This window comes from Amphiura filiformis, unplaced genomic scaffold (genome assembly GCF_039555335.1).
Source record: "Amphiura filiformis unplaced genomic scaffold, Afil_fr2py scaffold_105, whole genome shotgun sequence".
Lineage (NCBI taxonomy): Eukaryota > Metazoa > Echinodermata > Ophiuroidea > Amphilepidida > Amphiuridae > Amphiura > Amphiura filiformis.
In genome coordinates this window covers 42,287-114,375 of record NW_027305569.1, presented here as the reverse complement: position 1 = coordinate 114,375, position 72,089 = coordinate 42,287, and the positions used below count along the sequence as shown (strand labels likewise).

Below are 72,089 nucleotides of genomic sequence, written 5' to 3'. Positions count from 1 at the left end.
CGGCAAAGGAAAAGAAAATGGACAAGGAGCCCCTTTTCCATCCACATTCAGTCCGATCATGGGCCAAAATAGTATAAAATACAAATTTTTCCCCGCTGCGCGCGCAAATTGTCACAAATTGTGTTAAAGCCCGTTTCATCCCGTTCATAGGCGGATAGAGTGTAAAATTGAGCCTTTTTTGAAGCTCGAAGACATGTACAGTCTCTCTAACAAAACAAAAACAGTATGTATAATGCATGATGCAACTGCAATTTTTTTTCGTTTGTGCTTCCGAAATTTTATTTTGCCCCCCCCCCCCCCCGACTAAGAAAGCTGGCTACGCCCCTGGTATAATTAAATGTTGAATGGTGATATTTGGCAAATGTAAAAGCGGTTGAAATAACATTATCATACTTAGAAGATTTGTAACCTTGGGGAAATGAAACAAACAAACAAACGAAAAAACAAACCAGAGTGTAATTTGCGGCGGTACACACAGTGATAATAGAGAGATTAGAGAGATTGCGATTTCTAAACGTAGGTTTCGGACGTACGTTCATCTATTCAAAACCAGTGGCGTAGACGACGGGCATTGGCTCAAAAAAATTGGGGGTCGACAATTGTGTGTGTACATGTTGAAGAATCAAAGAGCATGTCGGTCAAATACTTCCAATCTTGGATATGACTCTTCCTTTTGGCTGTTATGTTAGCACATTGAAGGGTATTGATATATAAATGTAAACACGGTGTGAAAATTATGTGAAAAACCCCCAGGAGGGTCAACAATTCACAACTTCCGTCGGCAAAAAAAAAAAATGTCGGTACATTTACAAGTTGTGCCCCCCCCCCCCCCGTTCCGAAAACCTGGCTACTCCACTGTTCAAAACCACTCTCCTGTATCAAAGCGAGGTCCCGTATTTAGCCACTTTTAAGACTTTCCACGTGCGAAATCAACGTAGATACATCGTTGAAAATGCACAAAATTTGTACATTTTATTATATGTTAAAGACAGTCAGGGATAATGAACATACGAAGGATGGTCTAATTATTATTATGATACTTTTTGTTTGTAATAAATCATTATAATAAAGGTGCAGCGATGTGTTAAAATTGACTAAATTTATACGCGATGTCCATACGCAGAGATTGTCCAATGAAATGTGTGTGATACTTTGCGTATAAAAAAATGACACTACGATTTCACATTTTGGATTCCAACGTGGAATAAAACGCAGGTGCTACGTTGAAATATGCTGATTTTACCTCATTTCGAAGTTCATGCAACGCGCCCAATTTTCAGGACGAAAAAGTCTCATTTTAAAAGTAAAGTCATGATATATTGATATAGTGATCCTTAATCTACCAAAATATATGTTTTTCGGCAACTATAATATTTGGAGAGCACAAAAATACAATTAAGTTTAAACAGCATGTTAACCTTGGTTTTAGTCAAAACCAAAAGCGTGCTGTTTGAATTAGGCAGAGACTCGGTAGCCTGCGCTAACCGTTATTTTTTCAGTCACTATGCCCTCTATTGACCTAGATCACATATTGTAGTAGCTTATAGTCTTTGTTCCAGTCGCCTTGTTCTCCTTCGTGACGAATGAGCACAATCCAGTTTGGAACCGAGATTAGCAATATTTAACACCGTATTAACATACGTAAAACGTACGGCCCACGTGCTGCGTATGGAACATCGCAATCTCTCTATTGCGATTTTCCAAACACCGACGTAGACCGTACTTTTTTACGTACGTTAATACGTACGGTTTTACGTAGGTATGCATCGCATGAGGCCACACACTTAACCAACGCTCGCTTGGTGGCGCTATGTCCTATGGTCAGTCATTTGTTTTGCATGCAACCAGCCCGGGGTCACTCCTCCCTACGTCATACATAAATTCGCCCAGTCCCATTTCCCTAAAATGAAATTTAAAAAAAAGGGAATTTCAGTTCGGCAGAAGTGGGCCTCGAACCATGGAGGTAGTAGAGAAGGAGAAAGCTCGCACGCATACTATTGTACAATCATAATTGTAATCATCCCTTTGAGGTTTCCAGATACGGTTTGATTATGTAACACGATTATCACTTATAATAGGGATGGCCAATGAGCCATCAACTTGATTAGAACACTCCCATAGACATGCAGGGAGCTCAACAGTGCACTGCTTGCACAGACATTTCTAAATTGATCTCATTCTTTTATTTTTCAAAATTTTTAAAAATCGGGGAAGTTAATGCCAATTATATTTTGTAACTATCTTGCAAATTACAGCACCATAACTTATTTAATTTTTCTGTAAGTGCGAGTCAAAATTGGTCCATCGCCACAGTGCGCTTAATTGCCAGTGGCTGAGTTCAGCACTGCTCAAGAATGGCACAAAATATTCAGATTAATAAGAACAGGTGAAAAACGTGGCCTACTGAGCTGTAATTTGGCAGAGTTGCCAGTAATACCTCTATCATACCCTCTGTAAAAAGGTTAAAAACATTGAACAAGTAGATCTCGAGTTACAAATTAAATCACCAGCTTCCCTTTGGAATTTCCATACTCCTTTCGAATCATGCTAAGAAGACACCTTTCTGAACATAAATGTGAAGTTTCGTGCTCATTCGATGTATTGTTCACCTGATTCCACCCCTAAACGTTTTCTTATATTTAGGCCTATACAGCCCTATTCGCTACTTGCACGGTTCCGCCATTATGCACTATGTGCGGGGGAGAGCCTCGAACTGGCAGCATACATGAAAGGAAGAATTATGTAACCTTACACAGAACGTTATGACTAGTTCAATTCCCATTCATGTATGCTGCCAGTTCGAGGCTCTCCCGCACATAGTGCATAATGGCGGAACCGTGCAAGTAGCGAATACCATCTACAACTTGCTGCTGGCTATACCTTGTTTAGAACTTTCAAAAGAAGTACCTGAATGTGCAACCATAACTGTTTCAAAATAGTCCGCGAAAATCATGCAGGTAACTCCGAGGTCAAGCATTGAATTGTTTTGAATGAGGAATACTACGGGAACCAGCACCTTTTGTTAGAAGTCACACATGAGCATGATGAGTGAAGTGGATAACCTCTATTGTTGTGAATGAGTCAATGACCTTCAATGACACATAAGATTTTGTTTGCATACACCTACTAATTGGTCATATTAAACCCAATAACATTGAAATTTTTGGTTGTGGAAATAAAAAGCTCACCTGGACTTAGTGCAATTTAGATTTTGTGCCATATCGGCCATCTTTGATGATTTATGGCAAATGTCCTCTAAATGCATAATTTCAATGCCCCGGTTTGAAAAAATAATTTATGCCATTGACTAGTAAAGTGCCATTTCATAAGAAACCCCTTTGATACTTTCACAATATGCTTGTTTCATGTTTGCATATATGTTAAAATAAAGAAAAATATAAAGGTAAATATATGCTTATGCCAATTTGGCTCCCAATTGCTATTTTTGGACCTTGTCATTTTATTTCGTTCCAATGACCGGTCAGAATGGGAAACTTTGAAAATTCATAATTCGAAAAGTTTTTGACCGATTTTGACCATTTAACCACCAAAATACTTCTGTTGATGAGTTCTATCCAGAAAACAATATTTTGTAGCAATAGGGGCAACATGAAATTTTGATGGTTATCCCTACTTATAATATTTTGTGTTGTATACATGCATGGTCACACACTTGTGTGCGCTATATATGATGAAACAGCAGAAGTCGTTCTAACTTGATGAAAATGATGCACATTATGCTTTATATCTCTTTCATTGGCTAGTTAAAAAGAGGGGTCAGGACGCGGTTTATTTTGAAACCTCGGGGGAGGAACAATTATTAAAGTTTTGGGTAAACAAATAAAATCGAACCAACCCGGGCAGCACCGGGCAACACTGAGATACATCTCGTTTGATGGGAGAATTCCTCAACTTAACAATGCGCAATTTATTTTAATAAGATCTTCGTATTTTTAAAACAGTGCTTAAACAATTTTACCCGTCCTTAAAATGTTGTAAATTGCTCCATTCCATAATAAACTGTTTAGAAACATTTTGGAACAACATGTTTCAACATATTAATCGTAAAAAACATCATATATTAAATGAAATATGAATATTCAAGTTCAACAGCTAAGTAAATGTATGCGCATCCATAATACATGTTTTGCGCATACGTGATTCACTTGTCACTAATATGAACCCCCCCCCCCAGTGGCGTACCGTGGCCGCCCCTTCCCCGGGGGGCTGAAGAAAAGCAAATTTTGCCGCCCCTTCCTCAACAGCCCGAAAAGGTTGCCCCAATTTTGTTTACGGTCGTTTGAAAAAAAAAAAAAAAAAAAAAAAAGGATTTATAGGCGCTACCGCCCCAAAAGCAACACATTTTGATGTAGGTACAATTTTTTAATATTTTCCGCCCTTTTTTCTTTACTAATTCTTTTTGCCGCCCCTTTTTCTTCCGCCGCCCCTTCTTTTCCCGCCGCCCCTTCAATTTTGCCGCCCTTAGGTTTGACCCAGGGGGCCTGGCCACCCCAAAGCCCCCCCCAAAATACGCGCATGCCCCCCCACCATGAGACGGAGTCATTGCAAAAATTATCGGCGATTATCATTAGATCAAAGGTATATCTGTCTCTATTGTGTTTACAATAGGATTTACGTAATGACCTTAACGCGAGCTCACTCCTTCTCTACTACCTTCATCCTCGAACCAACGCGGCACCTACATACAGTACGACGGCAACTTCGTGACATGTTTTAGCGAAATGGCTCCAGAAATGGGAGACACGGGTCGTGTTTTGCTTAAATTACGTACCATGATTACGGATAAAATACCAAACATTTGTGCAAAGAACAAAAAGCGAGTAAAAGTTGAATTATATTGAAAATAAAGAAGCTTGAACATGTCCAAAATAGCCGGGAAAATGAGAAAAATTGCATGCCACGATCACCAAAATGGTTATATCTACAACAGTGAGTAAACGCCGGTCGTATGCTTTTCTGTAATGATGTATATTAGCTAACGTGAGCTTGTATTAAATTTTCAGCGAAAATGATTGGTGGAATAATAGAGTCGTAGGTTGGAGAGTTACTCTCAAAACGGCCCGTGTCGCAATCGTGCGTGTCCCATTTAGTGACAAGTGTCACTAGCAAAATAGCAGCAGGCCTTGTCCATTATATCGAATAATATACGTCTATTCACAGATTATCCATTGTATTCCTTTTGTTTAAGGTTTGTTGCCTCGACCATTACCTAGCGTAATGGAGGTAGCTAGCTGCCCAGAGACCATTATCAACACAATAGCTCAAGATAACGGTCTCGGGCAGCGAGCTAAACAAAAGGAACACCATGGACATTCTAGAAACACTATGGAAAGGATCACAACATACATGTAGAATCTGAGTTGGTTACTTGTCTCGGATAGAATTACGGAACAAATGCATTTACAGCTCGATTTAAATGCAAATGTTACATTACAAGAGAAATTTATAGAGGGCTCATGCAGTCCGTATAACAGTAATTCATATAACACCACTGGTGCTCAGTTAAATTTATGCCAATTAAATTTTAATTAGCATAACGAAGTAAATATTCATAAATGAAAAGTAATCGTTTCGTTGAATGTATACTCAGTACAATGTATATAAACTTGCCATTGGTTTTAGAAGGGAATCTGTCTTTATCCTTGCCCAACCCAAAAACGCTCAACGGTCTATGCGATTTAGCTACTAGGCAACAACCCCCGGGATACTACCCGACCAGGGGAGCTTCGCAAACTAACCTGCGGTACTCATTACAAGTCAAGAGGCTGGGGGTGCAAAGCCTTGCTGTGACCTACCCGTAATGGGGAGCACCATTGGACACAACGTTACTAGGTTTTTCAAATATCTGCTTATACTCATATTTTTCTAAGATATAAATTTCATGGTGTTGAAATAGGTCGTAGTCCAAACGTTGAAAACTCTATACAATTTGCATTTTTCATTAATCATTTGAATAGCAACGGTCACAGGGTAAATACCAAGGAGGATAGATAGAAAGGAGAAGAAATAGATTACATAATCCTTTGTTCCTTTGATGCCGATTAGAGATTGCAACAGGCTAGTCATAAAAGTGGTACCATTGTTTCGAACAAAGGGGTTCCTCCATTAAATTGGTCCCTGATCCGGCATCATATTAACGCTTTACCCAGCAGGCGAGTATAAATAAGTGATCACAATACAGTCATGTGTAAGGGCAGTCATGTGTAAAGACCATTGTTCCTACGTATCCCAAGGGTCTTTTTATCTTTTCAGTTTCCGTAACTCTATTGTTCAGATACGAAAACGCAAGGGATTCAGTAAGTTTACTGTAATCTGACTTCATTGTTAACTCTGAAGTACCAATCAGCTTATTTCAATAGGGGTAATTGCCTGTGTCAATAAAGCCCATAAAGGCTGGAGATAAAATAGTATTGAACACCGGTGTCCGACCGCTGTTTTAATGGTCTAGCGCCCTCTCGTGTTTGACAGTGATAAATTGATCACATTATTATGACAAAATGCAAATCCGAATGAAAAGGTCCACTTTTTTCTGTAAAAACGTTGAAAATAAGCCCTTCAATCACAAAAGGTCCGCTTATGAACCTGTCGCGCCCCATTGCACTTGTGCAGGGTCACAGTGTCGCCCTTCACTCGTATCAATGTCTATCTCCCTATTTTGCTTCCTCCTGCCCCCCCCCATATGATCAGTCTCCCCACTCCCTCCCCGTCCCCCGGGCCCTACTCTTTCCTCTCGAGTTCTTCTCTTTCTAGTCTTTCAGTCTCTCCCTCTCCTCTCTTTCTTCCTCACCCCTCCCACTCTCGCTTGTTCAGTCTTAACTTAAGTATCTCCCTCCCTCCCTCCCTCCCTCCCCCTCGCGAAATTTATCAGTATGATCCATGACTGAAAATAAGCTCTGCAAAAATAAACATTTAAAATAAACACGAGTCTTGCATATATAGGCCCAATCAATTATCAGATTAGCTTGCCATGAATAGAATACATTATCTTTGCTCCAATGCAAATTCTTTTGTATTGCATTTCAATATAAAACATGATTACCAAATCACCACTTGTACGCGCCTCATTGGGAGATTTTAGACGCTCGTTTCATCGCCAATATGAAAGACTTTTGCTTATAACTTGGCAACATGGTTAGTATATATTTCAATGCAAGACTTTTTTAAGAGCCACTTACGTCTAGGCGTAAGTACATATACACCAAACACAAGTCAATTGAAGCCGTACAATTTACCGCGAATTTAGGACCGTAAAATTTAGACTCTTCTTTTGTCTAGATTGGCACCCAACCGCACATCTCAAGGTTTTATGTAAAAAATCAATATAACTTACCAAAACGAAAACTGAAATTCACGAGCTTCAAATTTTCAGTAACTAACAAAAGGCTAGAATAAAAGATTGGTCATACCTGGGAGACTACCACTTCAGAATAACAATGACTTACAAAAACTATTACGGATACGGAAACAGAAACTGAAAAGATAAAACGACGGTGAATGTGCGCTTGTGCGGGTCTGAAGTCTATATAGGAGGCTTTAGTTGTCGATATAATCCTTTTTATCACCCACCTGACATTAGGCGCTTCATTTAAATAAATTGAATGCCCCTGCTGATCGACTACACTCAGAATGTATTAGCTGCCATGCCCACATTTCTATAGTGTTCTATAATGGTAACAGCTGTGTATGTTCATTTATTTTTATTTTAAGAAGGAGATTGGCATAGAAATAGCGGCGGTGGAAGTGGGGCAGGTTCTCCCCTGTGAGAAGTCTTGAGAGGGGATATGAGGGAGGAAAAGGGGAGGAGGGATATGGAGAATGAGGGGGCCTACAGGAAGGGGGAAAGAGAACAAATGAAGAGAAATGACAGGGAGAGTGAGAGAGAACAAAAAGAAAAGAAAGAGGGGGAAGAAGGCAAGAGAGAGAGAAGGATAGCGAGGGAGTGATAAAGTTAGTGTAGGCCTAGGAAAGAATAAGTACAGAGAAAGAAAATAAATGTAATAATAATTATTATAAAACTTAACACATAACAACACTAAGCAGCCATTCGATGACATCAATGCCGTTGTGCGTTACGTAATTAAAGAGCCCAGTCAGATGTATTTCGCACCTGCCAAGCACAAGTCACCCAATTTCGAAAACTGGACGTTGAATGTACACTCTCATGAATATTGATTGGGGACATTTTCCAATATGTCAGCGCTCTAATAAGACACAATAGAACAAAGAACGTTGCAGCCCACTGGTAAATACACTCCAGCGGATTACCTATGCAAGTGAATAACCTACCAAACATGAAACGACTTCAAATACTGAGATATCAATTGAGATAAATTCTGTATTGATTTGATTAAATCACTTGTAGACTCGCACGCAGGACACATGGGAAGAATATTACACTATCTCGGGGTGTTTTTATTTGGGGAAAAACCCACAACTTTTACAAAATAATACATCAGTTTTTTTTTTTCCATTTCGTCCTTTGGAAAATGAATACACCATTACAACAAATTCGTTTATTTTGGCTCGCCGTATATGTAAGATAAACGGTTCAAAACAGACCATTACCATAGATAATCGGTGTTTTGTTGAGGTATGGTTCGCATGTTAGTCGCTCGGAATGCGAGGACCCCTTCCGAGCGACTAACATGCTCACCATACCTCAACAAGACACCGATTAACTATGGTAATGGTCTGTTTCTCACCCTTTATCTACTACATAATCGTCAGAATCGTCCAGTTGACTCCAGTGATATTTATATATTTATTGACTTAATACAAACTATTGAAGTCAATATAAAAAACAATATCACCTCCCACACCGACATCGCCCGGTTAATAATTACATTATACAACAAGAGACACTGAAATGAATACACGGGATCGATACACGTAAATGTGCTATGCACGATTGACATTCAGACGATAAATCTTTGGATACCGGTGTAGAAAATGATGAATATCTCCCGTAAATGATTTCGTATAAAGAAACCAGATCTGGTTCCTTGCACTTGAACATATATGTTCAACAGATACTATCGTCGTTAGTTTGCGTACTGAGAAACTAGCGTGCGTCTTGAGCTGAAAAAGTGACCAAAATTCAGATTTTAAATAGGGCAGCGTAGACCCTCGTGGAGGTAGTCTCGGGCCAGACTGTATGTGGCTTGTGATGTGCCCTGAGTAATTTAATTTAATGCTTTATCTCTGTGTACAATTAAAATCTATGTTATGAGACATTTTAGGGATTCCCCTTTCTTGCATCAACTTGATCAAAAACAAATTGAATCATTTCTAATTTTGGATCACATGGGAATACCCCTAGAGAGTGTAAATTGTAGATTGATGATGTCACAGGATTCCCCTCAGGAAGTGATGTCAGGGGATTCCCCTCAGGAAATGATGTCATGTGAAAGGTTGATGTTATAATTAAGGCTTGGGAATTTCCAAGATCACATCATGTGTATTAATACTTGGGATTTCCCAGGGCTTGATATATAAGAAAATGTAAACACAATTATTCACAGTTTGTAGTGTTGATCTGGGCTAGCTAGCTAATATGCTTACAGTCCAATTCCTGCAAAGTAGTAGAGTAAAGTTACCACATGACCCCAAAAAAATTGCAACAGAAGGTTTTTTGGTATTTTCTTGCAGTATAAGGTCCAACAAATAACATATCAAAAGTTTAGAAAAATTGAACTTGGGCGAAGGGTCCAATTGTGACGTCATCAAAATGGCCGCCAAAAGCTGGAAAAATACCTGTTAATCTACTGATTTCATCCATTTTTCACTCGTTATTGTGGGTTCCACTGGTGACAACCTTGTCCAGAAGTACATTACTGGACGTAGTAATGAATCTTTATATTGTGGTATTCAGATGGATCAATTTTACAGCCATAATGAATTTCAAAATGGCCGCCATTTTGGTATTTTGGCTTATGAAGTCAAATCATGCACGCAATTGTAAGGCGAAACTTAAGATTTTTTAGAATAGCCAATATCCTTTGCACCAATATTCCCATTCAAATTTATATAGAGGTAGGCATACAACCCAAATTGGCAACAAGAGTGAATTTCAAAATGGCCGCCATTTCGGTATATGTTGGCTTGTTGAGTTTAATTATGCACGTATTGTAACTTGAAACTTAACTTTTAAAATAACCAACATCATTTGCACCCATAGTATGCTTTCAAGTAGGTATATGTACCGACTCACTTTTCTCCACCTGGAGTGTTGAGCCGTAACTTGAAGAAGAAGATGAAGTACCAATTTGGCAGCCATATTTACATTTCAAAATGGCTGTCAGCTATAATCACCATTATAAAAATCAATAGTATATTCTTGAAGTAACACAAAATTCATCTTGCTATACCACGATGCGATACCTTTGTTTGCAGTATAGTAACATCAATCACATTGTATTATATATGTATGTTGGAATTAGTCATCATCATCATCATCATCATCATCATCATCATCATCATCATCATCATCATCATCATCATCTGAGAATAATTCTTGATCCATATTCTCACATTGGCCTATGTGTCCAGATGCTCCAGTGCAATTGAGTCCATTCTTTTTGCAGCTACATTTCACTGTGATGCATCCAGCAGAACAATTGCATCGATTCATCTTCAGCAATGATTCTGGTGGTGAACTTTTTTTCATCATGAGTGGAACAAATTTGTCACCTTGAACAATCCATCTCCAGTAAGTTGGATTCATATCATCACTTTTACACATCCAATGCATGACCTGTAGATACGTTCTCCTGGAGTGAAGCTTTGCAGCAGAGGCTGTGGGTGGAAGTCTTTCAGGTTTAACAAAGCTCTTTGCTGTGCAAACTTTTTTGGAAAGAAACCTGTAGAGTAAGGATTCCAAAGAATCTGATTGCTGACCATTAAACAGAGACACCATTGCTTTGCAGCCTTCACTTAATACATATTCTTGATCCATATTGAGAGTGCAAAATGCCTTAAAACAAACTTGTAATACAGGATCACCAATGATGATTTTGTTGAATACAGACTTGCCTACCCCAAATATTCTTGAAGTAGTGTCGCAACCTGAAAATGCATGGGCAAACAACAAACCCGAACAAATGTCATAACTAAGTAAGCGTTTCGGAACCTTGATATCATACACATGTGGTTTATCATTGTCAGACATAATGTACAAGTCCTTACCGTCCTTTTCATCATAATGAAGAAGTAATACCAACAGATGTGTCTTCTACAATTAGGGTTGTTGACTTAAATGATGCCATTGCGACTGCTGCACTCACTGTATCAACATGTGCATCTTCTTCAACGTGGATCACATGGCATCCTTTCTGTTTCATACGGTCCCCAATTAGTTTAATCAGAATCTGTTTGTTCCGGGGTTTGTTCTGATTATTTGAGAAGAAGGCTTCTTTCGTGCCAGCAAGTTTCCAGCATCTGATATATCTAGCTTATTTGCAACCCGACTCTTGTGAAAGATGCATGATTATCAGAAGAGAAACTCCATCAAGTCAAACAAATGGAAGGACAGGCGCAGCTGTCCTTTCATATAGCTACAAACAGAAGACTATAGTCAAAATGTAAGGTCCCGGTCACTGATGACTAAACCATTGATCCAGCTTTGTTACTTCAAAGGTTCTTGGTTGTATCACAATCTGGAGATATGTGATAGATAACGAAGTTTATCATAAACTATCACCATATCCACTATCTTTGTTTGAGGCAAAGTGTGTTTTACATAAGCCAGATAAAGCATCACTACTGTGTTCTCATCAGAGGCTCATGCTCCTGAGACAGTTCCAAGGATCACTGTGATCTTGATGGAGGTTCTATTCTACATCCCTTGAAGTGGGCAGAAGGAAGCACCCTTGCTGATAATTATGCATCTTTCAAATTTGATCACTATGGCAAGACCACATTTGTCTTTGACAGATACACTGGTGGACCAAGCACAAAGGATAACGCGCATCAGTGCCGCAAGAGTCGGGTTGGAAATAAGGTAAACATACCAGATGCTGGCAAGAAACGCTTACTCAGTGATGACATTTGTTCGGATTTGTTGTTTGCCCATGCGTTTTCAGGTTGCGACACTACTTCAAGAATATTTGGCGTAGGTATGAAGGCTGTATTGCACAAAATTATCAATGGTGATCCTGTTTTACAAGTTTGTCCCAAGGCATTTTGCATTTTGAATGGTCAGCAATCAGAGTCTTTGGAATTCTTACGCTACTACAGGTTTCTTTCCAAAAAGGTTTGCACAACAAAGAGCTTTGTTAAACCTGAAAGACTTCCATCCACAGCCTCCACTGCAACGCTTTACTCCAGGGGAACGTATCTACTCGTACAGGTCATGCATTGGAATGGTGTCCCTGTTTAATGGTCAGCAATCAGATTCTTTGGAATCCTTACTCTACAGGTTTCTGAAGCCAATTGATTGGGGATGGATTGTTCAAGGTGACAAATTTGTTCCACTCATGATGAAAAGAAGTTCAGCACCAGAATCATTGCTGAAGATGTTTCGATGCAATTGGTCTGTAGGCTGCATCACAGTGAAATGTAGCTGCAGAAAGAATAAACTTGATTGCACTGGAGCATGTGGACACATAGCCCTATTCTCAGATTATGATGATGATGACCACTAATTCCAACATACATGTATAATACAATTTGGTTGATGATGGAAACAAAGGCATCGCATCGTGGTATAGCAAGATGAATTTTGTGTACTTTAAGAATATACTGCAAGCAATATATTGATATATATTTATAATGGTGATTATAGCTGACAGCCATGCTATATGGCTGCCAAATTGGTACATATGCATACTTAAAAGTATAATTTTAATGGTACAATGGGTGCATAGGATGTTGTTGGTTATTTTAGAATTTCTGTCGTTTTAAGTTTCAGGTTACAATACGTGCATAATTTAAGGCAATAAGCCAACATACCAAAATGGCGGCCATTTTGAAATTCACTCTTGCTGCCAATTTGGTTCGTATGCTTACCTCTCTAAATTATAATGGATTATGGGTACAAAGGATATTGGCTGTTGTAGGAAATCCAACGCTTTAAGATTCGCTTTACAATTACGTTCATGATTTGATTTTATATGTCAAAATATCGAAATGGCGGCCATTTTGAAATTCATTATGGCTGTCAAATCGATCCATCTGAATACCACAATATAAAGATTTATTACTACATCCAGTAATGTACTTCTGAACAAGGTTGTCATCAGTTTAACCCACAATAACGAGTGAAAAATGGATGAAACCAGTAGATTAATGGGTATTTCTCCAGCTTTTGGCGGCCATTTTGATTACGTCACAGTTGGACCCCTCGCCCAAGTTCAACTTTTGATATGTTGTTTGTTAGACCTCATTCTGCAAGTAAATACCAAAAAACCTTCTGTTGCAATTTTTTGGGGTCATGTGGTAGCTGTGTCATATTTTGATCCTACTATAAAGAAAGGAAATTGCTAACCAGAATTAATTTAAGTAGTCAATGCACTACTACCTGCCGGTGTTGTCGGAGAAGATCTAGAATACGTCAAAGAACGTACTTCTTCCAAGAAAGGAATATATATTCTTCTGCCGATTTGCTGAAGTCTGGTTAATGGAGCAACACAACTGTCAAAATAAGTGGGGACAACTGCATCGCAAGTCCTGTTTCCTGAAGATATTGTGTAAAAGGTGGAAATAGCACCAAGTGTGGAGAAAGCAGCGCAAGGAGTTAATTTTGGAGAAAGCAGCGCAAGGAGATTTGTGCGAGGATTTTTATACACAAGGATATTTATCAATGCAAATGTACACGGGACTTCGCTGATTTTCGCAGGACAAGTAAATAAGGATATATTACATCAGTCATCCAGAACATTGCAATAATTTTATGATCACCAAGAAGAAGAATGCTGGCTAAGTACTAAATAGTTAAAGAGTGATTATATTTGATTATTGTATATGTGCATTTGTTGTCATATATTGTACCAAACAAAAACTTGCTTTCAATTAAAGACTTAGATTTTGTTAGCTTAAACAAACAGTGTATTTGTGTTGTGCATTCGTGTGAGTTCGGGTAAAAGGTGATTTTGGCCTTGAGTCAAGTACGACTCGTAACAGGCTATCACGAACATACGGGATCGACGAGTGTCAGACCGACTGACACAAACTGGCTGTGTAGGAGACTATCGTAGAGGCAGTCAAAGCAAATGACAATAGCGTATGTATGCTCGCTGACCGTACAGAGGTCAGTCACAGGCTAATGTCATTAGCCTTAGTCGGATGTCCTTCAGCCAATTATGCGTTTATAAACTATTAAACAGGTGGGAACACAATGGCCATGCGTGCCTGTTGATTTAACCTACCATGGCATTTTCTGCCATGAAGATATCGGGGCGATGACACTGTGCCTCATTTGACTGAACTTAAAAGCACTTTTAAAATAGTATTGTTGATCGAGTCCCTGAATGAGAAATAAGAATGCAAAAGATGCGAGTATGGTACAGCAGGTTGTGATGGTCTAGTGGTTAACACCGTGGTTTGAAGTGCGATAGGTTGAAGGTTCGAATCCTACAGCATTTTGATTTTTTTTTTCTCTTGTTCTGTTAGGCCTGTGGTGTATGTGTGTAGGCCCGTCAGTATTATGATCATTTGAAAATATTTCTATGCAACACGTTTGCAATGTTTTTCTTTATGCGTACATATTAAAAAATGAGATAGCGTCAGCCATAATTTACGAATTTCAAGCCTGATATTTTGGCATAATATTATTTATAATTTTTACACCGTCCTTACACCCTACTCAGACATACACCTAATTGGAATCAGCGTTTCGTTGTCTAGAGCAACTTTAATTATCTTCAATAGAACAACATTTAGCGGTCAAGATTTAAAAAAAAATGCTTTCTTTCATTTTACCTCATTATTTCTGCTTCAAATGATCAGAAACCCTTCCTGAATTATTCCTTATTACTAATATCATAAATATTTTCATGATTTTCAAAAAAACCAAAAACATAAACAAAAAAACCGCTATGGTAGGGTTCGAACTTCCAACCTCCCGGACTACATGCACGGGCTTAGCCACTAGACCATCACAACCTAGTAACCTATTCTCGCACCTTTTGCAATGTTATTTCTAATTCAGTGTCTCGTTCAACAATAATCTTTTATAAACTGTTTGTAAGTTCATTCAAATGGCTTGAAATTACGTTTCATATTGACTTCCATATTTTGTAAGACAGGGCAGTATATTTTATATGAATAAATAAATATCACTGTAGTCAACTGGACGATCCTGACAATTATGATAAGGATAATGAACTGAGTGCAATGCATTCGTCAAGATAATCGCACGCGCCGTGGAGTTATTGCATTTAGCTCGAGAGCCGATAGGCTCGAGAGCTAAATGCAATAACTCCATGGCAAGTGCAATTATCTTGACGAATGCATTTGCACACGAGTACATTATCCGTCATACATTTTGAGTGTAGGTCTATTAATACTATAGGCAATATTAATTGCTGCATTCATTATAGGCCTATTAGTTTTAATATTAGGGAAAATATCTTACATTTTAAAAACACCGTCAGGCCATTGACCAGCTAGGTAGCATTTAACTGGTAAAGAAAATCAATAATTATGGTCCACCTGTTTTTGGCCCTTTTTAATTAATAGAAGCTCGATTATTCTCATTTGATGTTTGATTTATTTGAGGTCATTAATCATAATTTATGACAATGATATTTGCAAAATAGAACACCGTTTGTAACTATACCATTTGAACACCACAGAATGTATATTCGTACTTTTTTGATGGTATATATATCGAACAGACAATTATATAGTTATGTGACCTCTGTGTCGAAAGCGCCACCTAACTCTACTATATAGTTAAATGTGAAAGTAGTATTTCTAGTATTTGAGCGTGCACGTATTATCTAGAATCTATTGTTTAGCGTGCGGGTTTTAGATAATGCATTGTTTAGCGTGCAGGTTTATATAATTTGGGCTATGAAGGGTAGTTCGCGAAAAAAATGCACGGGAGAAGAATACATAACGATGAATAGAAACGGGCACTAGAAGTGTATTAATCGATATATGGACAAGGCCGGCTGTTAATTTTCCTGCTGACACTGGTCACTAATGGTCACGCACGATTGCGAGGCGAGGCCGTTTTGAAAGCAACTTTCCAACCTACGACTCGATTATTCCACCAATCATTTTCGCTGAAAATTTAATACAAGCTCAAGTTAGTTAATATCATGGATTAATAAATCCGGATGTGGCACTTGATCATTTGCATGTGTCCCTATTCTTATGTTAATAGCGTATTGTTATTAAAATGACTTTGTGACCTTGCTTGGGGGCGTTAATATTTCGGACAGGCAGAGCTTGACTCGGGAGTATGATGACGTCTCGTATCTTTCAATAATAATCTATGTTGGGTTAAATAAGTTGAATAATCAACTTTTTGTAGTGTATATCATGTCTTTATAAAATAAATGTATTTTTCCCAATTTATTGCATATAATCTTTGAAGTTTACATGACTTTATAGCATCTAGAAAGTGCATAGCTGAAGTGAAAGCTAAACTGCGGAACACCCTGACTGCGTGAGAGAATTCTTGTCAAATATTTTTGAATTAATACAGATAGGGCGGTCGCAAACATGGTTTATCCACATTGAAAACATATTTTAATTAATACAATTTAATAATCGAGTATACCCAACGCCCATGATTACACTCAACTCTGTAAAACGAGCTGTGAATGTTATAATGTTGAAAACGTAATTTCACGCAATTTCACGAACACGTGTTGATAATTGACGTTTGATTCAGGGACACAGTGGTTTCGGCATTCCATGTCACCAGACAGGGTAGGCCCTGTGTAAAGTGAGCGGGAAAGTGAGCTAACGTGCCGAACGTACATTTTAAATTATTTCTGCATAAAATTATACAGTATCGTTAAAGCCATACATTTTGTGACCATCACCAGTCATTTAGGCCTACATGTAATAAAAAGATCAATCACGGAATTGTCATGATTTAACTTTGTTGTGTAATAGGCCTATTATATGCAATTCTTCATGTCCACCTACATAAGCCTAAAAACATGATTTTAACATGATTTTCGTTATACTGTGTATTAATTTGGCCAAACTTTGTTGACCTCCTCCCCCTTTAGTATATAACCAAAAATGTTTTGACCATCCCCATCAAAGTATTTTTGAAACTGCATAGGTTACACGGAATCCGAAATTTATTTATTATTATTTATTAATGTTCATTAGAGATTCGTACACAGTCTAAAATAGCATAAAATCAAGGGTGTTAAAATAGAGGTTGTGCATATGACGTATCACACCGTAAATATGGCGGACTTCTCAAATGCATTCAATAAATGATTGCAATCTACCGCGGCAGTTCGTCTCACACACATAACAAAAACGCATACTATCAAATAGGTTGATGACAACATTTGATTGAATGGACTGCACTACGCCATGATTACGGCGAAGGACCGTATCGGTTCAAATCCTTTGTTGGAGCCAATTGATTACTGAGAGCGCACACAAGTAGGCGGCTTGACGGTCGAGTGAGCCTATTATCGTAATCCCTTTCTGAGGTCTATGGTTGAATAGGCTGGTTTCACATCATCGATGTCATGAAATTTCTATTGTTCCTACGTAAGAAAATGAGCCAATGGACGTGATGAATAAAGCCCGGGGAATAAAGATCGTATTTTTAGATCATTGTGGCTCTATAGAAATGAAATGTCAGTAGTATATGGTGCTTTTATATATAAACTTTAAAAAAACAATAATCATGCTGGCAGGCTATCGCCAATAAGTCTGTATTAGTGTAGATTGATAATCATTTACACTCGAGAACACATGTACGAACAACCACACAAAATGGCGCCACGATACAACGTCAGGTCAGGTGACAAGGTTTTTTATTCCCAAATACAGCTTGTATTTGCTTACATGTCATGCATGTCACTTATTTCCTTCGTATTGTTGATATTAAATCCTAATTTCAACATTATTATAAGAAAAAGTCATTCCCTTATCAAATTAGAAGACTTTCTTGGAAAAACAATTCACTGCTGCCTGACGGGATCATAGTAGTTGACCCCATTTCCGTTCATTGTGACCGCGAAAGAGGGCGCTTTTACTCTCTTCAACAAGTACGATTCGCTAAACTTACGACACCTTTGTGTGGTGACCTCAATCATATGGGCTGAATAAGAGTTGGTGTGAATTATTCATAACCGATCGATAACTTGCCTCAATTTGTTGACAGAAAGCCAACCAAATTTGCCATAGGTTTGCGTGGCAAAAATAAAAACCGTGAATTTAGTGCCACCCCCCTGTTAATATCTATCATTACAGAAAAGCATACGACCGGCGTTGGCTCATAGTTGCAGATATAACCATTTGGTGATCGTGACATGCATTTTTTCTCATTTTTAGGCTACTTCGCGCACAATAAACATTCATTTTCTCCACAATAATTGGACTTTTACACGTTACTGTTTGCCTTATACTCATGTTTCATATCTTATCTATGGGCTCAGTATGGAAATGAAGGGGAAAACGACTCGTGTATTCCATTTTTTTGTTTTTGAAAACCGTACTTGCCACCTGATTTTCAACATTACGTTACGTAACAGTAGAGGTCGCGCCGGTAAAAATTACCGGAAGTGAGCTAAGTTGCTGTCGTACTGCATACAGAATACTAAAGTCCAGCGCGCTAATCCATTGGACCACATGACGTAGCCAAATTTTAAACATAGTCTATAGAAGAGAAGATGTAAGGAAGAGGAGGGTGATCCAGCTATCCTCAGACAAAATATGTGTGAGACCGCTCATTCAAAGTAAATGATGCATTACCATCTATAGCCGCTAAACAGTAGAATACCACAATGGGGTTTGAACTCGGGACGGATGTGATACACAAGTTGCAGCTAACTAGTTTTAGGGATAGGTCAGTGCTTGAATGTCATCATGCCATGCGTACCATACATGCAGGCCCTGTCATGCAGTAATTTTTCAGATAAAATATGACTGAAGTTCCATGGCAAATTATAATTTTCGTCGCTTCTTGTCACTTTCAGCCTCTACTATTTATGATAGAGGATGTTTTCAATTATCAGAATATCTTTATTAGGTTTACAGGAAATGACAGGAAAATACATAAAAAAGTTAAATAGAAATGATCAACAATCATCAATTCTTTAACCATATTCTCAAAATTCTTCTCTATAAATTTATATGTTTACAAAAAAGGGCGGATTGTGGGGGAAATTTTACAATACTCGATTTCTTTCTTGTATTATCCACATATGGTATACCATCCAACAGTAGGTCCTTAATACACGCTTTTCATAACTTTTCGACAAAATCTCTATAGAAACATTGGAAATATTTCCTATTCTGAAGTGCAAATTGGTCAACCGTGAGCGGTCTCACACATCACATCAAAGGTTACTATAAGTGAATGTGCAACTACTTCAGAATAAAGGACTATGAAAAGATGCGACAGGATTACCTACGGGATTATCTCAATTGTATAATTCTGTTAACCCTTATCTTCTCTGGTCTGTTCAATTAGCTTAAATTCTTGTATTATTAAGATATTTGAAAAAATAAAAAATTGTGTTCAAAGTCATCAAAGAAAAGTGTTAGCACAGACTTAGACCCAACGTGATTTATACTTTCCAAATTCCAAAGTTCAATTTGACACCCCATTTCTTTTCAATTTTGGTCTTTTCCCGCGACATTTTTATAAAAAGCTGTAGAACGTCGGGTACCATAAACTGTTTTGAATCAATCCATTTAGTACAATGGGGACGATTGTCATAACAATTAGATGCACTGAGATAGTATTTATTCGACCATCTGCATCAGGACGTATAATTGTCCAGCAAAATAGCTATAGGCCTATTGTGTTGAAACCCCACTGATGAACATTACGTTATTACAAGATACATATTTGGTGCATACGCACCAATAAGAACCTCGCGCCAATGGGTCCGTGTTCAACGTACCAGAGGAAAAGTTTGACATATCGCACGACACAAAGTACAAAAAAGTGACTATATCTCATTAACCAATGATCCTACAGATATGCCACCCCTGACTTTTTTGTTCCTTATGACCAGATGGAAAGTTTGACATATCGCACGACTCTGTGGGATATTTGGTTAAAAAGAAAGAGGATTCCGGGAGAGGATTAAGTGCACAAAGTAGAAAAAAGTGACTATATCTCATTAACCAATGATCGTAAAGACATGCGACCGCTGACTTTTTTGTTCCTTATGACCAGAGGAAAAGTTTGACATATCGCACGACTCTGTGGGATAATTGGTTAAAAAGATACAAAGTTAAGTGGACAAAGTACAATAAGTGACTATATCTCATTAACCAATGATACGCGACCTTTGATTTTTTTGTTCCTTATGACCAGAGGAAAAGTTTGACATATAGCACAACTCTCTAGGATATTTGGTTAAAAAGATAGAGGGTTAAGTGCACAAAAAATTTTTTTAAAGTAACTCTATCTCAATAACCAATGATCCTACAGATATGCCACCGCTGACTTTTTTGTTCCTTATGGCCAGAGGAAAAGTTTGACATATCGCACGACTCTGTGGGATATTTGGTTAAAAAGATAGAGGGTTAAGTGCACAAAATTAAAAAAGTGACTATATCTCATTAACCAATGATCCTACAGATATACGACCACTGACTTTTTTGTTCCTTATGACCAGAGGAAAAGTTTGACATATGGCACGACTCTCTAGGATATTTGGTTAAAAAGATAGAGGGTTAAGTGCACAAAGTACAAAAAAGTGACTATATCTCATTAACCAATGATCCTACAGATATGCGACCGCTGACTTTTTTGTTCCTTAAGACCAGAGGAAAAGTTTGACATATCGCACGACTCTCTATGATGATTGGTTAAAAAGAAAGAGGGTAAAGTGCACGAAAGTACAAAAAGTGCCTATATCTCTTTAACCAATGATCCTACAGAAATGCAACAACTGTCCGTTTGTTCCTGATAATCAGAGGAAAAGTTTGACATATCACATGCGGCTTTCTAGGATCATTGGTTAATGTTTAAATATGCATGTCCCTAATGGTACACCGTAGTAACCTCAAACACCCCTATACCATTAATCGAAGAGTCCGAAATGTTTATAACCAATCAGCAGTAAGAAAAATGTCGATACCAATTTGCCCATGACTATCACTGACGTGTCACTGGCCTCAATGGTCAGAGTACGCATGTGCAATTCAGCCTCTACACAGCAAACAAAAGTCATAGAACGTCTAAAATATACAAAAACTCTGAAAATACTAAAATTTCACGTTTATTATATTACACATTATCATCGTTTGAATATTTGTTTTGACGTACGTGTCATAAATATTTAAATTAAGGTAAATGTAATTTACTATATTCAGGCTTTTCCCATGTCCCCACGTTCGATTCAGAAGTAAACACTAATACCTCGCGCCTCCCGGCGCGAGGAATAAAAATGTGAAGATGAACTATTCAATTATCCCTGGATGAACTAAGGTTTTCAGAATAGGCGCAGCTTATATAAATACATTCCTTGCGTATTTATTTATTTATTTATTTATTTATTTATTAATATTAATTAATTTATTTATTTATTTATTTATTTATTTATTTATTTATTTAGTTAGTTAGTTAGTTAGTTAGTTAGTTAGTTAGTTAGTTAGATGGTTAGTTACTTAGTTAGTTAGTTAGTTAGTTAATTAGTTAGTTAGTTATTATTTATTGCGTGGATGGGTCTGAGAAGGTGTGGGCCTAGGCCTATTAGAAAACTACATATTTTATTTTCAATTTGTTATTTCGTTTTGTTTGTTGAATACACACTATGACATGTATGAGAAGGACATTTGGAAACAAAAGAACTTTGGTACAAAAAAAAATATTATTTAAAACAATGACTTAGGTTACAGAAAACAATTCTTGTAAAGTCACTATCTGAAAATGTCAAGCGAATGCTGATATTCTTGGGAAAGAATGATGGTATTAAACAAAACTCAATGAAACCAGTTGAAATAAGAAATCCATAATTTTAATGTCATTGTTTAGGAAAACATAATGCTCGGAATAATGTTATTCATAAAACGTAATCGCGCATACCTCACGGAGCTTCACCTAATTTTGTCAACAAAAACCTGTGGACCATCATGCATCATCACCTATAGACCCTATCCAATAACCGGAACGGTATAACAATTGAAATGGCAGGACAGATTGGTGGACAGATTTTTTTTTTTGTCTAAATTCGATAGGGTCTATGCCCTAAGTTGAGAATGGACCGTTAGGAATGGACTAACTAACTAACTCAATTTGTGAAAAGGTGGCGAACCCTTTTGGTGGACCCAAGTAACTGCTTAAAATGAGGCATAATTGAAAAGAAATGGGGTTTTAAATTGAACTTTGGAATTTGAAAAGTGTAAATTAGGTTGAGTCTAAGGCTGTGCTAACACTTTTCTTTGATGACTTTGACCACAATTTTTTATTTTTGCGATTATCTTAAAAATACAAGAATCTATGCTAATTGAACAGACAGTAATCACCTGTGTATATCTGCAAACATACAGGGTGTCCCAGAAAAAAATACCGAGTGAATAGAATTTAACGGTAGTCGAGAAATAAACATCAGAATAAAATAATTAAAAATGTAGCGCATAGCTTGTTTTATTGCGTATTACATACAAAAATTTTATTTGATTCGGTTGACTGGTTGCGAAGAAATTAACGTTTAAATCAATGTAGTTCATTCCAAGTTTGATCAACAGGCGCTTTTTTCATACTCGCTCACCGTTTCTAAAGTTTGTGTATCTCATTAAATTTAGTTCACATTATCTATTTTATAATCTAACGGTGTTATGTTATTCGTGCTTTCACGGAAGATAAATAACAGTTTGTCCGAGAAAACTTTGATTTCTGCAATTGGAAGCTTTCCAACTTTAATTCTTTAGGTGGTGCAAATATGTTATTTTAATTTTCCAAAGAACATTTGAGCAAAGAAAGACAATGATCAAGTGTTTACAGCTTTACGTGTGATTTTTGATACCATGCAACAAGCAACATTAATGTTGAAGTTTTAAAAGATTTTTGCCGTGTTCATAACGATATAATAGATCAACCTGATTTGTACAGCTAAGTATTAAACTTCGTCTCTCTGTCAAATTCATTAATCGCACTAACGCGCGATTCGTCCAAATCAAAATTTCAATATCTACGTCAGGGAGTAAGCTTTATCATTAATTTTTGGTGGAAATGAAAGACCTCCTGAAACATAATCGTAATCATAAGCATACAGTAACTCAATTTGCTCAAAATTCTTGATTCGTCACTCTGCCGAATTCATAACGAATGATCTATAATACTATATCATAGAAATAAATGTTTGGAATAGGAATTATACGTAAAAAACATATTCGATGAGCATGCCCCAGATGGCACAATACCCCTTGCCATTTTGCCTTAAATATAAAATATAAAATATTATATTTTTGTTTATTTCCATGTAACCATCAATTTATGGTAATGACTTCAATTATATGAATTCTAGTTTTAGTGCTCAAAAACAGGGTGGGTCAAAATACAACTTTATCCAAAGGCTAATATTTCAAAGTTGAAAAGTTTGTTTCACACTGTTGTTGCAAATACTTAAAGACCATTATTTTATAAATTAAATCTAATACTGGAACTAAAATTTGCAACTCACTACGTTGCGTCAGGAAACTTCGGACTTCGTCAGGCATCTGATTTTAGTTCCTGTATTAGATTTAATTTACAAAATAATGTTTTGAACTACTGGATGAATAATCTATCTACACCAAGACTTAAAGACCATCTTTCTAAAAGTATTTGGTGAAAAAATGAATGAACTAGAATTAAAATATGGCTCCAGTTTTAAGTCCAAGGGTAAAAATTAAGTTTGTCCCCACGTAAGCCTATTGGCTGCAGCGTCACAGCACATGCATTGAGTGTTCTTTCCCCAAGGACGTGATGCTACGCAGGCACGTTAAAATTTTCACATAGAATTCTGAAATGGGACTATTACGTGGCTTGTTAGAAGTGATGCAAATAAATCTTAGAACAGCTAAAAAGAAATGCAGCTAATGTCATGTACACGTCATACATTTTACATTGTGAGATCAAAAAGGAGAAAGAAATTCATTTTTTATTCAAATTAACTATTCAAACCTATGTATTCATAATTATAACACCTTTCCCTTTCACCTTTGCTTGTGACTCATGTATCGCATATCCAATACCATGACATCCCATGTGGGTTTTTTTTTCAGGAGCTTTTGGTCACAGTTTTAATTGAACAATATTCTGTGGGTAACAGTCTCAGATCACACAAAATGCTGTGAAATAACTAAATACATGGCCTATAGTTTACTTTTGTAATAACTTGGTTTATCATGTTCCATTGTCTTTGTTTTAAACAGGTACATGGGGTGAGGACACAAATGAAAAGAGTGAATTTGTCTTCAGTATACCGTATTTACTCTTCTCTCCTCCACCGCACGTGCACATAACAACGTCATCATTAGTACCAATACCCACTACCCTGACCATACCTGTGATCGGGTATCAGATTAACAGCACCATCAGTAGAGACAATCCTGCCGATTTTAGATTATCAGCTGATGAGGTCGGTATTGATGTGCGTCTTAAAAATGGAGATCAAAAACAAAATAAAACTGTATTTGTCCATACATCCGGTCAAAGTTTACTCTTTGTTGTAGACAACCATTACGATGATGGTGACGCATATTTAATATACCCAACTTCGCGATTAGGCACACATTACTATGTAGCATCATTCACACCTTTCTGCCCATCCTGCCCGTCATTCTTCTGTATCTCATCAGTCTACTCAAACACGTCAATTAACATCACAACACCTAGAGGACAAACATACCAAATCAGTCTAAAACGATACGAAAGCTATCGGTTTGATAGTATAAATGAAGATCTGTCAGGAACTTTTGTGCAGAGTAATAAGCCAATAGCCGTAATCTCAGGTGAGCATACGCAGGTACCTGAAGGTATGTGTTGTCTTGATGGCTTATCAGAACAACTACCACCTGTACGTAGTTGGGGGTACAAATTTACTCTCACTCCATTTCTAAGTTTAAATTGTGGTTACCTGTACAGAGTGTTTACTACGATTTATTCAGCTACATTGTATATGTCTGACGGCAGCATTACACATATTGCAGCTGAGTCCTTTTACGAAGAAGATGTCACGGGGGATACTGTCGTGTCATTTACATCTGACCAGCCCATGATGGTTGTACAGTACATGAAGGGCGGATATGCCAATACTCCTTACCGTGGTGATCCATCTATGCTTATCGTTACACCAAACAGAGCGTTCACTGCTGTTGTAACATTCCTTGTCATTGAATACACCTATCCGCATACATATTACATGAATGTAATAATAGAATGTGACTACCTTGATGGCATTCTTTTGGACGAAACACCTTTCATGAGCTGGGATTTACTCCATACATCTGATACCTTGATATGCTGTTTACGCAGTAATGTATCTGTCGGACATCATAACGTATCTCATACCCATCCCATGGCAAGATTCTCTGTGATTGTTTATGCTGTTGGTGAAGGACGCACTTCGTCCTACGCCTATGCAGCCAATCCGTTTGGTTCAGCAGGTATGGGTAAGCACCTCCTCAGCATATCTCAGAAACTTACAATTTAACATTGCATAAGTAACAGAGTATCTTAACAAAAATTGAAAAAGATTGTATGTCTCTCCAGTAGAGGGTGGGATATGGGACCCTAACGTTTCAACCAGGACCTAACGGAACAACCAATGCGCATTGACCGTGTACTCTTCTTATATTAAAAGGGCATTTCGTGATCCACAGCCTCATCCCCCACTTTTTCAAAAAAAGTTGAGATTTTTATATCACTGGAAACCTCTGGCTACATAATGTTTATGTACAAAATATTTCTTGCAGATTAATTCGTTTAGCAAAGATATCGTGAAATTTGAATTTCGTTCTGGTATACCGGAACGAAATTACAACGCATTGTCTATGGAGTAGTGTAATACACATAATCATGCATAACTCGCAAACACAAAATCGGAATCAACTGAAATTTTGGGAATAAGCTTTTATCGTGGATATGTACTGAAAAATGTCATAAAAAGAGGATGCTAGGATCACGAAATCCTCCTTTAATAGGCATGTCCACTAAAAAATGAAGTACTATTAAATTGATTCAGACCTAACTTATTGGCTGGGAATTGCTGATAGAAACATTTTGGCGTTTGTATAGGCCTAATCTTAATCGAACGATTGATTCCAGAGATATGGCCTTTCGAGTGTCACGGTTTTATATAGAGCTGCTAGAACATGTTAAAAAGTGTAAGTCCAAAAAGGAATACTAACAGAAAGTGCAATTTTAAGGTGCTTTTTCTTAATGTATTTATTAACTAGCGTTATCTGGAACATTATATTTGCTTATAACAACATGAAATAAGATCATTCTGAAAATTTAAACGATTTTGTTGACATACAACAAAACATAATTATAAGACCTCAAAACCCACAGTTTGTTTGGTGGAACCTCAAGTATGATCATAGATGGCTGCCATGGAAAATATCTCCATAGAGGAATGAATAGCGGCAGTCTTAAACATTGTTCAATCTTTTAAGGTCAGCACATTTTATCTTCAAAAATGATTATTTTTCATCATGATATAACTTTGGTAACATTAATCACTACCAATTTTGAGAACTTTGCTCCAACTCAAAGGTTATCTTTACTAAACTCCTCAACAAAAGTTTGGAAAGTTTTTTCAAGCATCTGTATCTCCAATTATTTGTGACATATTCATATTGTGTTGCATATCAATGTATAGCTACAATACTCCCCTTTACAATGACACCCCATTTGAAACAAGAACATTTTTCACGGCTGAGTACACGCCTTGTGAATGTAGTGGAGTCTCAAACAGAATTTGCCAAATTGGCCATTATTCTGTGCTCAAACGCGCTAGCCACTAACCTCAATAGCGGGTGGAAAAACCATAGGCAGTCACAATAGTCACCTCATGCTGCTCACCGACCTGGTTACACGTTACTGTGGGATGGCATTCCATTCTTCAAAAAGGATTCGTCGCAGGTCATTCAATGTGGTTGCATATGGGTTTCACTAGCATGCACAGCACGATCAAGCTGGTCCCAAAAGTGTTCAATCGGTTGAGGTCTGGCCATCGGGTCTGGCCTGATGGCAGACCATTTTGTCTCTCCTCCCATATTCTGTAGGTAGGCGTTGACTACCGTGGCTATGTGGGGCGAGCGGTGTCATCTTGGAGGATTGCATTAGGTCCCAGATTGTGAAGATATGGGATTGCAGCTTGCTGCACAGAATAATGGTCAATTTGGCAAATTCTTTTTGAGACCCCACTACATTCACAAGGCGTGTACTCAGTCGTGAAGAATGTTATTTTTTCAAATGGGGTGTCATTGTAAAGGGGAGTATTGTAGCTATCCATTGATATGCAACACGATATAAATATGTCACAAATAATCTGAGATACAGATGCTTGAAAAAAACTTTCCAAACTTTTGTTGAGGAGTTTACATTGAGCAATATACCGTGTGTGCATGGAAGCCATGATGTAGCATATCTAAAATAGACAATGTGGTCAGAAGTGCATAATTTAAGATGGGTTTTGGCAGGCGTAAACATTCTTTAATTTCTTAACATCCTGTACATTTTGCTTGTCTGAATCAATCCAAATTCGAAGATAATTGCGTTTCAGCACCTGATGCACAGAATGGTGTCACTTCAACTTGTTGTAGTTCTCATCTCATTAAATTTTTCTTTAAAAAAGTTGATCCCTTGATAAAGGAGGTCCTCTCTATTTACTGACCAATCAGGAAAGAGTTTGGTTAATGTTTTCTGATGGAATCAGGCATTTCTTGAAACACCCTGATATTATAGGCCTACATTTGGATCACAACAAGTACTGTACGCCATTTAACAGGCATGTGATTTCCTGCATTGAGATGTTATTCCATAGACAATACGTGTGTGAGTGCACGCATACAGTAAATGGGAAACCGTTCTATTAGTGGCTATTGTGTTGACAGTGGGCATCCCTATTATTAATGTACCTAAAAGCACCGGGAACTCCCTGAAAATTTAGATCAAAAATAATCACTTTCTCAAAATTAAATTACTACAATAGGAATCCTCCAGAGGCAACTGCTTAATGAATGCATGAAGCTGCAACCAAACCAGTGAACCAGATTTCATAAAACTGATTTCAGGCAAAAAAAGTCACATATTACCCCAATACATATTTATGATATGCTTGTCGTTCGCTCGCTGTCGTTCACTAGGTACTGTGCGTGAACTTTAGTAGCAAACTAACTAAAGGGTAGCCTAAATTATTAACAAGTAAATGTTCAGTGTCTGTCATGTAATTTATTTATTTGGGTATTTACTTGGTTTCGGATATGTATTACCTAATCCGGTTCACTTGTGCAAAAGTACAAACAACCGAAACAAATTGTTGAAACAAGTAGAAAGAAACAATATCAGTTTTTTGAGGTGAAACTACGCGTAATGTTCATATTTCAATCAATTGGATGTTGTAACACATCCAAGTAACTCTTTTACCAAGGTTGTTGAACTGTAAATAGCTTCAATAATATTATTATACCTTTTAATTGTGTTAGAAGGTGGCTGAAGCAGCCATTGAGCCGCGAAGCGGCACGCGTTATTTCTTTCTGCAACCATAATGGGCCGCAATGCGATAACACATAGTACATACATGTAATTATAGGCCTATGGGGCTAGATATAACACGAGTTTATTACCATTAATATTTCCTCTTACTTAATAAAATAAAAAGAAATTGATAGAATTAAAATTCTACAACGGTTTACCTGGGGTTCGAACCCACAACCTATGTATCCATAGTCTAATGCCTACACGACTGTGCTATGATTCGTTGTGCCAGAAAGGTGTTTGTTTATGATACTTATTGATTACGGAATAAAGTGCATACACACAATATATATGAGTATTACTAGTATATTAGTACTAATAAATACGAATATAATCCTAACCTAACCCTAAATCCCTAACCCTAACCCTAACCCTAACCCTTACCCTAACCCTTACCCTAACCCTAACCCTAACCCCTAACCCTAACCCTAACCCTAACTATAACCCTAACCTAACCCTAACCCTAACCCTAACCCTAACCCTATACCCTAACCCTAACCCTATACCCTAACCCTAACCCTAACCCTAACCCTAACCCTAACCCTAACCCTAACCATAAGACCCTAACCCTAAGACCCTAACCCTGACAATAATGAACCTTGCCTCGGACTATGCGGTTAGTGATATATTGCGGCCCATTATGGTTGCAGAAAGAAATTAAGCAAGCGGCACAGGTGATGCGCCAGAAGATTATTCTGTCTGACAATGCATAAAGTGATCGGATGTAGTACGCCCAGATGAGATCGATTGATGTTTTTTGTATTTGTTTTGTTTTATTTTTGTAGAGTCTCTTCCAACCCAACCTGAAACGAAACCAACCAAAGATATAACTGCAGTTACTGCACCGATAGTTCCTACTAATAATGCCATTGGTAAGCATAATATGGATAATACACAACTAATTCCGTCGATTCATGTCGGGAAACGTGCATTATGGGGTATATGGAAAGGTTTATTATAAATATTTCCATTTAACCAAGTGAATTTGTACTCACTACAATATTTCGTCCTTCACATCGGTGGACTTCATCAGGTATGACTGATATGGTCATTTGATCCACTTTCCCGGGAAACTCGTTTCGGGAGAAGTGGGAGCAAGACTATGCATAGAGAGGAGGGTACATATTTCATAAGTCATGTCTACGATCCTCTTTTAAAGATGGAAAAGAGACTAAGAAGTATCGGAAACCAGTTTCCCGGGAAAGTGGATCAGATAACCATATCAGTCATACCTGATGAAGTCCTATAGTGCCAAGGTGCCTCTATAAGTTCTTGGCTTGTGTCACTCCTCATGGGCTATTGTTCACTCTAGCATTTTATATATAAATAAAGACAGTTCGCAAAATTGAACACAGTGTTTTTTTTAAACTATTAGCTATTTTGATAAAGGTATAAAACATAATGACTGAATCATGTTCAGGAATTCAAATACAATTTAGAACTTTTGTCAAACACCATTGTCATGGCAACGGCATCAATGTTGGATTTTTTAGCAATACCCGAGAATTCGCACAGCTCGGTAACAGAATGGTATTTTATAATGGCATACTTTTCAAATATATAGGTGATAAATTGTATTGAGAAAAGTACTAGCTATTTCACTTCAAAGCTTTTTTTTCATTGTTTGTTCAAGTTGTGAGCCGTATGGGCTCAAAATCATTTCTGGCAGGACCTTCATCCACATTGCAGTTCACCAGATGGAGTAGCCGGAAGCATATCTGAAAACAGCGAAACCATCCTTCAAGAGCAGAGTGCAAAACATTCTTGCTGTGATGGACTATTGTTCTCTCTATCTTTTTATTTTAAAAATAGTCCAAGATGTTGATGGACGTTCCCTTCCACGTCAGTCTTCCATGGCTGTTGCAAAATTTGTTTTCCTGCTCCTCCGTGTTTATGACTCAAGTACTTCAGCTTACTCTATTGTTATGCCATTCCTGATAGTTAAACATCTTAAACGCGTACTTATCTTGTATAGGATCTAGGAATTTATTGTGGACAACCGTGAAAAGTATTTACGCGTATCTTGCCACCACACTTACACTAGGTAGTGGAATAGAGTATGAAGAAGGGTTGGGATTTTGTTTCTTTGATTGAAAACTTGACTACTTTAATTTAAGGCCACGTGTAGGTATATGCAGAATGCTCTGAAAAATATTTACAGAAAAATAATTACTTTAAAATCTTCTTTGTTTTGATTCCATAGCTTGTGCTGGAAGCAAATCATCTTTGGCAGTAGATAAAAATACTTGTATCAATCTAGAAGACATAGAGAATGTACGTATAAAACACCACCCATATACCCAACGAAACCGTACATGCACACCCCACACCATCACTCAATACCTACACATATTCCCCGTGCTCACGCACACCTACGCCCACACGCAACCCACACGTCAGAATATAGCTGTTAAAAGAAATATATATTACATGTATATCATTTCAAAAATGTGTTTTTACAATAGAGACAAATATGCTTCATTTAACAGTTTAATGTAACCAGTGAAAATGTCGTGGAGGTGGTCCAAGCACTAGCAGAATCTACAGACAGACCAGATGGCATATTTACCGATAATGACATCATGCTTGTTGGTAATGCATTAGAGGAGATTGTTAATGTAGGGGATGGTTCTCAAGAGGTAATCTTTTTATATAGTGATAAAGCATAAACCTTGTCATATGTCTCTCAAACATTTTGCAAAATAGCCTTGTGGTGTTAGGTTTCGTTTGTTTTTTGTTTTTTGTTTTTTTAAAGTAATATAATGTGCTACACGGGATTTGTCTTTATGTGTTTTAGTCTACTTTTAAGGGTAGACACGGTATTGTTGTTCGAAGCAGCCAAAAAATCGATTTTAATTATCTAAATCAATACATTATTGAAAAATAACACTTTGATGTTTTGCAAAAGATCATTCTACAAATCATATAATTTAGTTTGAAAACTTGTTTGATTTATTGTTGTTAATGAGTTACATATGTTTAACAAAAGTGTTAGTGTTTCAGCCCTCTTCACAAGATAACGCAAGAACCACGGGACCTACAAAAGTATATCTGTGATATTTAAATTGTTCTACACATTCGCTATGAAATGATCAATTAAAGTTTTGCCAAAGCTCAACTATCAAATCGCAACAGTTTAAAATAGTTGCTAACCTTAGCGGTTATTTACAACAACAACAAAAGCCTGTAAAAAAAGTCTATAAGTCTATACATACAGGGTGTCCCAGAAAGATTTATACCGTGTTTGAACAAAATATCAAAAATATATAGTCAACAGTATATCTAATCTTAATAAGTGTAATACAATGCCACACATGTCTCCTACTTATTCTGTGACTTTCATGGAAATAGCTTGATTCCTTTTGACGTGACATTGCTATTACTGAAAATGGACGAAAACTGCATGTGTGTAATTTACAGTGCAAAGGCATCATAACACATGGATCCTTTACCACTATTGTCCAGCCGCACTGTACAGTATATTGGAGAGATCCCCGGAAAAATCCTACATTCTTTTATAGAAAATAGGCTAAATTTGGCACAGATGTAGAGCTTACAATGCTAAATAGTTCTTGATATGGGATTAAGTGAAACATTTCAATATGGCATCAGATATTTAGGTTGAATAACATACTTTTTTATGTGATTTTTACCATACTTTTTACCCAAAAATGTCATTATTACAGAGGATATAACTTCAAGGAAAATTTAATCTTCTTCGTTACGTAGCTGTGGGTTTGCCCATATACTGTGGACATAAATGCATGCAGTGACACTAAGGACGAACCTTCCCTATACTTTTATGAAAAATCCATCTCTGCCGGCATTTCAAATGATGAAACTCACACACCGCAATAATTGTCTTCAAAACTGCCGCCAAAGAAAGAATAGTTTAAGGTCACTCAAGCGTAGCAAATCCTTTATTCCATACAAAGATTGCTTCGTAGCATCATAAATAAACGATAGATATCGACCATTTAGTAGAAGTAAGAACAGGACACAGCAAATATACTGAATAACATTTTCCAAATAACTTTGTGCTGAACGGTTAGTATTTTACAGATGTTCAAAATAGGTTGCTTTGTTAAAACTTGGAATTCACCATTTTTACGTAATCCTCTCTAACTTCAACTAAAAACGTTTAATTTTTAAAATCTAAAAAAAATCGGAAAAAGCAAAATATATGTAGAACGTAAAATGCAAAACAATATGACCAATAGATATGCCGTTCATACCTAAAAAATTCCATCTTTCCCGGTATAAATCATTCTGGGACACCCTGTACCAATGTGTACGGATTTGAGAAACAAACCTGGTGGATCTGTGTAGTGGTGGTGCTGGTGTGGGTGTTTGTATGGGGGTGTGTGGGGGAGTAGTATGTGGAGCTGATACGATGTATTTTAATGCACCCACTAAAAAGTGGGTGCATCTTAATAAAGAATATCCAGAATCCTTGTTGTCATTTTAAGTGTCCGTTGGTATACACATTGTTTTAAATCGCATATTCTGAAATTTAATTATCAATTTAATAGTCTACGGTTAGCTATATATAAAACGAAATATATTTGTTGATGTAGGATTACAACCTATGAAAACAGCAGTGGTAAGCCTATCAAATACGTGTGTAGGGGTGCGTGTGTGGGTAGGGGTGGGTAGGTATGTGTGTTTTGTATGAAGGTTGTGTGGTACTGGGAGTGTTGGGGTGTAAGCTTGTTTTAAATATGTATTAGTGCACTACACCAAAATTCACCCCAACACATTATTTGGTGTGCGTTGGTGGAGGTGGGGTGTGTTTGTCGTTTGTCATGATACATCACTTTAAGTGTTTGTTGGTCTAAATTTCCCGAGACTTCGAGGGTTCAGAACCAAAAAGCCGTAACTCACTATGTCCAGCTCTCACGAAAAGTTGGCTCCTTACTTGGTCTCCAAAATCAATATTAATATCTACTACAATGTCTTTTGTATTTTATTGAATTTTGTCATGATTAAGGGGGTACTACACCCCTCCCCAAATTTGTGCCTATTTTTGCATTTTCTAAAAAATTATAGCGCATTGGTGACAAGTAAGATATGTATATTATAGGGGCAAGGACTACAACTACTGCACTGGAAATTTTATTTCAACACAGACAATAGTTGTGGAGTTAGAGTCAAAAATGAGGGAAACCCAATATTTGATCAATAAATCAATAACTACTTGCCTTGAGTTGCTGAATTTTCAGTGCAGTAGTTGTAGTCATTGCCCCTATAATATACATATCACCAATGCGCTATAATATTTGAGAAAAATCCAAAAATAGGCACAAAATTGGCCAGGGGTGTAGTACCCCCTTAATGGACTCTATCTTTTATAGTACCCTAGCGACTCATTTTGTGGGCGTATATGATTGTGAGTTGAGGCTCTCTGGCTTTCAACCCTCGGCATGTTAAATTGTCCTTCTCTTACAACAATATGCAGGTATTTGCTATTTCACAAAGAACTTTCAAACCGCTACTTAGATGCTATCGATTAACACCATTTTAAACTCGATCATGTGATGTATTGTTTTTAGGTGACGCAGTCGGTTGTGGAAACAGTCAGCAATATTCTAAGAGCAGTTGATTCAAAAGTCCCACCAAAGAGGCAGACAACAAGTAACTCCACCAGTCGCATAATCTTAGCTGTTGAAAGACAAGTAGCTCAAAGCTTACAACATACTGATCAAGTCAAAGTAGTAGAACCCAATATTGCCGTCCAAGGAGTCAGATTTAATTCGAGTACATACAGCCTTACAGGTATTGGGTTTGGTATTTTAACCGCTACTACGACTGATTTTACCAATAGTTCGATACGCACGTACTATGAGCAGTCATCTATTACCAGAGATGGGCCTACTAGTTATATCTTCTTGTCAAAGGACATTTTGAAAAAATTGTCAAGTAAGTTGCTGGAATGGATTGATGTGTTACATGGGTCTGTATCATCAAACGCACAGTTAGATTTGATTCATTTATTCAGGCAACATTTGAAGCCGTATTAGCTAAATGCAAATATAATACAAATTGTATCACTCGGACGTAACATTGATACCGTGATAACTCGCAAACGCAAAATCGGAATCAACTGAAATTTTAAGAATAAGCTTTTCTCATAGATATCTATTGAAAATGTCATAAAAGAGGATCCTAAGATCACGAAATACTCCTTTATAATATAAAGTATTACATTTAAATCATAATGTCAGTATGTCGCAGCGTTCAATTCTCATCATCAGCTTTACAAAGAATACGAAAATTACAATTTTTATAAATAGTATAACGCTGTCGTTATAAACCATGATCGAGCAAACCTGTCGTCCTGCTCTCATCAGTACCGTTGTTGTGGTTGCTTTTACTCACAGGGAAAGATAGCAATTTAGGTTTTGTTTTCGTGGCATATCGAAATGACTTCCTGTTTCCATCCAAGAAGACATCTGAGCTAGATCTTGGTGTGGAGGATGCTATACTGACAGCCAACGTGGAAAGTGATGCGGAGACAATCGACTTAAATGACCTGGCAGACCCGGTTGTCATTGAAAATGAAAAAGAACCGGAGAGGCCAGTAGCTTTATCGAGGGTATGTGCTTTTGGTACTACTAGAGAGATTTTGATGTTTCATACGTCCTGCGCGGACCATGCGTTTATATGCCGTTCAATACCTGCATGCTACTCTCGGTTCCAAGCTGGATTGTGCTCCCTCGTCACGAAGGAGCGCAATGCGGCTGGGACTGGGGCCAAGCTGTCACTTTCAACGTTCTCCGTGCGATTGCTCCAAGCGCTTGTATCCAGATGCAAATCGCAATCTCTTTTTTTGGCCAGTCTCACACGCATTTCAGTGGACAATCTCTACGTATGAACCACACGTAAGAATGTAGTCAAATTTTCAAACTCGCAATGTTGCTATATTGTAATGATTTTTTACAAACAAAATTGTTCATTTTCCTTCTCATGTTCAATATCCTTGACTGTCTTTAATATATTGTAAAACGGGCATATTTTGTACATTTTCTACGCTGTTCGCATGTTCATTTCTTGCGTGTAAATTTTAAATACTCGACCTCGATTTGAATAGATAGACGGGTGTAAGATCACAGCGGGATTTTCGTTTGAGCACGTTCATCTTGCTTTCATCAGCATACCATAAAATGACACAATCTGGGAATCGTTTGTCTGGGAAAAAAAACCTACGAGGAACAAAATGGTGCTTGACATTAAGAAACATACAACAAAGTTGTGTTCTCTCCCCACCACTGAATCAGATTGGTGTTTGTATTATCAATGTTTATTACCTTCTTGCTTTTGAATAGGATTCGTGTCATTTCCCTGAGCCATCATGCGTGTATTGGGACTTTGACTTGAATGGAGGTGCAGGAGATTGGTCGTCGACAGGATGTACCTATTTGGGAGCTAACAAAGATGGAAGGAGAGTGTGCAATTGTAATCATTTGACCAACTTTGCCGTGCTTGTGGTAAGTATATCTAAACACAACTCACTGGAAATTAAAAAGCACCTATGTTTTTGGTTACCAATCAGATGACTCATGACGCCCGGTAGTACTTTGTAAAGTAGCGCTTGAGTGTTGTAAACATTGATTTCCATATAGGACTTCATAATTGAACTATTTGGTAACGACTCTATCCCTCGCCCGCGTCTAAATATCCTGCGGGTTTAGAATACATCTTTAAAGAAGAATATTGAAATATGAGGAAGATAATGACATTTACATCTATATGTGTGTTTCACAAATATGATACATTGTTTCAGTTTAATATAAAGTAGAAACCGTTGTTGTAAATTCCACAGTACCACGGGAAGAATACGATACGAAGTACAGCCTTGGACATCGTCAGCAGAGTTGGGTGTGGCTTGTCAGTAGCGGCACTTACTATAACCGTCATCATATTCGCATTGTTCAGGTATGGTGAGGACTTTGTTTGTATCTATAATCCTTATAATATTGGTATTGATATTTTCGCTCTTGGTATGTCATTTCCCTTCTTTTTCTGCGTAACTGTTTTCAATTCAATATTTTACAATATCTCAAAATAATAAGGTCATGTGACTTCACGTGTAGCATTGACCTTTACTACCTTTCCGAAAGAATGAGTATATTTAAAAAATAAAGTATATAAAATGCTCATATACATCCAATGAAGGATGATAGAGAGTCTTAGTGATTTTCGTAACTGTTCCATGGACGATGGGATTTTTGCCATTGGGGCAATCTTGCATGGGGCGGGCGGGGGGCGATGCACCCGTCCTCATATCCCCCTAATCGACAACAAAGTGCACTTTTCACAGTCAAAATATCAAAGAAGGTCTGAAGTAAAAAATACAAATTAACAAAGGGACCACCTTTCATGCTAAATTGTTCAAAATAGCCTACAAAAGTTTATTTTTAGATGGATATAGTCCACTTTTTTAATCAAAGTGAGGTTTTGTATTAAAGACAAATGTCCAGATTTGGCAAATTTGTCACCCATCCGTTGTCACCCGTCCTGTCTGCGGGTCTCCTTGTTAGGGGAGGGGTGGGGTCATTCAATTTTGGATAAGGAGGTTCAGAGTTGCCCATTTCTGCAGTATAGTGTGCAATTTTTGCTACTTTTGTAATGTTCTATTAATATCAAAAACGTAAAGAAAAACAGATAAAAAGTTTTTGCATTTGTTAAACACAGGCTAGCAATGCATTGGACCAAGATGGGAAATTTCAAACTGAATCATCCAACTGACCACACCCTGCAATAGGTCACCACCTACACTTCAAAAAGAATGTGCACTTTCTTGCTATTAAATTTTGGTCTTGATCGAAATGAATTTCGGCCATAAAGTGACTCTGATAATTTTATCATAAATGCGCGCGAAACACGCTAAATTCTTTCATTCAAATGGAATCAATTTTTGGCCATGCAAATTAATTAGAACTGTGCCTTATTCGGGTTCCTAAATTAATATTTCATGGAGAAAATGCAAACATTATATGATATTTTAAGTCAAGGAAGTGAATAGAAGAACTTCATTTGGAGTAGGACTAATAATTATACAAAAACAGATTTGACACCGCACATTGAAATAGCTCGGTAAAGTTGTGGCTATTTCGACAATTTTCGGTCGCGTGCACGCAATACAAGAAACGTGTCGCACACAGCCTTCCCGATCCCATCTTTCGACTTTTCTTTCTGGGTTGGCCCTTCTATTGTTGTTTTATTTTTACATGTCCAATATACAATTTACATCCGACCCTCGGCCCATTATGCGCCTCAAAAGTATTAAACAAGTCGGAACAAAATGGCCATGCGTGGGTGTGGATTCAACTTACCATTATGGCGATTTCTGCCATGAATATATCGGGGCGATGACACTGTATGTCGGAGAGACCCACTGTAAATTCCCATTCCAATTCGCAGTAAGAAAGGTTTTTTTTTGTTTCATTTCATTGGATTTTAAAAAATAAATAAAAAACGCATTTCGCATTTGACTTTTTAGACCTGCTACAGGAAACAAACATGTTTTTTTTGGCCTAATCAGACAGATTTTCTCAGAACTGAATCTTATTGCACCATGTACTTATTAATTGCGCAAAGAGTGCCAAAAGCATTGAAGTTGAAGCTGCTATAAAAAGCACTTCTGCTGCCGTTCTCTAGTAGGTTAATTTTTCAAAACAATTTCATGATATTTCCCCTTCTGTCTATTTCCTTTTTGTTTGTTTCTTTGTTTGTTTGTTTATTGGTCTGTTTGTTTGTATGTTTACTCGTTTTGGTGTTTGTTCGTTCGTTTTAAATGACACTCACAGGAGATTAAGAACAAGAGCTCGGAACTTACTTATTCAGCTTTGCGTCTCTCTTATCGCTCTCTACTTGATATTTGTTGTGGCTATTGACCACACCTGTCCCAGACATGCCTGTACTGCTGTAGCTGTATTGTTACATTATTTCCTCTTGACTACCATGGCGTGGATGGCAGTGGAAGCAAGATATTTGTATATCAAGCTTGTCAGATGGCATGATCCAGAATCAGAGGGGTTTATAATCAAGTCAGCTGCGGCAGCCTGGGGTATGTATATCAATATCATGAGAAATATTAGACCTAAAAATAAATACATAATTTGAGCTTAGAATTTCACCAGAGACTAGCATATAAACCGTGTTAAGTCCACAAACTCATGTATCTGATTTCCCTGTATATTCCAATGCTATAGTTATTCAGTTGGATGAAATATTACAAAGCAAACACATAGTAACAATACTGTGTGGGCTTTGTTCCGGAAATAAGAACAATAGTCTGCATATTGTTATGCAGCATTGTTATGGTAAATGATAGTACAACTCATTGTTGCTAATGTCAAACTTGTCAAAGTGATTGCGATTGTATGATGAGAGCATGGTATAGACGAATCCAAATCCACGCATTCCTACACCTGACTAGCAGCCTTTAGTTGGGTAGCCGTTGGCTACAATGCACCCAAAATGTGAAATGATTCGGCCTTGGCGGAAATTTTAAACTGCATTCCATCACCCGTTTTTCACCTTCCGCGAAAAAACAGGTAGACAAAAGAATGATTAAAGTTTACAACACAATAGGCCCTTCGGCAAAACACACAGCTTCGATGGTCTATTCGCTGTTGAAGTAACATAATAATCGGATTAACTACACGCGGTATCTATGCATTGAACCATATCATTCTGATCGCTCGCACCTGTACGATAAGTATCTTTGAAAAAAGCGGTATTGTATTCAATCTATGATTGCAGGCATACATAGGTGATGGGTGCAACCTGCTTGTAGTGCTTGTACCAGAATATCTTGGTTATCAGGCTTCAGGAAACTACCGAAAATACAGAAAAAAAAACTAAATAAAAATGATCAATAATCATCACTTCTCTATTTACAATTTTTTTTTTTTTTTTTTTTTGGGGGTCTTTAATACTTTCCAACAAATTATCTATAGAAACATTGGAAATTGATCAACCATGGCGGTCTCATACACCATATCAAACGCTACAAATGGATGTACTTGCGAACATAAGGACTATGTATGAATAGATGCGACGGGATTACCTGCGGAATTATCTCTATTGTATATATTATTATATTAACCCTCCTCGTCCTTGCATCTTCTCTGGGTGTTAGGCGGCTTTTATTTGCACAATGGGGCGCTCAAAACACCAGATTGGTGCTAGCGGCTACCCAAAAATGGCCGACCAAATCCTGACCATGACTTGGCTCGTTGGATTCGTCTATAGTGTCCGCTTCATTTACCTACGTCATCAGCCAAAGGGGGGAGAACACGTACGCTTCAAACGGGGAAAGAACACGTACGAGGCTGAACTTTACCCACACAATTTCTCATTTTTCACGAGAAATACGCATAAAAAAATTGCAACAGTGTCAACTTGTAATGTAATAATTATTCTCTTCGAATAGAGATAAACTTGTTTTCGCAATAGACCTGCCCTTTAATAAACTTGATACTATTATTGATTTACATGTACAGCCCTCTTCCCTAGTAAAAGTGGCACAATTGTGATTTTGCCCCTTCGTTATTAACTAAACATATCTCGAGTTTAAACCAAGTAAATTGAACAGAAGAAACGACAATTGAATAATAAGACTGCGCCCTTGACGTTGATGTAAGCAACATGTCACAACAGTATTTTCTAGTTGCCAAAGAGGGCGTTTTTTCACCCATTGGTATCAAATAACAGTATAAGAAATGTAATATAGAAAATTCGGGGTTTTTACCTGAACTATACGATAGATTAACTTGATTTTTACAGCGAAGTTTACAATTCGTCCTCTTATCAAAATTCATTAATCCCACTTAGACTCGATTTGTTCCAATCATGATTTCAATTAATATCTACGCCGGGGAGTAAGATTTATCATTATTAGTTTTTGGTGGAAATGAAAGAAATGAAAGAACACTATTACAACCACAAGCAGACAATAACCCAATTTGCTCAAAATGCTCGATTCGTCACTCTGCCGAATTCATAACGATATCTTTGTAAATAAGTTTTAATTTATTATCAGCTATTGCGTTTAACTATGTAACTTCGTTTGATTATTTTTCATCAGGAATTCCTGCAGTAATCACGGCTATTTCACTAGCTGGTTTCAAGTTTTATCAGAATGAATACTAGTAAGTAGTGTAAACTTAAATCGTCAAATCCTTACTAGAAGTCTCGTATACTTGTATAGTGGGTGTTAAATATTCGTTAATAACTACAGATAGAATTTGAGCATAGGGAGAACATAATTTCAGCGCAGCATAATATCCATTAATGCATATTCACCAAATTGAAGTTAAAACATGTTATTACGCTACTAGTACAGGGCGCTCTATGGAGATATTTGGGTTAATAGCATTTTGTCTTGCTACATTAGTGGAACCAATGATTTTTGGCATCCTTACACCTCAAGTGATAAAACTAGAATTGGTTCCATTTTTTCTGTACCCCCTATGATTCCCACGAGGGGTCGAAGGTCATAATGGGGAAAAATTCAAATTATTCCTATCAATGTTAAAAAAGTCAATTGTCATATTGCGCTAAGGTGCTTAGTCCAGGAGATATAGAGTAAATTAGGTCAAATGCAAATATCTCATGCACAGAGGCCGAATTTTCAAAATGCACCGATTCAATCGCGTTTTGTCTCAAATTATTCCTCGCGATAAACGAAATAGGAAAACAATTTGTTTGAGAAATTTATAAAAAAACTAATGACACACTAGTAACAAAAGTTACGTATATTATAAGGGCAATGAATCCGATTACTACACTGGAATTTCAGTGACCCAAGACAAGCGGATCGTTATTTATGATAAGAAATAAGGTACCGCTAGGATGTACCTCATTTCCTATCATATAATATACGGAACCGCTTGTCTTGAGGCACTGACATTTCAGTGCAGTAATTGGATTCCTTGCCCCAATAATATACATAACTTTTGTTACCAGTGTGTTATTATTTTTTGTGATTTATGCAAAAATAGTCACAAATTATCCACAGGGGTGTAGTACCCCCCTTAAGGATGCCAAAAAACATTGGTTCCACTAATGTAGCAACAGAAAATCCCAAACCCATAGCGCACTATACTCTACATATTCAGCAATTCTTCTTGACAGCTTACCCACCGTGTGTAGTTAACAAAGGCATCATGACCCTGGCCCTGAAATGAACAGTTTACTATTATGACCCAGATGGGTAACACATCAATTATGCATCCGATGATCTGGTTCAGCCCAGCCTTTCAGAATGTGATCTTCGCAAGAATTGGTTATCAAAATTAAAGCTGAAAGTATTTCATGAGATGGGAAACCCACTTGTACTTGCAAGAGTTGGTGTGGAAAGTCATTTTGGGGATCCCCCCCCCCCCCATTATTGTAAACAAAGTCAGATCTGTGTTTGGAACTTGGAAATCCCCAGTTCAGTGTATTGCACCATAGGAAAAAAACCCAGGAAGTGATGTAATGAGAAAGGTTAATGTGTATAATTAATCTTGGAATTCCTAAGCCTACATCATCTGTGAAGATGTGAATGAAGTAATGGTTTATTAATAGATGATGGGTTTTGCATGAGTACTGGTATAAAAAGCTGAAGGCTTGAGTTTGATTTCACAGAATGTCATAGGAGATTGTAAAACTCCACATGTGTGTGTTGGTCTTCGTGCTTCAAAAAACAAGTACAGTTTACATAACCAATAATTGAGCTATTTTTAATACAGCAACGAAGGAGGTTGCGAGTACACAAATGTGCTATTCCTCGTCAAAAAAAAGTTCTTCTGTCGAGTTGCTGGAGTTTGCTGAGTTTATGAAAACCACACATCTGTCGAATACAGCGGAGCAGTGTTACAGAAGCATGTTCTCTGGAGAAAGTAGTGATTGGTGAAAGAAACACCATTTTTGGAGAAAGCAGAGCAATGAGATAAATATTTGGAGAAAGCAGCGCAAGGAGATATATTTTTGGAGAAAGCAGCGCAAGAAAATAAAGTGATTGGAGAAAGCAGCATCATTTCGTGTGAGGATTTCATACGCAAGGATATTTATAAACGCACGTGTACAATGGACTTCGCTGATTTTCGCAGGACATGTGAATAAGGATATACTTATAATACTAGATTTTGCGGTTCTCGGGTTGGGCGGTTCTCGTGAAGGCCTATCTCTAATTACCCAACACCCGTTACCCATAATACTTGTCCTGACCTTTCAAACTACTACGATATACGTCTCGCAATGATTAAGACACAACGTAATCAACTCTGTTTTGTAGCTGTAACGCTTACTTCGGTACCCATAATCTGAAAACCCATCGTTCCCCTCTTTCAAGCCCTGTCCTGCTACCGCATCGGAGAACCCCAAAATACCCCGAAATTGTAGTAGTATCTGGATGTAGGCCGTCAATTCAATCGGGAGAAATGTGAACGCAAACGGGTTATAAAGGCCTTGCCATAACTGATGATTTTTATGTTAATCATGTCTTGAAAATAGGCCTATAGACCTTTTCATATCAAGATCGGAAAAGTTCGGAAAATCGCGATGTTTATTTAGTAATCTAGGGGGTCAAATTGTACCCAAACTGGCAGACAAGAAATGTCATGAATTACGACACCCTTTTGCGCGAAAATACAGCTTATTAAGCCAATGTGAACATGGGGTCATCGCGAGAAATATTTACCTAGCATATTAAGCTAACACCTCAGCTACTTGGTTTTTCACAATAAGATACTAATGGAAAGAAATGGATAATGTCCGTAATTTTTCGTCAGTTAATTTTTTTTTACAGAACGTGTTTGTTTAGGGGCGCAACACTAAATAAGCGTCCCATAGGATAACGTGTGATTTCGGCCTACTTCGAGCGCCATTCCTGGCGTCTCTGCAATACTTGGCAAACTAAATTTGGTATCAAATTAAAGCTGTGTTTCTGTAGATTCCAAAAAATATATCGATGACCGTTGACTTTTTTTCGCTATTTCGCGGTGCAAAAATATGGCCTAAAAATATACTAAATTCACCACTCACATTTCAAAATCGGAAGTTGTCTTCATCCGCCACAGATAATTGCTTTTGAGATTAAATGTCCGTTTTTTTCTGCATCTTATCATTGAAGACACTTGTCGAATTCATATGAGCTGATTTTGAGTGATTTAAAGTGAACATGTCGGTAGATATGGTCGCTACAATCTTCTATTCACTATGGACTATATTAGCCGAATTTCGTTCTTACATAAAATGCGTAGTGATTTAGTGTTGCGCCCCTTATAAGGATTTAAAAGTTTTCAAAATCCACATTTGTCACTTGTTAATTAAACTAGAGAAAATTTGTAGCTCAACACCGAAGATTTCATGTCTCTGCGACATTTCGTTCAAGAGAAATGTTGTTTTAAAGATCAGTGCCGAAACGCGGAAAATCGCATATTTCGACTTCCCCCAATATGCGAGAGTTTGTACAAAACTCACTAAACTGGTGACAGACAACAATTTAAGCACGTCTGTGAACCAAGTTTAATTTCCTTTCTAGATTATCTGTCTTGCCATTTTGTTTTGGAAAGCACTTGTTGATGAGTGTAAAGTATAACACACCCCCCCTGTTTCAGTAGTAACAATTATGATCTTTTTGCATAGGCCTACTGAATATGCAGCAAAACGGCTTCATGCAGATTAACAATGTCTATTAACTTTAAAACCCGTTTTTGAGCCTTTTTGAAGATTTTTGGGTACAATTTCTAGACTTTGAAGGCGCCTGCTAGGCCAATAAAGCGTTTTTCCCAATAATAATTCATCAGGGTGACTTTTTGTAATACTTGTTTATCATCATGATTGAAATAGAACACATTTCATGAAACGCATTTCTTATTTTGCGCGAAGAATGTAAAAAGAACGCGTTCATAGCGACGGCCGTTACAAGGATTTAAAAGTTTTCAAAATCCACATTTGTCACTTGTTAATTAAACTAGAGAAAATTTGTAGCTCAACACCGAAGATTTCATGTCTCTGCGACATTTCGTTCAAGAGAAATGTTGTTTTAAAGATCAGTGCCGAAACGCGGAAAATCGCATATTTCGACTTCCCCCCAATATGCGAGAGTTTGTACAAAACTCATTAAACTGGTGACAGACAACAATTTAAGCACGTCTTTGAACCAAGTTTAATTTCCTTTCTAGATTATCTGTCTTGCCATGTTGTTTTGAAAAACCCTTGTTAATGAGTGTAAAGTATAAACACCCCCCCTGTTTCAGTAGTAACAATTAAAATCTTTTTGCATAGGCCTACTGAATATGCAGTAAAACGGCTTCATGCAGATTAACAATGTCTATTAACTTTAAAACCCGTTTTTGAGCCTTTTTGAAGATTTTTGGGTACAATTTCTAGACTTTGAAGGCGCCTGCTAGGCCAATAAAGCGTTTTTCCCAATAATAATTCATCAGGGTGACTTTTTGTAATACTTGTTTATCATCATGATTGAAATAGAACACATTTCATGAAACGCATTTCTTATTTTGCGCGAACAATGTAAAAAGAACGCGTTCATAGCGACGGCCGTTACAAGGGGCGCAGCACTACTTCAGCGCCCCATAGGATAACGTGTGATTTCGGCCTACTTCGAGCGCCATTCCTGGCGTCCCTGCAATACTTGGCAAAATAAATTTGGTATCAAATTAAAGCTGTGTTTCTGTAGATTCCAAAACTTTTGTCGGCATATATCGATGACCGTTGACTTTTTTCGCTATTTCGCGGTGCAAAAAATATGGCCTAAAAATATACTAAATTCACCACTCACATTTCAAAATCGGAAGTTGTCTTCATCCGCCACAGAGAATTGCTTTTGAGATTAAATGTCCGTTTTTTTTTCTGCATCTTATCATTGAAGACACTTGTCGAATTTATATGAGCTGATTTTGAGTGATTTAAAGTGAACATGTCGGTAGATATGGTCGCTACAATCTTCTATTCACTGTGGACTATATTAGCCGAATTTCGTTCTTACATAAAATGCGTAGTGATTTAGTGTTGCGCCCCCTTATAAGGATTTAAAAGTTTTCAAAATCCACATTTGTCACTTGTTAATTAAACTAGAGAAAATTTGTAGCTCAACACCGAAGATTTCATGTCTCTGCGACATTTCGTTCAAGAGAAATGTTGTTTTAAAGATCAGTGCCGAAACGCGGAAAATCGCATATTTCGACTTTTCCCCCAATATGCGAGAGTTTATACAAAACTCACTAAACTGGTGACAGACAACAATTTAAGCACGTCTTTGAACCAGGTTTAATTTCCTTTCTAGATTATCTGTCTTGCCATTTTGTTTTGGAAAGCACTTGTTAATGAGTGTAAAGTATAAACACCCCCCCCCCCTGTTTCAGTAGTAACAATTATGATCTTTTTGCATAGGCCTACTGAATATGCAGCAAAACGGCTTCATGCAGATTAACAATGTCTATTAACTTTAAAACCCGTTTTTGAGCCTTTTGAAGATTTTTGGGTACAATTTCTAGACTTTGAAGGCGCCTGCTAGGCCAATAAAGCGTTTTTCCCAATAATAATTCATCAGGGTGACTTTTTGTAATACTTGTTTATCATCATGATTGAAATAGAACACATTTCATGAAACGCATTTCTTATTTTGCGCGAAGAATGTAAAAAGAACGCGTTCATAGCGACGGCCGTTACAAGGATTTAAAAGTTTTCAAAATCCACATTTGTCACTTGTTAATTAAACTAGAGAAAATTTGTAGCTCAACACCGAAGATTTCATGTCTCTGCGACATTTCGTTCAAGAGAAATGTTGTGTTAAAGATCAGTGCCGAAACCCGGAAAATCGCATATTTCGACTTTTCCCCCAATATGCGAGAGTTTGTACAAAACTCACTAAACTGGTGACAGACAACAATTTAAGCACGTCTTTGAACCAAGTTTAATTTCCTTTCTAGATTATCTGTCTTGCCATTTTGTTTTGGAAAGCACTTGTTGATGAGTGTAAAGTATAAACACCCCCCCCCCCCCTGTTTCAGTAGTAACAATTATGATCTTTTTGCATAGCCTACTGAATATGCAGCAAAACGGCTTCATGCAGATTAACAATGTCTATTAACTTTAAAACCCGTTTTTGAGCCTTTTTGAAGATTTTTGGGTACAATTTCTAGACTTTGAAGGCGCCTGCTAGGCCAATAAAGCGTTTTTCCCAATAATAATTCATCAGGGTGACTTTTTGTAATACTTGTTTATCATCATGATTGAAATAGAACACATTTCATGAAACGCATTTCTTATTTTGCGCGAAGAATGTAAAAAGAACGCGTTCATAGCGACGGCCGTTACAAGGATTTAAAAGTTTTCAAAATCCACATTTGTCACTTGTTAATTAAACTAGAGAAAATTTGTAGCTCAACACCGAAGATTTCATGTCTCTGCGACATTTCGTTCAAGAGAAATGTTGTTTTAAAGATCAGTGCCGAAACGCGGAAAATCGCATATTTCGACTTTCCCCCCAATATGCGAGAGTTTGTACAAAACTCACTAAACTGGTGACAGACAACAATTTAAGCACGTCTTTGAACCAAGTTTAATTTCCTTTCTAGATTATCTGTCTTGCCATTTTGTTTTGGAAAGCACTTGTTAATGAGTGTAAAGTATAAACCCACCCCCCCCCCTGTTTCAGTAGTAACAATTATGATCTTTTTGCATAGGCCTACTGAATATGCAGCAAAACGGCTTCATGCAGATTAACAATGTCTATTAACTTTAAAACCCGTTTTTGAGCCTTTTTGAAGATTTTTGGGTACAATTTCTAGACTTTGAAGGCGCCTGCTAGGCCAATAAAGCGTTTTCCCAATAATAATTCATCAGGGTGACTTTTTGTAATACTTGTTTATCATCATGATTGAAATAGTCCCTGCAATACTTGGCAAAACTCACTAAACTGGTGACAGACAACAATTTAAGCACGTCTTTGAACCAGGTTTAATTTCCTTTCTAGATTATCTGTCTTGCCATTTTGTTTTGGAAAGCACTTGTTAATGAGTGTAAAGTATAAACACCCCCCCTGTTTCAATAGTAACAATTATGATCTTTTGCATAGGCCTACTGAATATGCAGCAAAACGGCTTCATGCAGATTAACAATGTCTATTAACTTTAAAACCCGTTTTTGAGCCTTTTTGAAGATTTTTGGGTACACTTTCTAGACTTTGAAGGCGCCTGCTAGGCCAATAAAGCGTTTTTCCCAATAATAATTCATCAGGGTGACTTTTTGTAATACTTGTTTATCATCATGATTGAAATAGAACACATTTCATGAAACGCATTTCTTATTTTGCGCGAAGAATGTAATAAAAATTCCTTTAAAAGGAATAGGGTGGGCAAATGAAAAAATTGTCAAGAGAAATGAAAGAATGAGTAAGTCAAGTTCACAATTAAAAACAGGGAAATATGACACAACATCGATTTCCAATAGGGGAATAACACAAAACGTATAAAACAAAGTTAAAAGAGTTTTTAACTTTATACGTTTATACGTTTGTTATTCCCCATTGGAGGTTGTGTCATATTTTCCTGATTTTAATTTGATCTATTGCTTATCCTTTCTTCTCTGCTGGTCAGTTGGAACAGATTTTCCCTGTTTTTATATTAACCCTTCACATCATAACACAAGACGTTTTATGTTAACATTTTATATAAAACATGGTTATAAAACTTTTGTAGATAATAGTTATTTAAAACATTTTCGTAATCATACCTAGAGTTTTTTTTATCATCAGATAGAAAGACTTCTGCTCATCTTCTCTGGTGAGACAACAGGGCTGGGGTATCTTTCCATATCAAAGTTTAACAATCTGTCATATCAATTTCCTCAATATGTTGTATTGCAACTTATGAGGGGAAATGTTTGATTTTACAATATTTCGATATTATTTTTTAACTTTGTAACTTTATTATGATTAACATAACTGTATTTCAAAGCGTCAAACTATATCATTATTTTGTCCCAACAAAAATAATCCAGTGAATAAAATATTCATTCATATTTCTACTGGTGCACATGCAATAATTTGTCTATAATACCTTATACAAGCACTATTTGTCACAAGATTTGAAAAGTAAATAGCCTATGTACACACTGAACACAATGCACATTCTCCCTCATTTCAAATATATAGTTTTGGTTTCTCTATTGTTCAGAAACCAAAAATCAAGGGATTAAAATGTGGAGATGAGCTGGTATGCAATCATAACACTATTGTGCTGGGAGGACACAAGAGGGTATATATAATCAAAAGTATAATGGCCTATAACCATACGTATATAATAGCCTATTGTGCTAAAATTTTCATTATCGATATCTAACAACGCGGGCGACTTTTGATGCTCTCTTGCCGTAGGTGGCACACTTCCATGACACCATAAAATAAGTTATGCATAGACATCGTTGAGACATAAAGGATGGATATACGATTCCTAGGCCTACATGTAGAAATCATGTGCATATATTGAGGGGGGAGGGTGCTTTGTTTATTTGTCTGAAATATAAACGATGCATGATGATGTAGAAGATTTGATTATGAATTAGATTATTCCCCGGAAAGCACAACCCATACCTCTTACCTATATTCCCTCCGCCACCTATATATAACCTCCTCCCTCCCCCCTCCCCACACTCGATATCGACTCTTCCCTATTATTCCACTCCACTCTTGAGCTCCCTCTCCCCTCCTTCCCTTCCCACTTCCAATGCTCTTCCCCCTCTGTTTCTCTTTCTCCCTTACCCTTACCACCCCCCCACACACAAACTCTTTCCCTGGCTATCTCTTTTCTCTCTCTCTCTCCCTTCTCCAATAAATAAATTGAATAAAAGTCAGTTTAAACCAGCTTTCTATGATATTGATCTTCCGTCATGCGACATGCACATAAATAGATTTGTGTATAATAGTGTTTATATCACTGAAGTCATAATCTGTCAAGTGTCTATTGTCATGTCTGTGGAAATATTTCGATGGTCTATATATTTTCACAGTGAAATCAGCTTAGGCTATTTCGTAGTCTCTTGTCAATGCTTTCAAACTAAATCAATGCTTTCAAATGTAGACTGCTTTGTTCGACTTCTCTGCTCGTGAATATTGCACTGCGAAATTTAAACATTTCTTTTGTATACTTAGATCAGGTAACTCGAAAATCCTGTAATTTTATTTGTCACACCACTTATAAGAAACTGAAACCAAAACCGAAACTACCTGCCACAAATGTTTAGTTTTAAACAAAAGGTAGAAACAATGAGTTCGATATCTTGTGATTCAAGTGGTTAGGCAGGACAATAGGAAACCACGTGACCAAAACCAAAACCAAAACTAAAACTATATATTTGAAATGAGGCACTGTCAAGCTGTATTTAAGTATAGTCCTCTTGCTCTATGAAAAAGGGATGTTTATCCAGGACCAATTACTAGTACAAGCAAATGTAATTATCCCCTTCAGCCAAATTCACTCCAGGCTAGACTAGGGCACCCCAATGATAAACCACAGTAGACAAGCCAAAAGATAGAAAATTGTTATGTAATAATGGTATTATGGGATATTTTTACACCATTTTGATAGCTCTATAATTGGGCATCAGCAGGGGGTAATTGGATAAATTTGTGGGTTTGATAGTAATTCCTTTTTGGTAGAGCAACCAGAGTATAGCCCTACATGCTGAAGCTGTCAGTATAAAATGATATATATGACCTTCACGATGCTATTAATTTAGCCCAAAGATTAGGAAAACTAGCAAAACTGGTGAACTGGTACTGTTCAAATAAAAACATCTGCAAATCTTGCTGCAATTTCCAAATAGTATTTCTATTACTTAAATAATTATTTTTGTTAGTTCTTTTAATACAAACACATTACTGCCTATGACGACTTTATCGTATTACTTACATATCAAAATCAAGTAATAATTACAAAACTCGCCGTAAACTATCACCTCTGTGGGTGTTTGGGATATAACCGGCACGAATATTTTCTCAACACTGCGGCATGTGAAAAAGTAGGTCAATAGTCAGAGAATACAGGGTGGGTGCGGCACGCCGCACCCACCCAAAAAGAACGCGTTCATAGCGACGGCCGTTACAAGGGGCGCAACACTAAATAAGCGTCCCATAGGATAACGTGTGATTTCGGCCTACTTCGAGCGCCATTCCTGGCGTCCCTGCAATACTTGGCAAAATAAATTTGGTATCAAATTAAAGCTGTGTTTCTGTAGATTCCAAAACTTTTGTCGGCATATATCGATGACCGTTGACTTTTTTCGCTATTTCGCGGTGCATAAAATATGGCCTAAAAATATACTAAATTCACCACTCACATTTCAAAATCGGAAGTTGTCTTCATCCGCCACAGAGAATTGCTTTTGAGATTAAATGTTCGTTTTTTTCTGCATCTTATCATTGAAGACACTTGTCGAATTCATATGAGCTGATTTTGAGTGATTTAAAGTGAACATGTCGGTAGATATGGTCGCTACAATCTTCTAATCACTATGGACTATATTAGCCGAATTTCGTTCTTACATAAAATGCGTAGTGATTTGGTGTTGCGCCCCCTTTACGTTCATCACCTCTTCCATAGTCAGTCTCTTACACAACGCTACCACCACACGCTTAATTGCACGTTGAGTATCCTTGGCAAAAGTACCTCTCTCGTCCCTAAATTGACCATCGAAAGTTCATCGTAGTTATGATGCCTGTTACACATTGGAACTTCGCACTGTACATGATGCTGAAGAGGTACTTTTAGACGCGCGCGACAGGGGAAATTATTTCATGCTTCGGGTTTTATCGGAATTACTCAGTATGAAAAGGTCTATTGGTCCGATGAGATGCACCTGTTAGTCACACTGTAATGCTTTCCGATGCGTGATGCGGTACTCTGCGCACACCCCCGTTGATACTCCGCGATAGCACAACGCGAGCACGCGCTATCGCACCGCGCGAACGCGATATGCGCTATCGCACCGCGCGAACGCGATAGCGCGCAGACGGACGGACGGACACTCTGTGATTGGTATTATGATACATCAGTCGTCCAAGATGACCGCTGGTTTAAGGGGGCACAACACTAAATCACTACGCATTTTATGTAAGAACGAAATTCGGCTAATATAGTCCATAGTGAATATGAGATTGTAGCGACCATATCTACCGACATGTTCACTTAAAATCACTCAATATCAGCTCTTATGAATTCGACAAGTGTCTTCAATGTTAACATGCAGACAAAAACCGGACATTTAATTTCAAAAGCAATTCTCTGTGGCGGATGAAGACAACTTCCGATTTTGAAATGTGAGTGGTGAATTTAGCATATATTTTTAGGCCATATTTTTTTTCACCACGAAATAGCGAAAAAAGTCAACGGTCATCGATATATGCCAACAAAAGTTTTGGAATCTACAGAAACAGAGCTTTAATTTGATTTATTTTACCAAGTATTGCAGGGACGCCAGGAATGGCGCTCGGAGTAGGCCGAAATCACACGTTATCCTATGGGACGCTTATTTAGTGTTGCGCCCCCTTAAGTACTGATAGAATAAAACTGTGATTGTGTGATTTTATTGTATATGCTATTGTTGTTATATGTACCCATAATACTTAACTTTCAATTAAGGGGACTCGATCTTTTGTGCGTTATTCACTCTATCATTTAAAAAATTATTTGAAGAAGTTAAAGAGCCTAAGAATAAAAAGCTGTAGTGTAATTCACGCCAGACACAATTTCTTTATATGACAAAATTAATTTTTGTAATCGATCAAAAACAAACGTTTTATATCAATTTTAAATTTAGCCTGAATCGGTAAATATGGTACCTCTCGCCCCTTTTTAGGTCAAGGCTATTTTTACCATTATGCAGAGAACCATTGTTGAAGCTATTTCACATACATGTACAAAACATTCTAGAGAAAGAATGGGGCCATATACTGTTTAAATATCTTTTGTTGATTTCGAATGATAATGTCATGAAGTCGTAAATTTTAAGGTCACATTCTTAAAACCAAAACAAAACATTGCGACGCAGATATTTCCCGACTTACGCAATTTCATCATCACATCAGTGTCTTTATTATTTGTTTGAAACCTTTCCCAAACGTTCGTGCTCTTTATGCATAAAACGGCTAATCTATCTTTACAAAACGCGTCTTTTTTAGTAAACAAAAGGCTAAAGATGGCATTATGAGATTTATCATTTATCATTACACTCCTCCACTCAACTGCCACCGTGGACGAGCGGTAAAGCGCTAGACGCGTAATCAAAGGAAGTTCCGAATCGCTGGTTCGAATACCAACGAAGCCTGTGGAAACTTTTTTTTTCTTCAAAATTCATGATCGCATGAGTCACTTGTCGGTAAATCATGTATCATATCCTTAAAAACTCAGATTTTGTTAGCTTAATCAAACAGTGTATCTGTGTTGTGCATTCGTGTGAGTTCGGGTAAAAGGCCCAGGTAAAAGGTGATTTTGGCCTTGAGTCAAGTACGACTCGTAACAAAGGAATCTGTTTGGTTTGGTTCCTTTGGCGTGTTCGTGATTATGTTGTCTGTGTGGTATAAGTACCATTGACAAGATAGCATGAAAATGCACATACAAGGTTAATATAATTTCTTATATCATTGTATTGCAGCTGCTTACCCAAGGTGGGTTTGGTGACACACCTAGGTATTCTCTTACCAATAGCACTAGTGTTAATTCACAATATGGTATGCTTTGCTCTGGTGTTAAGAAGCATCTTTCGACCTCGACCAGGAGGAAGGGTTAGAAGCGAAAGTGAAAAGAGTGAGAAGAAAATATTGACGAAACGCTTCCACCATACCATAGCTATTTCTTGTTTACTCGGACTAACCTGGGTCTTCGGCTTCTTAGCTATTAATGATGCGGTGATAGTATTCCAGTGGCTGTTTTGTATATTCAACGCTTTTCAGGGTGTATTTATTTTCATCCTTTTCTGTCTGAAACAAAAAGATGTTAGAGAAACTGTTATATCCAGTTTTAGAAGTAGATGCGGAAGGTGTGCGACAACAAGTGCGGTTGGAAATCAAACATTTTTCAAGTAGCGTGAAGATAAATCATATACAGTTCATAGCACCAGTCCTTCAGATGCCACTTACCATAACACTAAATCGGGGAAGGACAATAAGGGTATTGAATTGGACATAAAAAATTATTAAAAGCAGTAGTGTTATATACAAAGGAGCCAAGGGGCTCCCAATGGGAAGATTGGTCGATACTGGAATATAAAATGAATATAATGTTTCAAATCGGTTTAAGTCTCTGTTGTCCTCAATGGTCTTTTTCAGCACATTACAGAGCCCACACATAGACAAGGCTACTATTTTTATTTGCTTATTCAGTTAGCAGCCTGGACAACCGATTCTTTTGTTTGGCAAGGCTCACTCAGTCATTTAATGAGGCAATACAAACGATCGAATTTGGTGTTGAAATGAGCTAAATTTTTAGTTACACCTTTTCGATGTAAAATTAATTTTCTCGGCCAAATGAAAAGCAATCATTTTCATTTTTTCAGTAAATGTCAGGAAAAATTGTAGTTCTTGATACTGTATTTTTTTTCAAATTCTAGTGTTAAACTTAGGCGTGAAATTTAGTCATTTAGTGTAAGATTTTCGATTTTGATAGGCTTAAACTCTGTCCGCGAGCCTTTTTTTGGTTCAACCTTTTAGCTTTTCAAAGTAAGATAGTTCGCTAATGAAGGATTTTCCCCAACTTTCTAACGCACATCACCGTGAGCGATATATCATAGTTTTGTCAGAATTTGCGTTTTCATTTCACCATTTTAACTGCCGGCTGACCATTTTTCAAAATCAACGAGTGAAATCTAAGGCTAATACTAGCATTGTGGATCGATATCCCTGGGTTTAATAGGAATACCGGCATGGCTACAGTGTTGCTAGAACTTCAATATAGCAAAGAAATTCCCAGGCCTATAGCGCTCCTACTGATCATGTTTAACCAGAACACTCAATTGGGGATTTGGGCTACCAAATCGCTGGTCGGGCAATTTGCTTTCAATGGAAAATTGACCTGGATAAACAACAAAGGAAATATCGACTATTTGTGCTGGTTGCTCTCGAGATAAAAGTACTGAGTTAGACATTTTCGAAGTATGAAGGGAAAAAGGGTAAAATAAAAACGGAAATTCTAACAAAACTATAATATATAGACCCAAACGATGTGCTTTACAGAGGTGGGAATTTGAAATATCTTTCTTTAGCAAACTATATTAGTTTGAGACGCTAAAAAATGAATTCCGTAAAAAGCTCGCGGGCGAACTGAAGGCCTATAAAAATCAAAATATCACACTAAAAGACACAATTTGATGCTTAATTTTAACACCAGGATTTGTAAAAAATGTATATCCAAGCACCAAGTTTTTAACTGACATTACTGAAGAAAAAAAATATTGCTTTATATTTGACCGAGAAAATTAATTTCATAGCAAAAGGTGTATCTCTGAATTGTGCTGATTTTAACATGTATCGATCGACTTTCAGCGCGACTAAGCATTTCTAAAGAATCGGTTGTCCAGGCTGCTAACTGTATTACTCGTGAAAATGCACAATTAGTATATCCGATATATATCTTCATCCTGGTTTGTCAAGGCATTATGGAATTATATGTAGGCCTACATTAAATTTTCTAAGACCTCAATCGCCTACTGTGTCTATCACTACACGTCGTCTCAAGGCAATTGACATCAATGTTTTTCGTGCCGATATAAGTTCATCCTTACCTAAAATTGATTTTGCAGCTATGGATATTGAATATTGTGTTGGAAATTATAATCTTGCTCTTAGCGGCCTCCTGGACAAACATGCTCCATCGCGAACGCGAACACATTTGGATTTGGATTTGGAAGATACCTTCTCTTAAATAACAGTATTGCGAACCACCAGCATACATAACTCGATGTAGAGAGTCTTTCCTATTCAGGCCTCAGAGGAAATATTGCAATTACACACCTTATTGCCTTTTAACAATAACCATTGACACTAGCACATATCAGAGAAGATGTAAGAAAAGGATGGAGAACAGAATTATATCCTTGAGATAATCCCGTAGGTAATCCTGTTGCACCTATCTTAAGCTGTGTTCACACATGCACTTATTACCGGTAATATTTTATCTAGGCTTATGTCCGATCGAATTAAATATTTCCGCTAATCCCTTAGTGCGTCCATATTTGTCGGCAATAGCGCTATACGCTGGCGAAGTTACGTAATAATCGGATTAACTACCATAGCAATAGGTGAATCATGCTGATTAGTTGCACCTGTAAGATTAGTATCTTTGAAAAGACCGGTATTGTATTCAATCTATGATTGCAGACATACAGGTGATGAGTGCAACCTGCTTGTAGTACAGCGCGAAATGTTCAAAATTGTTTTCACCTATTGCTATGGTAATTAATCCGATAAATGACGTAACTTCGCCAGCGTATGCCCGACGTGTTATGTCCGTTAAAGCCTATTACCGGTCATAAATCTCTTCTTTCTACATGAGCATCATCAGAAAATTTAACCCGATTTTAAATGTTTTCACTGAAAATTCACTTTCAATAAACGCCCTCTTTAGAACAAATTACAGACAATGCGGTAGGTATGTCATGTAAGAAAAATGCAAATTCAAAAGTTCCAAAATTAAGACCAATTTTGTATTTATGTAGGTTCTATTATTATTATTATTATTATTATTATTATTATTATTATTTAGTTTGACAAAGTAGTCCCATTTTACAGTAGACTTAGCTCTATATCGCATTTTATACATGTAGGCCCTACTATGGTGGACATCTTTGAAAAAAAAATGACAAAAAAAAAAAAATTACACGGACTCCCATCATCATGCTATTTTTTTTCTTGGTGGGGGGTCCCAAATTTACAAAAAGTCGGCTTCAATAAAATTGCGACCTCCCTATTTCGGCAGCAAATATTTTATGACCCCCCCCACCGTTTTTACCCCCCCAAAAAACCAGGCATCAGTCTTTTTGAATAAAATAAACACACTATCTGTAGTCATGCTGTATTGTGACTCCCTACATTTTGGTCATCAAAAATATTTTATGACACCCCTATTTTTCTTTCCGTATATATTTGGGACCCCCCCGATCACCTTATAAAATGCAATTGCATGCCTTTCTGTTATCATGCTTATGGCTTAATAAATTTCATCTCCATCTACATCCAGGGCCATACTGCCCCCCCCCACTGAACCCTCTGGGGGTTAACATTTGCTACCCCCCCCGAAACTCGTGTAGGTTATCCCAATAAGGATGGTCAATTGCTCCTGCGCCTGAATTTTTCACCCGATCATGGAGGGTGCGATGGAGAGTTTTCAGTGCCTTTATCACTACAGGTATCTGCTCCCCGACCGTATCGGGACCCCCCCCTTGTCATGTAATAGCGTGGCTATCTCCTCCCAAAGCTTTTTTTATCCCAGAAATACTTTCGTGTATCTCCAAATTTTGAGTATAGCCAATGTTTCCTTGTCATTCCAATTGACCCCTCTATGGAAACGGGAAATCACAAGCAGCAAATAAAAAAGAAGCTAAAGGGGAAATGTAAGAAAGAACCGATTTTAATGTTCATTTTCAATGATTCTACCTGTTCAGTAATTCTTCCTGTTATAGTGAACGCTCCCATTTACTCATCTAACGGTGATGTCCGAAAAAAATAATCGCATCCCCAGGCCTTGCCGTTTGAGGCGAGCGATCGCTCTCGCTCGCCGCCGCTCGCCCAAACTCGATTTTTAGTGAGCGATTTTCCACTCGCCATAGACACTGAATATCACTCGCTGCGAATCTCCCAAAATCAGCCACTGAATCAGCCATTTCAGTATTTCATCGATGCTGTACTCCTCCCTCGCTTCGCGCGCATTTCAACATAAATGTACATAAATACCGTGTCAAGACAGAAACTCTACTTGATTATTTCCTAAATAAGTGATATTTGTGAAAATTCGACCACTCGCCTACAATCATGCTAGCGAGTGATTAACCACTCGCCTTTAAAATCTAAACGGCAAGGCCTGCATCCCGCTAGTTTATATTAATATTTGCAGCTGCAGCCATAAATTACTCTGCTTAAAATTTTCCGCGAGTGATATAGGCCTACTCACAATTATATCCGACAGCCCAATAGTGCTGCGTGTCCACACGTAATTACTATTACCGGACGTAACGTTTCGATCGGTCTTAAGAGCTCTTAACTCTGGTCATCTTCATCCTTAAATTGTGGGATTTAAAGCACATTACGTCGGATATAGTAATTTTTTTTATATCCGACGCTCATTCACACTGCCACTTATATCCGATACTATTACCGACGTAATTTAAGTCCGGTAATAGTCCGACTGTGTGAACACGACGAGTCGGCAATAGCTCTATGTCCGACGTGTTTATATCCGAGCTATTACCGGTCATAACTAACCGGAAATGGTCAGCAGAGCTAATGTCTCCTTCTCTTGCCAGTTCATTCCTCTATTGCGTTTGATATTCACACCTGCATCCATGATGATTTTGTTTTATCTCTCACTGGTCACACTATTTATACTCTGCTTCAAATCAGTTGCGCGAGTGATTTAATTTAACCCGGAAGTGTTCTTCACGCTGAATCACGCAGAAAGGTGAAAGGTCACAGTTATATCCGACAGCCCAAAAGCGCTGTTCAGTGTTCACACGTAATTACTATTACCGATCGTAACGTTTCGATCGGTCTTAACAGCTCTTAACCCTGGTCATCTTCGGATTTAAATTGTCGGATTTAAACCACATTACGTCGGATATAGTTATATCCGACGCTCATTCACACTGCCACTTATACCCGATACTATTACCGACGTAATTTAAGTCCGGTATTAAGTGGTTTAAGTCCGACTGTGTGAACAAGGCTATAGTCCTTTATTCTCAAGTGGTGGGTTAACCAACAATTAACAATGAGAGGAAAGCTGTGTTCACACATGCACTTTTTACCGGTATAATTTTATCTAGGCTTATGTCCGATCGAATTAAATATTTCAGCTAATCCCTTAGCGCGTCCACATTTGTCGGCAATAGCGCTATACGCTGTCGACGTTACGTAATAATCGGATTAACTACCATAGCAATAGGTGAATCGTGCTGATTACTTGCACCTGAAGATTAGTATCTTTGAAAAGACCAGTATTGTATTCAATCTATATGTTCAAAATTGTTTTCACCTATTGCTATGGTAATTAATCCGATAAATTGCGTAACTTCGCCAGCGTATGTCCGACGTGTTATGTCCGATAAGCCTATTACCGGTCATAAATCCTCCTTTCTACATGACCATCATCAGAAAATTTAACCCGATTTTAAATTTTTTCACTGAAAATTCACTTTCAATACTAAACGCCCCTCTTTAGAAAAATTACAGACAATGCGGTAGGTATGTCATGTAAGAAAATGCAAATTCAAAAGTTCCAAAATTCAGACCAATTTTGTATTTTATGTAGGTTCTATTATTATTATTATTATTATTATTATTATTATTATTATTATTATTATTATTATTATTATTATTATTATTATTATTGTTATTGTTATTATTATTATTATTTTAGTTTGACAAAGTAGTCACATTTTACAGTAGACTTAGCTCTATATCGCAGTTTATACATGTAGGCCCTACATGGTGGACATCCTTGAAAAAATGACAAAAATAACAATGACTCCCATCATCATGCTATTTTTTTCGGGGGGTTCCCAAATTTACAAAAAGTCGGCTTCAATAAAATTGCCCCCCCCCCTATTTCGTCAGCAAAGATTTTATGACCCCCACCGTTTCCCCCCCCCCCCCCCCCAAACAGGCATCAGTCTTTTGGAATAAAATAAACACACTATCTGTAGTCATGTTGTGTTGTGACTCCTACATTTTGGTCATCAAAAATATTTTATGACACCCCCTATTTTTTTTTTTTTTTATTTGGGACCCCCTAATCATCATATAAAATCCAATTACATGCCTTTCTGTTATCATACTTATGGCTTAATAAATGTCATCTCCATCTACTTCCAGGGCCATACTGCCCCCCCCTGAGCCCTCTGGAGGGTTAACATTTGCTATACCCCCTCCCCTAAAAACTCGTGTAGGTCATCCCAATAAGGATGGTCAATTGCTCCTGCGCCTGAACTTTTCACCCGATCATGGAGGGTGCGATGGAGAGTTTTCAGTGCCTTTATCTTAGCATGTATCTGCTCCCCTGACCGTATGGGGAATCCCCCTTGTCATAATAGCGTGGCAGTGGCGTAACTAGACATTTTCATTTGGGGGGGGCAAGCGGGGGCAGACATAATAAATGAGGGGGCAGGAATCCAGCACCTTTTGGCGACAAAAGAAGTGTATGGTACAAATTCGCGCGAAGCGCGCGAAAATGTTTGGCATATTGAGCTAAACTGGTGACATATGGTAAAAAAGTGAAATAAATGCGCGCGAAGCGCGCAAAAATTTGTGTTTTTTAAGGTTAAAATGACCAGATATGAGGTTAATTAATAACTCTCAGAAGTAGGCCTACTTTAACTTTTTCATTTGGGGGGGCAAACAGGGGGCAAGGGTTCAAAATGGGGGGGGGGGGGCCCCCGCCCCCCTGCCCCCCGCTGGTTACGCCACTGTAGCGTGGCTATCTCCTCCCAAAGCTTTTTTTTTATCCCAGAAATACTTTCCGTGTCTCTCCAAATTTTGAGGATAACCAATGTTCCCTTGTCACTCCAATTGACCCCTCTATTGCGTTTATTTATATTAATATTTGCAGCTGCAGCCATGATGACATCACGCAGTAAATTACTCTGCTCAGTGGCGTAGATTTCTTTTTGACATGGGGGGGATGAAAAAATTCAAGTATAGTCAATCCAGCACCTTTTGGCGACAGAATAAGTTTTTGGTTCAATTGTGCGCGAAGCGCGCGAAAAATTTTGCTATTTTGAAGCTAAACTGATGAAATAATGGTGTAAAAGTAGAATAAATTGAAGCGTGCGAAAATTTGCACTTTTGGGGCAAAAAACGGGCAAATATGAGGTTAATTTGGTCAGAAACCCATTATCAGGCGTCAACATGGGGGGGTGATTGTATGGACCATCCCCTGGCAAAATATTGGGGGTTTTATCCCCCCCCCCCTCCATCCCCCCGGAATCTACGCCTATGACTCTGCTTAAAATTTTGCGCGAGTGATATACTCACAGTTATATCCGACAGCCCAATAGTGCTGCATGTCCACACGTAATTATTATTACCGGACGTAACGTTTCGATCGGTCTTAACAGCTCTTAACCCTGGTCATCTTCAGCCTTAAATTTTCGGATTTAAAGCACATTACGTCGGATATAGTAATTTTTTTTATATCCGACGCTCATTCACACTGCCACTTATATCCGATACTATTACCGACGTAATTTAAGTCCGACTGTGTGAACAAATTGTCGGATTTAAAGCAAATTACGTCGGATATAGTTATATTACGTCGGATATAGTTATGTCCGACGCTAATTCACACTGCCACTTATATCCGATACTATTACCGACGTAATTTAAGACCGGTAATAAGTGATTTAAGTCCGACTGTGTGAACACGACTTATATTCCTGAACCTAGTTCAGTTGGGGATGATTTGAAGTGACCGCCAATTATGACCATTTGATATTTAATACCAGCAATGTGAAAAAAAAAAAGAAATAATGTAGTGCCAAAATAATGTACCCTTTTACGGAAGGAGCAAAGTTTAACAAGTTATAACTCCGCTTCTGAAGTACGAATGTCAGCGGCGAATGTCAGGTTATTATTTCCCAGTCTTAAAAAAAATTGCAGGCAGAGGTGGGAATCGATATCGGTACCTCCAGGTTAAACAGCACTGTGGAAGACCACTAAGCCAACTAAATATCTGCTGTGAGATGTGTGACATTAATCTTTGATATTGCTTAATGGAACAAATCGTGGAATTAAATCAGTAATAAAAGAAGTAGATTCTTATATAGCGGTCAAATTAGATAAAAGGGGAAATATGTGTCCCTGCTCTAAAGAAAATATAGGTTAGAAAATTATCAAATAAATTTAAATTAAAAATTGAGATTTTATATTTCTTTCTTTCACGAGGCGGACAAACACTGACAAACACTGTATAAGCTAAAAATTCGACCCTTATCACTAGATCCTGTCATAGCGCAATGGTAGAGCATCAGACTGCTAATCTCAATATCGTTGGTTCGAGTCCTCCTGCCAGCAATGGTTATATTTATGATTTTAATACTACGCTACAATTTGTTCAATTTTTTTCGTTTATTTATTTATTTATTTATTTATTTATTTATTTATTTATTTATTTATTTATTTATTTATTTATTTATTTATTTATTTTTGTTTATTTATGTAAATAATTTGATATATTTGAAAGAGGTATTTGAGCAATTGAAATTTTGATTTTATAATCCTATGGGGTCATTTTGAACCCCCACCCCTCCCAAATTGCCAAACGCACAAAACCTATGAGTTTGCATCATACATGTCATCATCATAAAAAAAAAAATTCTATGTATACCTGACGCCGCCGGCAGCCTATATTAATTTACTAGTCAACATTTGCATAGGAACCGCATAGATTGGAGATTATATACGTATTTATTAGTAATAGACAAGTAATATATATATATCGTGTGTTTGCGATTTATTCCGTAATCAATAAGTATGATGAACAAACGCATTTCTGGCAGAAGCACTCACAGCGTAGTGGTATTCGATCTCGACTGTTGATCAAAAGGTTGTGGGTTCGAACCCTGGTAGAATTTTAATTGGAATAAATTTGTTTTTCTTTTGTTAAGTAAGAGGTAATAATTATGGCAATAAATCCGCCGTATAAAACTGAACACAGCTCAATCCAGCCTCATAGGCCTATATCATGTAAATGTATTATGTGATGCAAATGTTGACTAGGAAAAAAAATATCGCACGCCGGCAACTAGACTACTATACAAAAAAAAATAGTATCACATCTTTCCTGCTCAATCAATATATTATAATACTTGCAAATAGATCATAGTTTACTAATCTAATCCTGTAATATAGACCTGTTATATCACCTTTACATGGTTTGTTATGGTAGGGATTAGTGTCCGATCTCTGTAATGTAATGTAAATGAAGCATATTGATATGCAGGAAGAATCGATCAGGGTGCTATCTATTAGGGAAAGATAAACACTATTCAAAATATCAATAGACAAGAAGAAAGGGATGTAGAGATTTGTAATTGAGTCATGCATGATTTAACAGAAGGTTCTTTCCAAAACCCAAACGTAATGAGTTAGGTTAGACCAAATAGTCCATGGTTTATCCATGGAAGAATCCGGGCAGCGAAACAAAAAAGGAGACGGCTGAAGAGCGCGCATAAAGCTTGGAAGTTGATTTACAAATGTACTGTGAACAAAAGAATGCTGTAAATTGATCAGGGAAAATGGGGTACTATAATCAGGTCAAACTAACATGACTAATGAGAAAGCAGGTGATCAAACACAGACCAAGTGAAACTATGACCAAGTCTAAGATCAAAAGGTCATGACCTGATGACACATATCACAGTCTCACTCTCGCAAAAGATAGAGTACCATCTGAAACATTCCGAGGTAGCAATGCGTTTGCACGTTTGTATAATTTTGTACAATTTTGGTTATACTTACACTTTGTTTAAAATATGTATTGATTACAGTCTTGTATTTTTTATGATCATATGATTTAAAATCTTCGTTTAGATAGGTTTTGGTATATATTTGTTTAGATTTCAATTTTCACTTTTTTACAATTCGGGTCAAGTGTATGTGCCTGCGTGGTGTGTGTAGGTGGAGAGGTGTGCTGTGGGATGTGAAGGTGTTTGATTGTGTAATGTGTGTGCACGTGCGAGGGATGTGTCTCGGGGTGGGGTGGGTGGGGGTGTGCGTATACATGTATGGAATAGACGATTATGAGTATACAGTAGTGTGCATGAGAGCATATCTTTGAATTATGTAAAAATATTATTCCTATTTTTTACTTTATTGCAATTTATCATTAATCGTTGTTTATTTTCATATATACAATATAATATCTAACATTATTTGTTGTATCTTTATAATATTTTTATGGTTTGTACTTTTATAATCTTATATTTGTAAGTATATTCTGGTGGTATAATTCTTATATAATGTATTCAATTTACTGTGAATTATCTTAACACGGCCATGTGGAAGAGTAATTTTATAAAATTGAACATGATTTACCGTGTATAAATAAAATTGTAATATAAATAATAATACACGAACAAATTTTGATCCGTACCCAGAGCAGCCAGCGCACATAAACATTGAAAAACAACCAGTGCATTAATTTCACCGGATTCGAACCCTCGTAATCCTAACACGACGCTGTAACCAACTGAGTCACAGAGGCACGCAGGAGAAGATCGGAATATTTAAATATATAAGTATTAGGTTCAAACTGTTAGTTGTCGCATTCCTATCGGAAGGCATCAGAACTGCATATTTTTTTATAAGAAATACACAAAGTGACACGGGGATGAAAATAATAATACTTAGTTCTCTAGGTTAACAGGATAAATAAAATTTAATCCTTACCCAGCCAGCGCACGTATGCATATGGGCGCTGGCTGCTCTGGATAAGGATAAAAAATTATTTACCCTATCAACCCAGAGAACTATAATTATTTTCAAAAATAATACATGTTCACTAGCCTTATGGGTCAGTATTTGAATCATCTTTGCGGTTTATTTAGATAAAAAATTTCTACTGAGAGTGATGACTGGAATGTTTTTATTTATTTTGTGGCAAACTAATTTACAACTCTACTATGTTGCACTGATTCTGGCGTCACGCCAGAAGATGTTTATATTACTAAATAACTTATTTTATTTTACACTAATATAATATGAATAAAATTGAAATGATGAAACTAACTAAATAACTTATTTTATTTTACACTAATATAATAACTATAAACACTTTTGGACACACATAGTTTAACATAATATATTTTTAGTAAAATTATTTATTGGAAAATTAAAGGCAATTCTTGCTGCCAAAAGTTTTATATACATGTCTTTCCTATTGTTAGTGGTATCGTTAGGGTTAGGGACGGGTTTCATTATTGATCAGAAATTATATACGTATTCATTGGTAATATACTACTGTCTGTTCAATTAGCTTAGATTCTTGAATTTTTAAGATATTTGAAAAAATAAAAAGTTGTGGCCAAAGTCATCAAAGAAAAGTGTTAGCACAGCCTTAGACCTAACGTGATTTATACTTTTCAAATTCCCAAGTTCAATTTAAAACCCCATTTCTTTTCAATTTTGCCTCATTTTGGGCAGTTACTTGGGTCCACCGAAAGGGTTCGCGACCTTTTTACAAATCGAGTGGGACGGTCCATTCTCAACTTAGGGCAAAGACCCTATCCAATTTAGCAAAACAATCTGTCCACCAATCTGTCCTGCCATTTCAATTGTTATACCGTTCCGGTTATTGGATAGGTTCTATGGGTGATGGTCCACCGGTTTTTGTTACACGAAATTATATGGCGCGAGTACGTTTTATGCATAACATTTTTCTGAGCATTATTTTTTCCTAAACAAGGACATTAAAATTATGGATTTCGTTCTCATTTCAACTGGTTTACAATGTAAATTGAGTTTTGTTTAATACACCATTCCTTCCCAAGAATATCAGCATTCGCTTGACATTTTCAGATACAGTAACTTTACAAGAAATGTTTTCTGTAACCTGATTGTTTTAAATAATATTTTCTTGTATAAAAGTTCTTTTGTTTCACAGTTTTTTCAGTTTGTATTCAACAAACAAAACGAAATAACAAATTGAAAATAAATGTGTAGTTTTATAATAGTCCTATAGGCCTACACCTTCTCAGACCCATTCTCAGACCCATTCACACAATAAATAAATAAATAAATAAATAAATAAATAAATAAATAAATAAATAAATAAATAAATAAATAAATAAATAAATAAATAAATACACAAGGAATGTATTTATATAAGCTGGGCCTATTTTAGAAAACCTTAGTTCCCATAAATATTAACGTAATGTTTCGACAGTAGAGTTTCAACACAAATTAGGCATACTGGCAAATATTTTGCTGGACAATACTTCCTGATGCGGATGGTCGAATAAATACCATCTCTGCGCATTGTGACATTCGTCCCCATTGCTCTAAATGGATTGTTTCCAAAAAGTTTATGGTACCCGACGTTCTACGGCTTTTTATAAAAATATCGCGGGAAAAGACCAAAATTGAAAAGAAATGGGGTTTTAAATTGAACTTTAGAATTTGAAAAGTATAAATCACGTTAGGTCTAAGGCTGTGCTAACACTTTTCTTTGATGACTTTGACCACAATTTTTTATTTTTTCAAATATCTTCAAAATTCAAAAATCTAAGCTAATTGAACAGACAGTAGTTATAGTATATCGTGTGTATGCGATGTAATCAATAAGTATGATAACAGGCGTCTTTCTGACATAACGACTTGTAGTACAGTGGTATAGCGTCTGGACTATACAGGTTGTTGGTTCGAACCCCGCTCGTTCCTTTGTAGAATTTTAAATCTAATATAAATTATTTCGTTTCTTATTGTTAAGTAAGAGGGAATAATAATGGCATTATGTGGATTCTAGCCTCATAATGCAAATGTACATTATGTATGCGATGCAAATGTTAACTACGGGAAAAAATATTGCACCCGGACTGTAATTACATTTGATTTTTGTGCTGTTATCTTTGAAATAATTTTAAAAAAACAATGAATGGGAAAATGTAATACTTTGATTTTCTGTTCGTCATGTGTGCACATTTTTACGCAGTGCCTATAAAACATATACAGGGTGTAACAATAAAATTTGTACAATTTTGAAAATAGAATGACACAAGTATGCCGCTTATGTTGTGGTTTGATATTTATATGTCTATCAAGATAATTTCTTTAGCCACTAGCTAAGCTTTGTTTCAATAAAATCGACGGTATAAAAGTGAAGATATGGCCAATTATGTAACCTAGTCTTAAAATTGCTTGGGCCACTTTTGTCTAAACTGTTACAAAAGTGACTGAATAGAGTTGGAACCATGGACGATGCTCTTATGATCTAGGAAGTTTTAAACAATGGGGTATTCGAAGTGGTAGAAATGATTAGGGCCTACATAATAGAATATCTCCTTGAGTTTTTGAGTCACAACTAATCACTGACATAACAACCTCATTTACTAGAAATCGTGCCTGCAGCTTAACAACTTCAACCCCAATTCACGTTGGAAGAGCGTATTTTTATGGTTCGGTAGCACATGGAGTCAAGCAGAAACCATAAGATTGTTTATAGCTCATTTTCCAAACTCATGTCTTCCATCAAGGCATACAATTACATATAACTATAAAAGTATGTGGAATTTTTTAACAGAAATGCTGGCAATAGTGGTCGCCCCAGAACAGCTAGAAGCCAAGCTGAACTTAATTTCAAAATCCTATTGTTTTGTACTTATGGATGCAAAAACTGTTCTCAGTTTTACCAACGATATCTCAGGGATATGAAAAATATTATCATTAAGTTCATGTTAATTATATGAAGAAACACGACTTATAATTCTTTTGTGTCAGTTCTTTGATGTTTAATGTACGATAAGCATATCTACGCGGTACAAACTTGATGTGCGCAAACATGGCAAAAGTGGCCCAACACGTTTTCTGGACGTTTTAATTAATCGGGCATAACTTTTGAACCCAAGCTAGTATAGAAACCAACTAAACGTCTTCTTTTAGCCAAGATATTACTGATTGTATTGCATATAACATTTGTGCCATAACTCTTTTAGTTTTTTCCTGAGAAGTCAAAATGTAATTGTATAAATTTTATTGTTACACCCTGTATTAATAAGAAAGAAGAAACCTTCTAAATTAGAAAGACTTGAAATATAAATCTTAGTTGAGACTTGAAAATTTTTAAGTCTTTAAGATTTATTTAACGCGAGGTTTGATTTAAATTTTCTTTGGGATCGGGAAAAAGAAATTCTATTTTTAAATCTTTCGAAAGACTTAAACCGTAAACCAATCACAACGCGATGGTGCGTGCACGTGATCAAATCGAAACGTTTTCCTGGACTGCTCAGCCGCCATCTTTCTTTTGCGATTTCGTGTGGTGGCGAGCGAATGAATGAAGTGATATGGACGAATTTGTTTTGCAGAATGGCATCCCAGATGCTGTAATTGCCAATGTCAGTGACTATAACTTCCATGAGAAAGCTTACATTGTTGTGCATGTGCACGAAGGGCAAATGTGAACATTATATTCAATCGCCGAGGTAGTAGTATGTGCTTCTGCTGTATAAGCTTACCTATGCATTATACACCTAGGATTCAATTTCTGCATTTGACACATATCACAATTACTAGTATTATGATATTATGTTTGGATGTCATTCAATGTGTTTATTATGGAGCTGCAATAAAAGAAATCAATGTTTGGCTGAATAAATTGCACATTTTGAGTTTGTGTTGTTGTTTTTTCTGCATCCCAACTCCTTTGCAAATTTTAAATCTCAAGAAGATTTATTTATAAGTAAATCTTGAAAAGATTTAAATTTCAAGTCTAAGAGATTTATATTTTAAGTCTTTTGTGGTTTTAAAATTTTAAGTCTTAACAAAGACTTAATTTAAATCCCAAAGGGTTCGTCACTAATAACAGTCTCTGTTAGATTTAAAAGTAAGTCTTTTAGATTTAAAAATAAGACTTTGTAATTTAGAGAGTATGGTACACAAAATATTTACAGTTACCTCAACTTAAACATTATGGGCAGAAGGCGCGTTGAGGTATTCGGATACGTGTCGCCCAAATGGGTGCCCAAAGGAAAATCCTTAGATAGAGGTCCATGTTTCGCCAAAAAACCTAAACATGACATCGTCAAAATATTATTTTTATACAGAAAGTCCAAGTTTCGAAAACATCGCCCTAAAAGAGTAGAAATTGCCCCCTAATAGGTTTGAAGCTTGGGCAGTACACCCTGTAAGACAAATTACTAAGTAAATTAGAGGGCGCCTAGTATACATTAGTACACATGAGAAACAATTTGACTAAGTAACTCTGCATTTCAGTACCATGAATATTTATGCATTGCTTTTTGGCACATTTAACTGTGATTCAGACCAGTCAACTATAGACAGAGCAACAGATTAGTCAAAAGGGTAGAACTGTCCTCCAACATGCAGGGCCGGATTTACCTTATTGGAGGCCCTGGGCCAGGCCAAATTTTGGAGGCCCCAAACTCACCGTCAGGAAGGCGTGTGCAATCAAGCGGCCAAGTTTTGGGTTACAAATCGGAGGCCTAATAAGATTTCATAAGAAAACATTTCAATTTCAGATCATTTTAGCCCAAAATGAAGGTGAATTTTGCTATGTAAATGGCCAGTGCGCGCGAAGCGCGCAAAATTTTGCAATGTTATCATATTTTGGTCCAAAATATGGTGTTTTCTGGGCTAAAAACAAACATGTACATGGCTAAATTGGGGGCCCTGGGCCCGGGCCCATCTGGCCCAATGGTAAATCCGGCACTGCCAACATGGCTCCCATTTCAATTATACGTGACCGTTCAGTTTGATTTATTGCATAGATGAATACGGCAGAGTGCCGAATACGCAAAATTGCTGTTCTGAGTAAACGGCGTTTGAAAATCTTGGTACCATTCCATTGGTCATTCTAAAAATTGAGAACATTCGTGAACACTTATTTGAAATGTATATTATAGAAGTGAATGTACACGAATTATTTGCAATACTTGCATGTTCTGAAACAAACGATACATTCCTCAAAACAAGCATTTACAGCTATTCGGCTTTATGGTAAATCCAAAAAGTGCCAACCGCTGCGCAAAGAGTTACATAAGGGGACTATGTGTAAACTATAGCACTCGTCCTGCTACTATCCTACAGTTGGAAAATCATCATACAGGTATCAGAGTACAGCACAGAAGCCAGTGCTACAGCAGCACAAAGAGTTGTATGCGGGATCGAATACGCATTCTACGTGTAAATCATAGCACCGTCCTTGACTTGATGCTTTTGTGTAGCAAAGACTGGTTGTCCTAAGACTATAGACTTTAAACTTGGTATATAAGTTATAAGTAGTCATCCCTGTAATATTCAGCAAAAAGTTACAGAATTTTAAAGCAGAAATAACAAAATTGGCCAATAATTTCCCAATATCACGACGGTGCACTCACATTATTATGACATATCGATATTATGTTTGAGAATGTTTGTACTTATTTTGGTTTCACTGGATAGAAGATACCAATAGTTATACATTTGTATCAAATATATTCATTTTTTAAATATATATTAAACAGTAGTGTCACTTGGGGTAATATGGCTCCATGGGGGTGATATGGCCCCCTACATGAAAACTGCTTGTAGAGAAATTTCTTTTTAGTGTGTTAGTGTGATTATCTCTTCAGGTAAATTTCTATCAACAATCACAGGATATGGAATTACATTGTGTTGTAAAACAGTAAGAGGTCCAACGTGACATGTCCTTTCAATACTTGGAAAAGACAGACTTCTGATTGTACAAATATAAACTGCTCCTGAGGTTACTTGAGATGGCGTTAGTTTAAGAATGGAATGTACACGTCCGTTTACTTCCCGTACTTTAACATTGTTTCTCAATGCGGACGCCGATCCAGCAGCTCTCTTCCATTGGATTGACACGGTCGGATTACCAGTTGCTGAGCTACAGTCAAAATGGACATCCACGCCGTCGGTAACTTTAAGTTTTCCATTCGGTGCACACACCGGGTCAGAATCTGGCGGGAAATATGTGAAATTAATCCGCACCGATCCTCTGGAGTCTGCATCCCCTCGTCTGTCAGCTACGCGAGAGATAATGCAAAAATATTCGCCTTTGTCGCTTCGTGTTGCACCCATGATTGACAAAAAGATCACGAACCCATCAAGCATCTGACGCTCCGCAAGAAACACGTTATTATCATCCTTATGAACTACATTATCTATAGACAGTCGTTCGATCTCACCATGTGCTGTTGGATTACGATATATGAGGGGCGGTCAGCATGTAATGAAAGTTGACTTGTGACCCCGTAAGCTCCCATATATGGTGTATTTTCATGGCTTTCTCTATGATCACATAAACACTACCTTTGTCTTCAAACAAAACATGTAATCATATCACACATTTCATTATCTAACAGCATTAGCATAAAATCAATGGTCTGAAAATGAGTTTTTGTGAACGGAGATTGGAGACTGAAATGAGGTATTGTTGTATATTTTAGAGTTCGCGGGAATTAAAATATGGAGAGTACTGCCTTTTGGAATAGTAGTAGAACACAAACATCCAGTTCATATCGGGCTGGAAAGATTTTAGTTTATTTATAATATGTGGTCAAATATGTGTTATTTTAAACTAAAACAAGGGGTTTCTTTCCATAAACATTTTGATATTACCAATAATAGCAATTTTTTTCCAGTTCTGTTGACTAATTCCCAAACATTAAAACAGGATTGTCCCTAAAAATTGTTTGAAACCGTGATTAAAATATAACCTTTATTCAACTATTGTTACATTTATGCAAAAAGTAGCTGTACAGGGAGAGGTCATCGTTTCAATGAGAATTTTTTTTTATTTTATTCATTTTAGGTTTGAGATTACGGTATCCATAATAAAAGATTATATGAATTATTAATTCTCTATTTGCAAAGCATTTTGCAATATTTTTAGACATATTTACGTGAAATTTTGCAATTTTCATACATTTCCAAAATATTTCAACCTACGCATGCGCATATTGTTGCATCAGTTATCATCGTACTCAGTACCAATTCTCACACGTGACCAGTCATATTTTAATCGGTTTCATGTTGAAGATAATACAAGTAATTTGGAATAACTGCTTTTTAATTTTCGCCATTTTTGCAGAATAATGTTGCCTCCCTTCAAGTCCTAAAGTTGTTGAAGTTCAAAGACGTCCTATGGCCTAGTGTTGATTCCTGCCGAAAATTTAGCCATACACCATGTACTTTTGCTGTTGTCTGCTATTCTAAACACGTGCCTTTGCTGTAATTTTAAAACCAGTTTTTTGCGCGATTTGGACGTGT

At 37.1% G+C, this 72,089-nt stretch overlaps 2 protein-coding genes across 2 annotated transcripts; both read left to right on the top strand.

The window, feature by feature from the left end:
* The first annotated feature begins 25,060 nt into the window (after positions 1–25,060).
* LOC140144964 (uncharacterized) lies at positions 25,061–30,852 on the top strand. Its single transcript, XM_072166758.1, has 3 exons — positions 25,061–25,779; positions 29,656–29,742; positions 30,683–30,852. Exons 1-3 carry the CDS (start codon positions 25,146–25,148, stop codon positions 30,850–30,852), a joined length of 891 nt encoding a protein of 296 aa, XP_072022859.1. The 5' UTR covers positions 25,061–25,145.
* A 2,606-nt stretch (positions 30,853–33,458) lies between these two features.
* LOC140144963 (adhesion G-protein coupled receptor G7-like) lies at positions 33,459–41,029 on the top strand. The gene is made up of 7 exons (XM_072166757.1): positions 33,459–33,473; positions 34,423–34,789; positions 35,251–35,465; positions 36,196–36,357; positions 36,693–36,805; positions 38,680–38,939; positions 40,965–41,029. Exons 1-7 carry the CDS (start codon positions 33,459–33,461, stop codon positions 41,027–41,029), a joined length of 1,197 nt encoding a protein of 398 aa, XP_072022858.1.
* The last annotated feature ends 31,060 nt before the right edge of the window (positions 41,030–72,089 follow it).

Coding starts and splice junctions, on each gene's coding strand:
- LOC140144964 (XM_072166758.1), top strand. CDS start 25,146: ATGTGTTGTCTTGATGGCTTATCAGAACAACTACCACCTGTACGTAGT. Junction 25,780..29,655: donor GTTTGGTTCAGCAGGTATGG/GTAAGCACCTCC, acceptor TTATTTTTGTAG/AGTCTCTTCCAACCCAACCT. Junction 29,743..30,682: donor TCCTACTAATAATGCCATTG/GTAAGCATAATA, acceptor TTTTAAAAATAG/TCCAAGATGTTGATGGACGT.
- LOC140144963 (XM_072166757.1), top strand. Junction 36,358..36,692: donor CCAACTTTGCCGTGCTTGTG/GTAAGTATATCT, acceptor TAAATTCCACAG/TACCACGGGAAGAATACGAT. Junction 36,806..38,679: donor ATCATATTCGCATTGTTCAG/GTATGGTGAGGA, acceptor TGACACTCACAG/GAGATTAAGAACAAGAGCTC.